Source organism: Micropterus salmoides, unplaced genomic scaffold, assembly GCF_014851395.1.
Source record: "Micropterus salmoides isolate LMB-PRFRI ecotype aquatic unplaced genomic scaffold, ASM1485139v1 Ms_hic_scaffold_6, whole genome shotgun sequence".
NCBI classification, from domain to species: domain Eukaryota; kingdom Metazoa; phylum Chordata; class Actinopteri; order Centrarchiformes; family Centrarchidae; genus Micropterus; species Micropterus salmoides.
The window spans coordinates 31,412,308-31,476,202 of NW_024044348.1; the positions used below are offsets into that span (position 1 = coordinate 31,412,308).

Here is a 63,895-nt window from a genome sequence, read left to right on the forward strand (position 1 = left end):
GTTCATACTTTAATAAAAGGGCATTTTCCCTTGGCACAGATCTGCTATCAAATAAATAAAGCAATTAATCAAGTACAGTCTAAATAAACTAACAAAGTCATGAAAAAAAACATTAGGAGGGAGGGGGAAAAGAAAAAACAGCTAGTGCTAAACAATTTGCTTTTACAACAAACACCAAGTGAAAGTGTGTCTGTGTGTGGAGAAAGAGAAACAGCTTGAGTTACAGATAGATAATTATACCTCCCTGCTAAGTGGGATTGGCGTGGCAGATAATGGGAGTACTAGCTGACAGTAGGCAAGTGAGACAGTTACTTAATCATAAATAAGCCTTATATTGTTTCTACATAATGCTGGTTTATCCTTTTTGCAGTCCATTATTTACATCAGAGTTTTAAAAATTTCGATACAAGGATCTTACAAAACAAATCAGTGGTGCAGTACATATTGTATTAACATGGAGTGGTGGCTCTGAATACTGGAAAAAACAGGACAGAAGATGGTGTGATGATTTGAAAAACAATATATATATAAAACAAAACATATATATACACATACATATATACACACACACACACACACACACATATATATATATATATATATATATATATATATATATATATATATATATATATATATATATATATATATATATATATATATATATATATATATATACACACACACACACACACACACACACACATATACATTATATATAAAAACTGCTTTCCCAACTCTCAACGAATAGTGCTGTGGTGCTCTCGAGCAAAGCATATCACCTCCGGTTGCTCCAGTGATGCTGCTTTGAAGTCAAAAGTAAGGAAGTGTGTTTGTACTGGGCAGATAGTACGAGGTCAGGTAATTTTACGAATGTAAAGCAGGATTTTAAAAAAAGAGGAGTTCTGCCTGTTCAGTAAAACTCTGTCCGGGTAAAAGAAGTTAAAAAATTACAACCTGGCTATGGATCTGACCGAGCCTACCGCCCAAATTCCTTCAGAAGCTCAGGCTCACCATGTCCAATCGGACCACCCTGCAAGACGAACAGTCGCCTCCATGCTGTCCGTTCACACAACCAGACCATTTACATACTACTTATATTTGGAGAGTCACGCTGGTATCAACACTGTTTCGGGTGAGGGGAAACCATTGACAGAGGAGTTACAGTGTTATGAAGGCTCCAGCAGCAAGGACTTGTTGTCTGAGAAAAGCGGTGTGAGGTGAGGAAGCTGTGGTATGGAGCGCAGCTGTGATCCCCCTCAGGGAATGACTCCGTTTCCACCGCCAGGTCCCGTGAGATGACCCGTCTGACTGGTGCCTCTGCTAAAGGACGGCCTGCAGCTGTGAGAGGGCACTGCAGGGCTGAGCGCAAGACTGGCATACACTGCATTCTTGCTCTTCACAAACACATGCACACGCTTATGGCAGACTAACAAATCAAGCTTGGCGGATATAGTAACCACAACAACTACCAGTTTCTCTGGATGGATAAGGCTTCCCTTGAGCACAACACCTAAACCTTAACAAAAGACTGTGGATGTATAAGGTTTATAAGTTCATTTATAAATGTGATGCTGGGAATTGCTAAAAAGAAAGCCAACCAAGAACACCTGGGATAAAACCTAACTAACTATCCTGGAACATGCATCTGCATGTTTATGGCCGCGCCCATAGAGCATCATGAGATAGGATGAACAGACGGTCCCTGATGCTGGCAGGAGAGCAGCAGTTGGCTGAGCTCTGAGGCCACATGGCGGCACGGTGAAAGACCTGCTGACAGCTGGGGGACAAGAAGATGCCATGGAAACAGAGGGAGCAGCCGTGTGACCCCAGCCAGCGCCAGGGGTTGGACAACGGAGCTGCTACGAGTTAGGGAAAGTGCCAGCCTGCAAGTCAGAAAATTAATGTCCAAAAAGTAAACCACGGTGCTGGGCAACTCCCAGGTGTGAATTATGTATAACTGCTTGGACCTAGGTGAAAAATGACACGCAAGCTCAGCAAAACAGTTCCCTGCATAAAAAACTGTTAAAAAAACTCCTTAAAGGCACAACCTCCATACTGATGAATGAATACACCAACCTCTAACTGGCTGGATGTAACAGGGTTTCAATTTATGCTAATATGCCCGAGCCAGAGCCTGGACTGGAGAATTCTCTTGCACTGATGTCAAGATCACACCATCTCTAGTTTTGCTTTTAGGTGTTTCATGGGACTGAGGACATGTCCGACTGGCCTCCAGGAACAAGACAAGAGCTTTACAATGGATGTATAGTGATTTCTGTTATAAATACAGCCACGTATATAAAAATAATTCCTTGTTTGTTGGATGTTTGCGCGATATCAGCAGGGAGGACAGTCAAGCATGCGCTCTATAAAATGTGTGTATGTGACGCGAGGTCGAGCTACTGCGCAGCACTGTCCAGAGTTGGGATTTCAGTCATTCAGGATTCCAGTCACGCATCTAATCACGTGTTGAGACAGTTGGAACAGAGAGAGAATGAGAGAGAGTGTGACACGGTAATACAGCTGTACATTTTCTAGTCCAAATGAGGCTGCTAGTGGTCTTAAAAAAATAAAATAAAATGCTGTTGAGAAGGTAAACAAACATAAAAGCTTCAGATGGTGAATACAAAGATATCACATTATCAATAAAGCTTATAAAATTGATAACAATATATACCCTATGTACAGTAAATGTTAGTTAATAAAAGTAAGGAGCTTTTCGACACTTCAATACTGCAGATTGCCACACAATTGCTCTGCTTTCAAAAAAGTTTTCGAAGTAATTTGAAAATAACCTCTGAATGCTTAGTCATTACAACAACAATTAGGATAAAATTAGAGGTAGCAGCAGATTTGGGATCTCTGTTCTTTTTCTTTTCTTTTTTTTTACCTTTACAACATTTCAACATTTTCCTTCCCATTTTTGCTTACGGGGTATTGCATGCTTGAATCAGAATCTTCATTTTCATCTTCAAAAACCTGCCTGACAGCCTGCTTTAAATACTCACGCACCCATGAGCGCACTTCAAGTGGTTTTTAACAGACACCAGTGTCGTGACACTCGCGCGCGCGCGCACACACACACACACACACACACACACACACACACACACACACACACTCACACACACTATGCCCTGCTCTCCTTTTACCTATATTCCTTCATATATTTTCATCTTTACGTCACAGTCTTTCTTCCTCTGGTTCCTCCATTTCCCTAAAAACATTTTGGCTTAGTGGTCTGGAAAGGTTGTGGTGCTGGTTTGGAGTCGTAGAGTTCATCAGGTCGAGGATTACAGTGTCAGGAGGAGAGGAACTTCTGGGGTGTTTATTGGATTGCCCCACTGTGCCTCCTCTCTAGCCCTAGCCGTGATCCTCAGTCCTGGCCGTACTGTGGCCCTGATTCACTGTCCTGCTGCATACCCATATGCTTTTGTTTGTCCCACCAACTTCTTTATAACACTGATTTATAAACTCAGCACTGGGACACGACTCCCATAATCCTCCTGTCCAGCCCATGTCCTATGTCCACTACAAAGCCACTGCACGATATAGGGTAGCCTGGCTAACTGCAGTCAGCGTCTGCTGGCCTGGCTGGGTTTTGTGAGGCTGCAGGAGTGCTGAGCTGTCCCAGGCAGGGTGGAAATTCAGGACTGGTAAAAGTGGTGGTAGTGGTGATGGTGTTCATGGTGGTGGTGATGCTCATGTCGCTGCACCACTTGTGCCAGCCCCCCCTCGTAGAGGAGCACGCTGGGCAGGTCTCTCACCTGCTCCTTCTCCACCACTGGTCCTGGAGCAGCCAGAGAGCCCAAGGCCCTGTAGCCCTGGCTCTCCTTGGACCGCTGCTTGTGCTTGCGGTAAGGGGCTGTGGACTGGTGAGGGGGAGTCTGGCTGGGTAGCGCTGGGGGAGGAGGGACACCACGGCTTCTCATCACCCTGCCACTGATCTGCGCAGGAGGTGTCCGACTGTGGGTCTTAGGAGAGCGGAGGGCATGTTTCCCTGAGTCTTGGCCTCGCATACGGGCAGGGTGGAGGCTGTCCGGACCAACACTGTCCACAACAGTTTGCAAGCGGCGGTGGTGGGGGTGGGAGTGGCCATTTTCTGGTTCATGGGAGCGAGAGCGAGTCTGGTTGGACAGCCGCGTCTGAGGTTCTGCCTTCGTCGGCTCCGTGGTGGGGGCTGTGAGGGAGACAGACACCGGTATTTATTTGATCAACGACAAACTTCAAGGTTGCAGGGAAACAAAAATAAGTCGATGTCAAAATGTATTACATGGGCACTCAAAGCCCTGCAGAAAAAGGAATTAAAATAACCCATTATGTGTGAATTATTGTGCCAGCAGCTCACTAATAAAGCTCCAAGATTCTGGCAACTTTACATCAGGTTCTTTCTTCATGCGGATAATTCTGACACAATGTGACATAGAGCAGATCTCTGTTAGCACTTCCATAACAGGACCAACATTAAAATAATCACATGTCATCACTAACCATCAGATCAAGGCTGCTGCTTATTAGACCTAATATTTCACTTCACAACAGCCCGTTCTGTTGATGAGCCTTGAACACTTGATGTATTGTGCTTGCCTGAGCCCAGATGTTTGTACTGGCGAGGAGCGCAGCGGGCTGGTAGTTCCACCTAATGGCTCCAAGCAGGTGCCGCAGTAATGAAGGCCCCTGGATGCAGCTTCAAAGGGCCACGGGCTGTGTTTCTCCCTCCCCTCTCCCCCCTCTACACCCCTGGCCCCGGTCCACTCACCAGCTCCGAAGCGGGATGTGTAGTTTTCGATGCCTGCCAGGTCCAAGTAGTGGTTCCTGCGTTCCAGGTTCTCATCCACACAGTGGCGCTGGCAGCCCGGCTGGGTGTGGTGGTCACTGTGGTGGCGCCTGTGGACATAAGCGGCACCTCTCATTAGGTAGCAGTATGGGCCAGAGAGGTTCAGCATGGTAGTGTTTGGAGAAAGTAAAACAAGCGTTCCTTATGATCAGGCAGTAGCAGAGTAATTGTTAGAGAAGTGAGATTGTGACTGGAAAATCACAGGTTCAAACCACAACTGGGAGTATTTGAACAGCGCAGACAGAGGGCTGACCCTCCCTTCCACCGTTAAATCCTCCTTAGTGCAGTGGAGGTAAATTTGGGCAAAACTAATAAAAGAGTAGAGGACTATTGCAGCTCCCGAGTGTGAAACCTTCCTTAAACCACCACTGCCTCTTGCCACTATAAAACAAGTTCTCTTTTAATTAAAAAATGTTATAATCAGTAATAAATAATAATAATAAACTTCATATTGTTCTTCTTGTAGACGCCACAATCTTCAACAATAGAGACAGAAGTGTACAGGGAGGTGGGTTTACCTTAGGAGAGCTCGAGTCTTCTTGTCTGCACTCTTGGGGTCTTCTATGCACTTGTCATTTTTCTCTCTGGGGTGGGACATGTCTGTATGTGTGAAAGACAGGAGGCTATTATCAAAGAGAGCTCCACGGAGCAGCACACACACACACACACACACACACACACACACACACACACACACACACACACACACACACACACACACACACACACACGACAACAGTCACACAAGCCTCAGAAGAAAGCAACCTTTGTTTGGGGGTTTTACTTTGAAGATCTATAGAAAAGGAAAAACAACAATGCTTCATTTATTCTATTCTCAACTCCCAGCCTTATAAGGCATGGAACGATATAAAAAACATGCAGACTTCAGAAATAGTTTATTAAGGACGCAAGATCTGATGCAGTTTCAAATTAGCATGAAGGCAACCGGCAATATTTTCAAAGCTTGCTCTGTTTGAATCTCTTGACGGATATTTATAGCCGAAACAATAGGACACAAACACACAGGAATATATACTTTGAGATATTTTTCCCTGACTACTTGTTTACCAAGTCGTCAGTGAGAAAAGTTAAGTTGAACGTAGCTATATTTTCCCGGCAGCTCTGAGGAGGGGGGAGGAAGAAGGGGGGCAAGGGAAAAAAGGGAACTTTGGAGAAAAGAAAAATGGCTGTGGTTATCAAAAGGACTCGGCACATCTCTTAAGGTTTCTTTCAGAGTACGTGAAGGCGCTGAGGGAGGGGGTCCTCTCTTAGCTCTGTCACTCCCCCCATCATTAAAAATGAACCCCATTGAGTGGGAGAGATGGAGCGACACCGAAACTGTGAGTTACAAAGCTCTGACAGGCCTGAAGCAGCCGCCTTTCTGCGTGACAACAAACACATCTCTGGGCGAGCTGACAGCAGGCAACACAAGGGGGGACCCCAAAATGCCCTCTCTTCTCCTCTGCCCCCACCCACTGTGTTAATGCGAGCTTTACCTGCCGCCCCCTGTGTGCAACTCCTCCACCGCTGGCTGGAGTCGGGAGCCACAGAGAGCTTGACCCGCAATGTCTTGCTGCTGCTGGGAGAATGGTTGACGGAGGCGTCCACGACCTCATAGATGGTGTGGAGCAGGCTGGTGATATCCTGCAGGACACAAGAGGTGGAGGTGAGTTTACTCTGGGCTTTTTGATGAACCGCTTCCATTAAAGTGAGATGAGAATCATTTGATCAAGTGTAAAAATAATAATCAGTAATAATGCTAAAAAAGTTGGTGACCTTGGTGCAGATTTTTAGTATACATATTTTCCAAAAAAATCAAGACAAAAGGAACATTGGAGAGTATTGTTATCGCTACAGTGTTTGAATTCACCATTCTGTAGCTTTGTGCGTTAAAACTCGTTCAAAAGCTTCACGCTAGCTAGGAATTTAAAGAAGTGACTCAGACAAGAGTGAAGAGAGAAACACACTGATGTCAGTTGTTTTAGTTCAGCTTTCCGAGTGAAGCGATCAGACAGGGCATAAAGACACGTTATGAATTTATGAAAAGGAACGTCTTGGCGGTGGCAGACGAGGCTGACTGGGATGTCAGGCCTGCTGTGAGTCGTGTTAGAGCTGTGTGAGCGCTACACTTTCTCTATTTAATTCCTCAGTGTCTCTTAGAATTACATCTGCATAGGAAGCGACAGCTGTGTACACGGTCAAATAAACGCACAACAGCATTTATACATAAACTATAACACACAATCACATGCAAAGCACTTCATGTGCAGCATGTAGGAACACGCAAGCACGCAAACAGATATTTTCATGTAACTAAGGGTCATTATAAAGATCTGACCTCAGGTCAGTAAAGGCCAAGGAAGTGGAGGGATCACAGAGAAACATAAGAGTTACAGGAACAAAGTAAAACAATTATCAATGTCAGTACTTTCAAAGTAAAAGTGATATCATGTTTACTTCAGAACAAGGTAACTGACTATATTTGGATTATTTAATTTGCAAACTTGGGTGTTGGCAACTGCGCTGGATCTTTTCATAGCAAACCACATTCTAACTGTCCATATATATTTCACCTGGAATGGATGTGAAATGAACTGAAAATAACTGATTCACACAGTACAGCTTCGCCATAAGAGCCCTTTTGAACAAAACTGCTGAGAATTAAGCCAACGCCACACAAAGACTCCAACAGCATGATTTTCACTCACTATAGTACTGTGACTCATAACAAGGACTATTATGAATTCTTCAGGGACCGGTTCCACATACTGGCTTCAGACATAGACTTTAAAAAAATAAATAAATACAATAAAATAAAAAGCTTCCTGTGTCATTTTTGGTTTTCTTCTGTTTTTTTTTTTATTTGTGTGAAGGGATATATAAAAAAAGAGTTGGAGAAGAAAGCTTTTCTCCCCCCCCCCCCCCCGGCAGCAGCCGCCTGTCGTCTCATGAGCCACGGAGCCACAGGCAACGCCAAAAAAACTGCACAGCCAACCACACGAGGACAGCTCCAGTCTCTTTGCGCTGTTTCAAGTTGTTTTCAAAAACACGGGCCTTTCTGGATGTTCCCTCAGATCTGTACGAGGCAGACGCAAGCCACAAGGTACCTTGCGGGAGCGGAAACACACACATGTTGCTGGATTTGGTTCTTAGGAGTGAGATTGGGTTGGCTCGTAACTTCTATCCTCACTTTCTTTTTGGGGCGCGGTGATACCAGAATAGGGCAAAATGTAAGGTTTCCTGGGAAGTTATCGATTGCTTCCCATACCCAAAGGGAGATGTTTTGTAGCTGTGAGCTGCTGACCAGAACAATTTTGTGACACTGAAAATCTGTGTATTCAGAAATGTTTGAATAATGTTACAATAAAACTGACAAAATGAACAGTTTTCAAGGCCTCATATTACATGATAACACACCACTACAGCACTCTTGACTTGTTAAGGTCTGCAAGAAAGCAACCAACTACAGCTAAGGTGTAGCATTAACATACATCTGTTTGATTTAATTACTTGTTCATTCATTCATTCATGAAAGATTAATCTCTGCTCAGAGCAGAAGATTTTTACCTCTCTGGTGACTTTGCCATTGTTGTCAAAATCGTAGAGGGTGAAGGTCCACTCCTGCCTGTTATCCTCCTCCACAGACACAGCACACTCCAACTCCTGAAACAGCACAACGCTGAACTATCAATATCATCCGGTGCGTACGTGAGTGTGTATTTTTGTGTGTCCTGCCATTGCCCTAGTTTCATCCAGAGAGGAAGTAATAAACGTCCTGTCCGGTGTTGACACTCACTTCAAACTGGAGCTGTTTCTGTGGCCCTGCGGGAGATTGGCTATCCCTCTCCTGCATCTTCTCCTCCACACAGCAGCTGTCTGTCTTCTCTGGGGGTAAAGCCACTGCAGTGACACACACAGACACACACAAAGATAAAAGAGAGAGCCTGAGGATGGAAACGTTGGGTGCAGTCATAACCTGAGGATATGTCGTCGCCTTCAAGTGTTCCTTGTAAGCTCCGACTTCCGAGTTTGGCAGCCGCAATTAAGATGTGTCACACATTCAAGTGTTCCTGGTTGGAAATAAACATACACAGCCAAACTCCTCACAGTTTCTGTCTCACTGCCTGTATTCTGAAATAGAACTTTTGTATTAATATTAATATATTTATTAGTAATGTAACATGTTTAAGGCAACACAGGCCCTGTTGGGCTTAGCATAAGTATTATATACACAGCATCGCCAACTTTTAATGTTGCAACTTGCAAATCAAGAATTTTGTTCAGCTGCTCTAACGCACTGAGCTTGTAGGGTGTATTTACGGTATTTGTGATAATACTCAAAGGTGACAGAAAAATCAAAGCACAATTTGGCTCTCACAGTCAAAAATGCTCTTTGGCACCGGGGAAGCAACCACAGCAAATTGATCAGTGACCGTGTGAGGTCCAGTCACGACAGGGTTCAATAATATCCAACAATATGATCTCTTTGTTTCTTTTAAGGCGCTTCTACCAGTACTGAAGTGCTACCAGATTTGAGACATGGTACCTTAATTGAACTTTTGAATTTTGTGTTTCATGTTAGGGTAACGAGTTAATTATCCCATCATTCCAGAGAGCAGAAGTACTGTTAAACAGAAACAGTGATATCAACACTGGAACTAGAGTCAAAATTGTGCAAAAAATGTTGTGACAGCACTAAGTCATCAATGGCAAAATCTGTTATCTGTCGCACATACAATAATAGTTTTTAAGCTCTTGGCTGCAGTATATTCCACTGGATTCACACACTGAGAGGGGATGTCAAACATAGGACTGAATGACATTAACATGTTTGAAACATGAAGAAATATTAGGTGGTATTCAGGTATAAATGGTGAACATCAAAGACCGATGGGTGCCACTGATGGATGCATCAGCGCAGCTTTGTTATGAAAGTTAATCTATAGGGTGATCCACACACAATGATTATAGTCCATTACAATAATCCTATTTAGACATTTGTGTAGCCCTTAATCATGATTCTGCTGAATCTAAACCTGAATGAATCTGTGTCATGCAGGGATTCCTCCAACCTTATGTTAATGGCTGTGGCCAAAGTTAATGGTGGTGTATTTTTGGATTGCACTGTATTATAAGGTGTTCCTCCCCGGTGGACAAAAATAACATAACTGTCGCTGTCTGGTTCGATGCTTAAATTTCAGTGTTGGATGTTGGCCCAGATCTAATGCTAGCGGATATCCTTCTCTGCTTTGAAATCCAGCATTTGAGACCGCAGATACACACAACGTGTAACTGAGATTTGAGAGGTGTGCATGTCGGCTCCTTTGTGAGCCTCTATGGGTTACAGTTACCCAGACACCCCTTTTGCTTCATCCTCACATATGATCATGTGTATTTTCGCAGAAGCTTGTAAAAGCTTTCACCCAGCCACAGCCCCTTTATGTTTCACCATTGGTCATTTAGTTCTGCGTGAGCACCCACTCCCCATCCAGTCCTGCAGGCCACGCACACATCCATCAACCCACACAACCACACCCGTCTCTCTCCACCCTCCCCTGCCCCTCTCTCTCTCCTCCCGCCACACTTTGAAGTCCCATTCTCAAACCTTTTGGAAAAGGATCAGACCAGCTGTAAAACAGAATCACTAATTAATTAAGCCAAGTCAAATCTGAAACACTGTTTGTTTGCTCGCCAACGGAGCAGACACAACAGCCCAATTTCTTTCCTCCTGATCCAAAGCAGATCAAAGCAGACCTGTCTCATCCCTGGGTTGGGGAAAATGCCAGAAATGAAAGGCATCATCCCAGGGAGCTTTTACCAACTTTTTGGAAAGGAGCAGCATTTGGGGTCCCGCTGTTTGATCATCTGAGGTGCTCAAAGGGAACATTGTGTGCGAGGGCAAATCTGTTCCGTAGCAGGCTCAATATGGTGGTGAGATGCTTATCTCGGAGCTAATAAAATGCCGGGAGGAGTAACAGTAATCTGCTATCAAACCATCCCCCCACCCCCCCACCCACCTCCACATAAGCTGGCTCTTTATGAGAGGAGCTGAGCCAGGGGATTGGCTACACATCAGATCTGAGGGGCAAGACGAGGGCACCCTCCAAGCCAAGCCTGTTCTAGCAGCCCTGCTACACACACGTGCGTGCATACACTCGTACACACACGCAGAAACGAAGGCAGGAAAAGCTGCCACTCACTGATGAGCAATCACACCCAGCTTAGCTAGGCTACTGTATTACACATGACTTGGCCTGTCCCCCGTCATACATTCGGAGAGCTCAGTGCTGGGAATTTAAGTGATTTTGGGATTGCCAGGATGGGATGGCCTTTATGGTGATCGTATCTTTTTCTCCTCCTTCAGGAACAACCACTGAAGTACTCCTGAGAAAGGCACTTAATCATCCCACGCTCATGGCCAACAGTAATAGACTTTGCCAAACTCGGACACCAACTTCAAACGTGTGAAACTTGAAAAAAGCCTGATGGTATGAAATTAGAAACCACTGAATAACCTCAGCTCCACTCAACTACTTAGGTCACAAATGTGACACAGTTTCCTCTCCTTGCTAGCTGAGTTCGCCTTAGTAACTGGAATGTGGAAATAAATTAACACACAATCTATAGAATGTTTTATTAAAGCAAATTGTTTCATTTTTTTTTCGCTTTTTAATCACTGAGAACGAACAGAGAAGCATGTTCTAATTTGCAACATTAGTCTTGAAGGGAGGACAACCTCGCCCCAAACTCAGGTTCAGCCCAATGACAAAAGATTATTAACCCTTGTCTCTCTACTCTGTCTATTATGAGAGAGAAATGAAATAAAAGCTGAACTCTTCCAAATTCCAGGCTGGTGTCATTCAACTCTTCATTTCTGCCTCCACCTCACGTCCGATCCTGTCTTTAAAGGGGGGAGAGTGACTTTCTCCTCCCGGAGCTCTTAATCCAGGATCACATCACATCGGGGAAAAACATGGAGGAATTGCACTTTGCAGAGCACCACGGGGGGAGGGGCGGATGAGAGGCAGAGGAGGTGGAAAAGCAGGAGGGAAGGTAAAGAGGACCTCATCAGCACATTGTTGGAGCTTAGAGAATGGGCGTGAAGCAGACGGGAAAGGATGAATAAAAGAACCACACAAGTATCTGGAGGGCTACTGTGAACAGTATTTTTGCAGGTTTTCATTCAAAACAAAATAGTCAGAGACCAAAATCAGTGAAATAAGTTGGTGTAGCATTGGGTGACGACGATGAAGAGCAAGGGGCTCACCTTCTAAACGGTAGTGTTCATCACCAATCCCCTCTGCACATGCTTCATCCATGGATTCCTGCAAAGAGAAAAAGAGAGAACAAGACACATATATCACTGTTTCAAGTCATATAATGGAGGATATCATATTTTTGTCACATAAAAACAAACATTTTTAATGGTGCAAATCCACAGCACTGCTTTCCAACACAGAGTTACATGCCCAATCAAAATTACAGCATATATATATATATATGAACAGAGTTTGACAACTGTGGCTGAGCTTAAACAGCAGCGGAAAGTTTAAGAGGATGATAATTGAAGGACTGAAACAAACAGCATAAGACTGGCAGTCAGAATAGAAACTATGAAAGTATCGCCACGGCCAGCCCTGCAGGGAATTCTAAGAAAGAGGGCTGGTAGTAGGGCTATTTCAATGCCGGACAACCATTGCAGCTATACGTTCATAGGCTTGTTTTTATCCTGGACTGTTTTCACCCCGGGCCCCCTCTCCTGGCAGCTCTGTCTGTTAGTGCATACCACAGAGACTGCAGGGACATGTAATCCCAGGCTTCACTATGGAAAAGTCCGGCTCAGGTATCCATGTGGCATTACAATCATCTGTCCGAAAAATCATTACTTGCAGGCTGACAAACGCATGTGCACGCACACATCCGTACACACATAGTCCAACGCATACACACACATTCAAAGACCTACCCCATGCCTCATTTTAAAGTTTTCCACTGCACCCAATCTAACACAAAAGGTCTTTCTCTCATCAAAAACTACATAAATTGCACACAGACTATTGCTGCTGCCACAGAACATATTAACAGCACTCTTATCATAGGCTATGGTTATCCTTAATAATTAATAATTAACTCCTTAAAATGGAGTGTAGGACATAAGTGTAGGAGCATGTGTGTTTATTGTAAGCCTGTACATACTTGTGTTTTCATAGGTGTGTGTTAGTGTGTGTGTTTGTGTGTGTGTCAGGCGAGGCTGTGACAGCGTGAGAGGGGATTTCTGTGTAATCCAGAGAGGTAAAAGGTCAGACGGTGTGATCCTACCCTCCTCAGACTAGTGCCGGCCGTGCTGCAGCGCTGTGGGTGGCCTCAGGAAGAGAATATGGCAAACAACAGGACTAACTGGCTAAAGCAGGGACCTGGGATAAACCTGAGTTTGTTGTTGGTATAAATGGGTCAAATGGCTTCAAGACCCTGGTTCTGAGCTGGTTTTAATACAGTCTGCTCAGCTTTGGTATGACGAGGGGGAAATAAGCAGGATTACATTATGGTTTATACAGAATGCAGGCAAATCATAGCAGAAACATGAACTTTACTTAAACTGGAAACCGAATGTGTTTTACTTCACCAAATTATTATAGATTTCCTAGACACTCGTGTGGGACACCCAGGTAGCTCACCTGGTGGAGCGCGTACCATTAAGGTCCTTACCGCAGCTGCCCAGGTTCAATTCCAACCTGGCCTCGCCCCCCTCTGCAGCTGGCACTTTCCAATAGAGGACCTTTGTCCCTTGTTCCGCTTCAGCCCCATGGGACCTTATTTCAGAAAAAATATCTTTTTGTCCCGTTTGAATTGTGTCCTGAATTACACATACGATGTTCATCAATTTAAAATGTAAATTTTGTAAGTCAAGAAAGTCGCAGTTTGTCGTAAAACTGTATAGTAACATTTAGTTTTGTGTAAAAACTGTTCGGTAAACTACATCTCTTGTCTTACACAATATACATCGGCAACATGTTAATGAGGTAATGCTAGCTAACGTTCATTGCTTGGTTGCTACTACCTAGATAACGCAGCTCTGTTCCACGCAGAAATATATCTTACATACACATGTAAGTTCTTTGACGTTAGCTTCAAAAGAAGAAGTTATGACGTCACATACGCAACTTTTGGGTCTGTGGTCTTTGTAATTATGTATTTTCAGTCTTATACTACAGTTTCACAACAAACTGCGACTTTCTTGGGTTTTAAATGTGTCTTCTAAATTGACGGACATCGCATGTGTAATTCAGGGCACAATTCAAACAGGATCAAAAAATGTGTTGTCTCTTGCCATTGACCAATGTACATATTTTTTCTGAAATAAGGTCCCATGGTGGTCCACCAGAAGGGGAGGGTCTTAAACTCTCTATACAGGCAAAAAGATGCCCAAAAATAATCTTATAGCAGAAACTGCAGTTCTGTTCCACATATTTCACTGCTAAACCATAGAAGTACACAGAATCAGATTACATAATTACCTGATAGAGTTACTTTTTCTAAATTTCATTTAGACTGTCCATACACTTCTTCCAACTTCCAAGGACACAGATATTGGTATCACCCGTGTCACTGTGTCGATCTGAATGGGGCAGGCATTAGACTGTGGTAACATCAACACTGGCCTACACAGTTCCACAAGCCTTGCAGAAAAATTCAATCCTTCCACAATCAACATTCCTTCAATTCCTCAAACAAAGACACATACATGCACACACACACATACACACACAGCATCTTGAGTGTATTTCTGTTTTTTGATGAATGATCCAAATTTATTGAGGGGTTAGCCAAGAACATGAGAAAAGGGGGAAGAGGAATGTGCTAATTGGTTGTTGTCTGTAGTGATGGATGGGAGCCGTATTATTAGTACACTAGGGTTACTCTGGGGTTAGTTCTGGTCAGTGTTAAAAAAATATCCCATGCTTTCCTTTCCTTTCCTTTATACACACACACACACACACACACGTGCACACACACACACACACGTGCACACACACACACGCTCTTCCTCCTCCTCTCATGAAAAGTATCTGACCACTAAATAGGAATGGATGTACAAGGAAGCAGAAAATAAACAAGAATTTTCGAAGCGGGGCAGAAAACCCGTATTTCTCATCATTTTATAAGTGCAGTTTTCTTCATCCTGTGTCAATAATTATTTTTGTTTATATATTTCTCAACCTGCAACCTGATTAAGAAACCTTTATGATGCCAGGTACAAAGTCTAAAGTCTAAATCTGTTTCATAAAAATAAATGGGAATATTGGGAGTTTTTGTTCTCCGTTTCTATGGTGACAGCTTTGAACCAAAGACTGCATCCATTTCCCCAGATAATCGCCTTGGCCGAGGTTGATCTGACACACTCATCCTTACAATCTGTCCTAATGCAGTCTCTAAAGAGCACCTCCATTCTGCCTGGCCTGATGAAACTACCACTTTCAAGCTTAGCTCTCTGGTTTCCAGCTTTGGCAGTGATTGATAAGAGTGTCCTGTGCCAAAAAAATAAACATGTAGGATTTCTAAAAATATCATATAAATAAGTGTTTGTGTCTGGGGTTCCTGTGTTCACACCAGCCAATTGTTCACAAGAATAATGAGAATTTCTCTGCCCAGCTCCAGAAAAAGAAGGATTTAAATGGCAGAATTTACAGTTGTAGCTACACTATTCAGACTCAGGAGAAAGACATGAATCTCTATCCTCACTAGTAACTTAACAGTTCGGTCACTCCTAATAGGGAAAGACTGACAGAATTATTGGTCCTAATTACTAAGGTGCTCTGGCTCTTCTCTTTCGCTAGACTCTAAACTCTCTTGCTTCTTGTTTGATTTAGTAATGTTGTTTAGTTATGTGTTTGTAATAATAATAATAACAATACATACTAAATAATTAACAGTTGTAGTGACATTGACACTAGTAGTGACAACAGCCATAGTAACTGCATGTTAAAGATGGTGTTAGACAAGAAAGTCAGTCAGTACAGTTTGTTAAGCCATAGAGAATAAATGCTTGAACTCACTCCCTTCAGTTTGATTTGAAATGAAAGAGCTTAAAGTGGATTTGCCCAAAACTGCAATGCTGGTCATCTCCACTCCAAAGTCTTTTCTCAACTAATGAGTAAAGACGAGGCTCAACTGATGCAACATTTGCAAACAGTTAGTGAATCTGAAAACTAGGTCTCATTAAATTCCAGCAAACATGCTATGCGTGCACAATGACCATGATATATTTAGGGGTGGGAATCTCTGGGCACTTCACGATTCAATCTGATTACGATTCAGAGGGCTGCGATGCAATTACGGAACGATTATCGATGAATCTTGATGCATAATTTTTTTCTATACAGGATAAGCACTAACCACCTTTTCCAGCAGTTGGGGAAACTACAGACTTGTCACACTGCACGTTTACTGCCAGGCTGAAACTTGCAGCTGATATTTTTCTCCGCTAACTTTCACCGTCATGTTCTGCCACTCGCTTTCTCTCTCATTCGCTCGACATCAAACACAGGAAACACAGAGAGCTGCCAACCATTTAGTGTCACCATGCTCGCACAGTGTGCGAGTTAAAATCATTACTTGCGCATTGATGTTAATGATTATTTGAGATTTTAGTAGGAAAGTTGTTCATTCCACAGCTGTGGTGTGTTGAATATAGTGGGAACACTGGTCTCTCTGTTGTGTGCGCGCCACAGACGGTCCGGGCACTGCACTTCCGCGAGTCCCACCTTTTGCTTTCCGTCAACATTACCTTATCAATTAACATTTAAATAATCGCTTTTTGACATTTGCTAATCGAGTCAGAATATTCCACGTCTGCATCGCAATGCCTCTAAGAATCGATTATTTCTCCCACCCCTAGATATATGATACTATACGTCTATTAAATGACCACAAAAGAGCAATCAATCGTTCGGTGCAGCTATGAGCCAACGATGGACTTCTGAGAGGTCACTGTGGGAGAGCATTTCAGGGCAAAAGAGAAGCCAAAGCACCCTCCCACCTGCAATAGCTGAACCACAGCTTATGAAAATGGGAGGTGGTAACCTCCCATGCAATACTAGTACTATAAAATTAACAATGTATGATTCAGTTGCGCTCCTGATTAACATGGCTACACACTGGGTGTTGCAGTGTACATTGTGTTTCTCTCTGTAGCTTGGGGTCTAAACAGTTTTATAACATCCACAGCAAGGTGTCACTTCCCCACATTTCTGCAGGATTCAGTCAGAGGTGCTGGCTTCAGGACACAAACAAGCATCTTTGTACGGCACCTGGGACCAGCTAAAACAATTTTCCAGACATGATGTTAAATGTTCTGTGGAAACCAGAGCATAAAGCACTCTGCTTTCAACAGCAGCCAGGTCCTTCAGAGCTTCTTCAGGGCCTTTAGGACAAGGGTTTGTATGGTCCCTGTGTGTTTTAAAGTTGTTCATGCCCCTTCGTAGAAAGTGATTTATTACTGGAATATAACACAGAACACTGTGTGCCTGCCCCATTACAGCATCCCATCTATATTACTTGCCGGCCTGAAGGCATGTTTGGTTTGGCCATTGGAACTATTTGGCAAACCTCATCAATGGCACACTTTAAGAATATGAATTTGGATGAACCAAAGACAGAATAACATATTAACAAATGATAATATTTATGGAACAAACACAATATTACGTTATTTCTTTAAGAATGGTGACCACTCCCCTGATGTATGTCAGCTCTAAAATATTAACGTGAGGAATTCTCATTCAACACCAGTCATATGATTGATTAACGTCAACTATAGCAAACTAATGTTAGTAACGCAAACTAATCGAGTTAATCTAGAAGGCTCCTGGAGTTAAGAACACGTTTTCATCCGTGTGATTTCTATGCTCTTCAAAAAACATCAGACTCAAGTATTTACCTTAATACAGAGCACAGAACAATATATGCTTGGATAGCTGTTAAATTTAGATGAAAGGGCAATTCAATTAACATCAATTACAGAAGTAAGAACCTCTTCCTTCTGGTTCAACTACTTAATTACTTCTTCTTCTTCTTCTTCTTCAAGTAAGCCATTGTCATATATGAAGCACAAACACATGTTGGCATACAATTATAACTTCATTTATTGTATTGTAACGATATTTATTGTGATGCACCAACATTCTGAGTTGATGGAAGAGCAGTAGCTTTGGCTTTACATGCATATAAGCACAGTCTGTCAGGGACCACATTCTTAGGGAAATTAAATGAAACAGCCACATTGCTGTTAACACTGGCCATGTTCATCTCGGCCCCTAATAAGTTGAATATGACAGCCCTGAAAGGGTAGCTAACCTCACAGACTTAAATAGCTCCATCTTGTCAGCAGTTTAAGCCATTACATGTTCTTCAAAATAGTGTAATGATGTTAAATGACCCAAGTGATCCCTTGGTTGCTGGCCTTGATCAGCATGATTATGAATGATGTCACTGACTGAGTGCTTCTGAAAAGTGCACTCTGCTCAGCTAGCCTTCCCTGAATAAAATAATAAAGCCAAAAAAGTTTGAAAAGGGTTTTGCCATTGAATCCTGCATTTCAAAGTTCTACGGTGATGTTTTGGTCATATTCTTCTAGATAGATAGCGAGGGACAGAGACAGTGAAAAAGACTGAGAACGCATGTTGGCACAGAAACGACTTGGTGAGTTAAGGCAGAAAGTTGCCTCCGTCGTCATCCTTTCTCTGGCACTGCAGACATGGACCCACTGGGCCAATTTTTTTTCTGCTCAGAGTACGTGTTTGAAAGCAAAAGGGTACATTAAAGTGTAAATAATATGTACTTGTATGTGATTGTGGGAAAGTCCCACAAGGCCTCTTGGTCTCTACGCTGTCTGCCTCCACGACCCGCCACACAGGCTGACAATTTATGCGGCCGACGACAGCTCCCCCTGATCGCGCGCCAGGGCTCAGTGGAGGCAGGCCTCTAGAGCAATGGCAGCGCTACTGGCACTCCATCAAAACCCAGGAAAAATCTCATTAGGACTGCGGCTGGGTGGCTCCTGCTCAGACCCCCACCCAGCGCAAGAAAACACCTTCAGGACTGCGGCATTCGGAGCAGCGGTGTCGGCATGAAGTGGGGAGCGACACACATGAAAGGCCATTTAGCCAAGCAGGCGAGAAAGGCAGAGTGACAGAGACAAGGGAGAATGTGAGGCGGTGGTGCTTCTCCAAGTACACGTCTGCTTCCCCTGGGCCTTTCAAACAGGGGACGACTGAGGTCATTGACACTCATATAAAAGCCACTCGGCACTGGAGAGGGTGAAACAGAGCATTACAGAAAGTAAGAAGAGCTTTATTCTCACTTGCACCATATTCGTCACAACTAGGGCTGAACAATTTTGGAAAAATAATCTAATTGCGATTTTTTTTTTTTTTACCAATATTGCTCTTGCGATTTAATATACAATTATTTTTTAAGCTCTTTACCTTCTGTATTATTCAAAACTAGGGCTGAAACAATTCATCGATTAAAGCGATTAAATCAATTACTAAAACGCAAATTCTTTGCATCGACGCTTCGTTTAATCCATATAAATATACAGCACACTGTTCTGCATGGACAATTATTACTGTCGCACATCGCGCTTACACTGTGTGAACACGACATGATAATGATGCGGCTGTTTGCAAAGTGGAGGAAGAGAGAGAAAATAGCGAAGGACAAAGAAGAAAGTGTCCAAAGTATGGGATTATTTATTATTTCAAGCTAAAAGAAAACAACAACTCTGAAATGTTACAGTCCGTCCACTGTAAAACGAAACTTATGTCGCCTAACGTTTCCGCAACAGCACGACGGCACCTGATCAGAAAGCACCCGGTGTTGTGCCAGTGGACCACGGACAAGGTAACATTAACAGCAACTTTAGCATTTAACTGAAATCATGATTGATTGTTGAGTTGAAGGCTAGCCAAAGTAAGCTGCAATCCTTGGCTGAAAATGCACACACGTGCGTTTGTTCTCCTGGTTGGGCCGTGAGTTTGGGTTGTAACGTCACAGTCATGAGTTAACTGGGTGCTGGGGAGCTGCACCTTAACTTGTAGCACTTGGGTGATGTTTGTGTTGGTAAAGCAGTTGTCTGGTTGTTGGTCTGTTGATGTTGTTGGTCTGATGTTTGCTGTATGACACACTATGAATTTCCGAAACGAGGACAGACGCATCGATGAGTCGCTGAAATAATCTATAGAAGCGTCGAGTACTAAAATCCTCGTGAGCTGCAGCCCTATTCAAAACGGACAAGCAGTAAATCAGTGTATAGTATGACCAACACTTTATTAGATAGATTAAACATACACTGTTTTTCTTGTGGATCAGGCCTGTGTTATGATGAAATTAGGTGATGGATGAATTGCAATTATTAATATGAGCAATGGTGGAGAAGAAGTATCAAATTTTAATAATATGAGAATGATAATTTGAGTCAAGGCATGGCATTAAATAATGATATAATATCATCAGGAAGGCCTCCCTACAGACCACAAGAAAAACTAAGTTCATACAGTGTGTTATACAGTAAACGCTCAATACAAACCCCACAGTTCAACCACCAATTAATGCGTCCTTATCTCAGTTCAAATCTCCTAGGAGTCCATATTTCTTTATCCCAGTAAGCAAACAAAAAAAATACTCAGTTTGAGGTTCAATTCAAAAGTTGGTCAACGAAAATAAAACCAAGTGATGCCTCTCGTGCTTAATACACAAGCTTAGTAATTCTCCGACAGCACCGCAGTCCCCCACCCCACAGACTCCGATGCTAGTAAGCAGCGCACTGGCTGTAACCAGGTTGTAACTCAGGACAGACTGGGCCTCTTTCAGACTTGTGACTTTGTTTTGAAACGTCTTTTCACAGATATTTCCAGAGCTGACTGGTGGCTGTGTGTGTGACACAGGGGCCGAACACCAAAATACGCTTACCTTACTACACGTGTATTTCTATTGTGCATTTTTGTGTTAATGCAAGTCGAGGTACAGCGTAATGTGCAAAGTTGATGCTTCGTCTGCAGACTGCTTTACTCTCACTCGTGACCAGAGTGTAATTGCAGCATTTGCGATTAGAAAATCTGCTTTTATCACAACGCGATAATATCCAAAAGGCAATTAATCCTTCAGCCCTAGTCACAACTACAGCATGTCCACGTATATGTAGTATACATAGATTGACTACAACAGGTAGTGTCATTAAATACAAAGGGACAGTGCCGACATGTGATGTCTTGCTGTCTTTCTACCAGGTGTCGTCACGTCTTTGTACTTTGTCCCATTTGAGCTTGGCAAATAAAATGATTTTGACTGATCACATCTAGCCTGGATAGCAGCCATTAGCTAAAGTTTATGAATTACTAATGGTGAAAACAGCTGTAAAGCAAGGGGATTTTCAAAAGCTCTAGTGCACACACAGCCCCAATTTTGAAAACCAAGACGTAAAACAACAAAACACTATTATTAGTTTTTGAGCTGCAAATTAGCTTATAGGTGTAGAGTTACTCGCAGAAGACCTCAAGAGAGGAAATACCCATCCCTCTCCACCATTCCAAAGAGTAAACTGAGATACACTGGAGGCAGTTTCAAAGGGCCGAGCAGCACAACTCTCAATCTGGAGCAGTGCCTATCCTGCTATGTGTGGTAAGTGTGGTTGTGCTCCTGGAGGGGGAAAAAAATAAAAAGAACAAACGGACCACCAGTCATCATCAGACAGCGGTTTAAACCTGGGTCCGGTCTTTTGCAGTGCTTTACGCTGGAGTGCTCCTCACCTTCCAGCAACATTAAACAGCCTCATTCAAAGGCCCACGCAGCAGTAAAACATGACGCCCCGAGATGGAGCCAAGATAAAGGGTGTTGATGTGAGGCAGTGAAGCGCTGCACTGCCTCTGAGTGAGGCTTCAAAGGGGATCAGTTTTCACACATGAAATAAAGATCTCAGATAATCATATAGCATAGCAAAGCTGACGCGAGACGGTCCCATTTATGGAGGAAAGGGAGATGGGGCCAATTTTCATACAACACCTACAGACTAAGAGCCATGGCAAATTAATGTCTCTGCATTTCTCTCTAGCCAAACAAGATAAATCTGTTTTTTTTGTTTTGTTTTTTTTTTACAAAAGATACTAATAGCCCCATCATCACATGATGCATTGAGGTAGTTTGTTGAATTTGCTCCAGTAGAGCAGATGCTTGGGTCTTCTAAAAAATCAGAGCTTTACAACAAACCGAACAAATGCATAAAACTGATCTCATGAGCAGTCTGCAGTGCCAAGACAAAGCCATATCTGCTGTGTTTTACAATGCAATTTTATGCCTTTGATAAGAAACTCAAAGCCTTTCCAGAGGTCACAGACTGTAAATCTTTTGATGTTGAGCCCTTCACATGCACCATTAACAAAACATAAGCTACTTGGTGGATGCTTTTAATCTGAAGCACCTCACAGTACATTTAGTGCAAACGTTTTATTTTTCAGTACAAATATTACACTGCTGAACAGCATTATTGCCAAGTTAACTTTGCAACAAATTAGGGGCTTATTCAGATGGGAAAACTGAATCAAGTGGTTACAACTCCGAGCTTTTAAAACCACATGCAGGCACCCGTCCACTCGTCTGCGTCTCAACCACTTCGTCTGCGTTGATTTTCCACCATATTTAGAGAAAAAGCAATATTTGAGTTGAGTGGACAATCAACTGGATAAATAATTGGACTCCTTAAACTCTGAGGGAGCATCAAAGACAGACACCTTTCCTGCAGACTCTACGGCCCCGTGCCTGACACCCTTCAGTCACGGCAAACCCACTTCTCTTCCTGCACCCCAGGAAGGAAATTATAGCCATGGAGTGGGGATCCATCACCAGGCAGGTTGGAGGAAGCTGCTCTATGATTAAAGTGTGCATGGTCAGCAACACCAAGACTAGAGGGGTGTGAGTAGGCAGCACATGCCAGAGGGCTTACCGTGTTATGTCTAGTTCACGACACAGGACGTGCTGCGATTCTCCACACAAACACACAGACCAGAAAAACTTTGAGGTTGAAGAAAAAGCCCTGCATATAGAGGAGCAGAGTTCTACTTTGTATACTATATATTAAGTCAAATTATACTGTATGTCTGTGCAAATTAACTCTGACATTGCTGGATACGAGCAAAGTAGTATGTGAGCATGCGTGCGTGTACATTCATGTGGATGTGTGCATTTTTGCACACTGAATTTATTTGTTTGTTTGTTTCCTTTTTACAGGACCCACAAGCTTGTATGCCTTTCTTTTTGTAGGGCGATAGTGCACAGCCACCAGTCATTTCTCCACGTCAGATTAACATTGCAAACACTGCTGGTCACATTACCTCACCCACATCAAAGGCTGCCTCCTGAAAGGCTCGGTGGAATATTAGCAGAGATTTACAGCCTTCATCTCTACGCTTCAGAAACATGCTGATCTGAAGTAATCTCCCTCCCCCTCTCCCTTTTTTTGTTTTATGTGTGAAGTTGGCCAACACTTTAATGACCCATTTACAAAACTTTTACACCTGCAAAGATAAGCTTTTACAACTCAGCCAGCCCCTCGGGCACTAAATCCTACCTGTTCCTCAAGGTAACAGCCTTTATTAGCTTTTGAAAAATACATAACCACAGCAATTAACATTTATCACACTGTTTATCAAAGCCTTATATTAACAGAGAGGAGGAGAGAGAGAGGATGAAAGGTGTCAAGATCAAGCGTCTAACTGATCTGCCTGATCACCCCCCCACCAGCAATTTAGAGACAAAAATTGCTGAGAGTGCTTTCATTTTCTTGAATGAGAGACACATTGGGCCTCAGTCACACATGTTCTCTTACTTTGTTTTATATGTGAAAAAGACAACACTACATCTGTTTGTTTTCCACAGGATTTTAAGAGAGTATGGTGGGTGGGCCTCGGACCCTCTCGGGGGTCCGGAGGAAGAAAAGTTTGTACATTTTAAAGTTAAATGCAATAATTTGGTGCAAAATTAAGAGGCTTCACAGCCTTCAAGACTTCACAGCCTCTCTTCAAGTAGGACTCTCATACTGCAACACTTGTCTGTAAAGAGAGAAACTGACAGGATAAAGTCGCTAACCTGCCTGTCAGCTCGCTCTGGGCCGTTTCACTTATCATAAAGGCTTGAATACGTGTGCACTCCAAATTTAGGTGCAGCTAGCTTAATCGCCTTCGCACAGACGAGTGACAGAAACAGACCGTTAATATTACCATAGTTACATCGAAAGAAAAGTGGTTGTCTCGAGTCGAATGCCAAAATGTGCGAGTGTGCAAGCTTACAGTAGCACGGAGCAGCGGCTCAAAACACAGCGTTAGAGGTCGGAAATGTAAGTATGAGATGTGTAAAAATATTTTCGTTTCATTTTGAGACTATGGCAGAGCAAATTAGACTATGGCGGGCCGCCATGGTCTCGTTAATTAATGGTAAACACTGTCTGATGCAAAAAACTGTTTTGAGTGCCAGCTCTTCGGAATAATTTGAAGGCACGGCCGCTGTGGGCACTACAGTAATCTTAAGAATAAATGCAACCAACACTACTACTGTTAATACATGTTAATTATTGTCATTTTGAGTCTTCGTTTGCTGAGTTGGCTGCAGCTGAACTTTTAAGCAACGGTGCTCATAACCAGCTAATCACACAAAGTCAGACTTTGTTTTTCTCCTCAAGTTTCCTTGGGAGTCAGAGAGTTAACAAGGAATCTGAGCTCGAGGTGAATCCTTAAAACACATTCTCCAGCAGCCAATGAACTGCACTTTGGGACCTTCCATTCCCAAGAGGAAGCTATGGTTTGGAAGGGAATGGAGACAGCCTGTCGCTTGGCCTTGATTTACAGGTGGTCTCCGCCTGCCAAGAGTAACAAATCACAGCATTATGGCCCTCTGAATTCAGAGTAAAGCTCAGTTCTGAAGAATGAGGAAAAAAAGAGAGGAGAGAAAGAGAAGAGAGGGAGTCTTATGCAAAATGACACACCTCATCTCCATAAGCTTGTGCGGTTGTTACAGCAATAGGATCGCTCACCCTTCATGAAGGAAATTAGTTTGCTCTGGAACCCTTAACTTCCTTAGCAAAAAGGGCAGAGTCCTGCTGAGGTGACATGGGCTTACAGACTGCATGAATATGTGTCAATCATTATTGCAAAAATAGGATGGATTATACATTTAAGACAACTGGTTGGCAACATTGCTGCTTCCATGCGTGTTGTACTGAATAGTGTGTGTGCTACATGGTGTCTAGAGGATCTTAGTAATTAGTCAAAGCACCCGTCTGGGTGGCTTCAGACGCCAGTTTCAAGTGCTGCAAAGTGTGAGAGGAACGAGGTTTGAATCAGTCTACCTCGAGGGCAGTAAGAAAGTGACAGGCCCTTCAACCTTTAACCACAGCCAAATGAGATGAAGCACGTCTGTAACTTGCCATGTCTGTTGCTACAGCTTAAGGATCTCACTCTAAAATAGCACATATATTAATGCTGATCCTTGATGTTTCTGCAATTTTCAATTGTGTTTTAAAAATGTTACCTTAGACAGGGCGCGCGAGTCGGTCCGGGCGCTCCGCCGTCGTGCTGCATAAGGTCCCCACGTTTGGTGTTGATGGGCCATTCCAAACAGAGGCAAAATGTCCTGCCTTTGAAAATGCCATAGGAATGTATGGGATTTAGTGAGAAATTTCAGCTTCGCTTTTAGCGCAACCTTTTGGCCAAATTGCACCAAAATTGTCATGTGTGATCAGGGCCCCATGGGGAACAATTGCCCCAAATTTGGTATCAATCGGAGTTTTGGTTATGGAGATATAAAATGCATATATGTCAATGGGATTTTTTCCCCCGTCTTTAATCTGCAATAACAACGCCACCTATGGGCATATTTGGGTGAAGTTTGGTGCATTTAGTAAGGGGACCATGCTGAATAATTCAGCACTGGTTCCATATCAGTGTGACTTGTGGTTATAGAGGACCAATTTTCTTGGATTAAATAGTGCCCCCTAGGGTGAGTTGCACCAAATTTTGCACAGGCCCTCAGGGGGGCGTGCCACATGTTTTTTGTAATTTCCTGTTAGTAGCGTTTTTTGCAAACATTTGCTAGCATATAATTGTAACATTTTTTGTCGGATCAAAATTTCCTCTACAAACTTTCATCAGCTTGGTCCAGAGATTATCCGTGCCAAGTTTGGTGTCGATCGGACTTGCAGCTTCGGGGGAGTTAATTAAAAAAAGTTTAGGTGGAAATGGGCATGCCCTATACCACGAGATTCAGCTCGATCCCCCAAACGCGTGGATACAAGGTTTTTGATATCCACCTTTGTAGACGGGAGTTCCAAGGCCAAATGCGTTGACCTTGCTTATACCGCCCCCTAGAGGTAAAAGTGTGCGGATTTTGGCGCCTGAGGTACTCTTGAGGCTGTGAACCTACCTTGTGAGTTTCGCGTCCCTAGCAGTTACCCTAGGCCACAGTATGAGTTTTATGCATGGAAGAAAAAATAATAAAACGAGCAAAAACAATAGGGTTCCCAGCTCCGCTGGTACTGGGAACCGTGATGCCTTGCATTCACGGGTTCCCAGCCCCATTCGGGCTTGGACCCCTAATAATAAAATGATGATGTGATTTTTACTGGAGTCTGCAAAATTGTACCTTCATCAAAAAACTGCACCTTCTGCGATTTTGATACTGCACTTGATCACATCGCAATTTCAATAACATTTCGATTAATTGATTAGCCCTACAAAAGAGATTTACATTTTCTCATTTAGCAGATGCTTTTATCCAAAGTGACTCATACAAGTATCAACAAAGCATGAATACAGCACGAATACAGCACGAATACAGCAAGAGATCTACAAGTGAAAGATACTAGTAAGAGCAAATAGATCATGTCTTTTGCTCACATTACTATCTGGCCTACTGAACCAGTTTGGTAAGTTGTCAGGGTTTTTGCAAACTGGATGCGATCCAATCTCCATACACAGTGAAAGAGAAGCAAACTGTAGTTGAGTTGATGTAATAAAAGCTGTCTGTATAATCAGATTTTGACAATTCCCCCAAATGACAGTTGTCAGTAATCTTGAACAACCAACCAGTCTTATTTCATTTAAAGCTACCAAAGTTACCAAAATCCATGTTATTGCAACGGAGCTCCATGTGGTAGGTGGCAGTTATGAAAACCACTGACGTGTGTATGTTGACCAGATGAAACTGACCTCAACATCAAGGTGACAATTCTTCCTCTCTGCCTATGCACATACATATCCATACACTCTCACACACACACACTCACACACACACACACACACACGTTTGGAGCAGACATCCTGCCAGCCACAAGCCACTACCTCTAAACATCCCTCACATCTGACCTTTTAACTGTGGACCTAAAATCTCTGTAATTACAGAGAGTGTTTCAACTTTTCAAGTAAACATAGCAGCAAAAATAGACACTTCAACTACTATATACATGTACGCTGGTGCCAGGAGCAGGTTTCTATTCATAGCTGACTGGAATTAGTGGCTTGTGTCACTGCTCACCATAATGAACTTGCAGCAGAGTAGTTACTCGGTTGGAAACTGCAACCAAATCTTGCTCCAGATGCTCATACACACAGAAACATACAAAAAAACCCTCAACCCCTGAATTCAATCCACAGGTACTTCTACTGGTTCCACAGCTCCATTGTTACCAAGTGAAATAATCACATAATCAGCATAATGGAAACACTGGCATGTAACACAACTTGACTTATAGCAGTGAAATGTTAAAATTTATGTCCACAAAAGTAAATAGAGAGGGGAATCCAATTTAACATCATGCGACTTGTGTGTGCTTATGAATAAAACTACTAGAATACAAGAACACAGTCAAATAAGGAATTAACAAAACCTCTGTCCATAGTGTTGTTCTAACTTGAATAAGAAATAGGGTGGGGGAGCAGAGGATTTGACGGACAGGCCAAATGGCCCTTTGGGGAGCACAGGGTTGGCCTGCTTCACTGAGAGTCTACAGGGTGAGGTCCTCCTTAGGTTGTGGCACCTATGGAGCCTAAACACACCAGGGGAGGACAGCTTTCCTTCCAGCATGGCCGCTCCTCTGTTTAGCTTTCCTTCCAACAAAAACATCCCCTAACAGATACTCCAGACCTCCTCCAGCCCTGGCGCCACAGGAAGAGCCAAAGAGCCCTGGAACCTCTGTCTGTGGGAGGCACAATGCTCTCCCAACACTGTTTACCTAAATCCACTTCCTCCATTCCCAATACCTCAGATGGCCTTAGAGCCCGGGTCACAAAAGCTCTAAAACACAAGGAGGATAAATACAGCAGCAGGGCTCATGGAAGCTGTGGAGTCCATCACGACCAGTTTGTAAGAAAAACAAGTGGAAGGGAATCATGCTGGGAGTCTGTGTCTGTTGATAAATTGATTCACATATTAGGGTAAACAAATGGGTAATGTGTGTATGTATATTTGTGGGTGCCTATGTGCTTCATGTCACATAAGTGTGCATGCACAATCCTGTGCATGTGAGCACTCTCATGAGAGCTTGATAGCAGTTTTATGCAGATGTTGATCTCGTCCTATTTGAGAGCCACTTTGAGTGCTCAGTCAAATTATTCAGCACTTGCTGCATGGGCCAGAGCACAACCCGCAGGGGAACCTGATAAACAAACAAGAGAGAATTATTCAGGGTTTAAACACTTAAACACCCACTTCAGCAGAGCCTTTTAAGTGGGTGATTAAAATGGGCACTGAGCTCCCACAGAAGGCTCAGAGGAGCTCAGCGCCACCACAGCCCGAGTCACCTAGAGTTTCTCCAAGACCCACACACACACACACGTGGCCCTGTCAGTACTTAAAGGAGATCTATTATACTGCATTTCCAGCCCTATATTGTAGATCTGTGACTCCTCTATGGCAGCTTTGCATGATTCAAAGTTTAAAAAAATAATTGTCCATCTTATAATGGCACTTTATGCAGGCCCTCATTTCAGCATCTGTCTGAAACAAGCTATAGATGCTCCGGTCTCTTTGAACCCCCCCAAAGCCCACTGTCATATGTGTTCACCAGGTTGCTGCAGGGATGGGGCTGCATGTTCCTTCGTGGGCGTGGCCGGCATTCACTGCCTGGAGCAAATGACCATGGCTGTGTTCGTGCCATGGAAATCATACTGAACAAACTCGTTTGGTTACAGTCACGGTCTAATATGATAGTTCAGTGTTTAGTTCTCGCTAACTCAGCACTGATGTTGCCTAACGTTTTGGGGGCAGTTTGAATGCATCTCAGAAGACAGGAAGGGTTCGTTTGAGCGGGTTGGAACATCACTTGATGCCTCGCTGTCCTGTTACACACCTTCTGAGACAGCAGTTTAGCCTGTTTTGAACACAGCCCATATATGGAAATCCGGCTCGGAATGACATCATACCGAGCCTTTAGTAGAAAAAGCTGTTTAAAACAGAGCGTTCAGAACAGGGGGATATCTGAGGATTTGGCTCATAAGGATTCTTTTAAATACTTTTACCTCATTATTTGAAGCTTTGGTCATGTTTAACTAGAACATCTGACATTGTAACATTATAGATATGCCAGAAAGTATGAAAAAGCATAATACAGTAAAACTTCAATTAATAGCCGAGTCCCAAATAGTCGCCTACCCCATTTACTGGCCTGGTGTGGGAACACATTTTGATAAATAAACGCAGGTCTCCATTAAATGCCTGGTCTGGTTTTTATAGGAGTTCTTTAGATGTATAAAACCTCTTAAACCCCACGGGGTCGCCCGCTTTAGCTGCTTCTAAGCTGATAGGTAATATAGATATTAATGTTAAAAGGTATGAGTATGAACATGCTACACATTGTTAGAACAGTTAGATTCTCCACAATTCAATTGTTAAGTTCATTTAACGAAATTCTGTAATTCTTACAGATTTACCAGTGTAACCTGCATTGTAGGAAAAGGTGCCGACTCCTGGTACCCTTGAAGCACTCGTTAAGTCTGAATGTGTCCGTTCCTTGATTATTTATATTCCTTTACTCTGTAATGGTCCACCGATCAAAAGAATCAAAACAGCTTTTCATGAAAATTAATCCAAGTTTTGAATCCTGTCATGTGAAGTCCATCGCTCTCTGTCAGCTAACTTCTGTCACACTTCTCTCATCCTGCACCATGTTGTTGTTTTTGTTATGTTGCTGCCTTCAAAATAAAACCACAGAAGCTGTCTGTCAGAGCTACATCAAATGAATGACATGTATTTGATATTATTGGACAATTTTTATACAAGTAATATTCTGTTTAAAATAAATAAACTCTTTAATATTAGCATATTTCAGTTTTGTGCAAGAGGAATTAAATGCCATATGGACACCTATCCCAAATATAGGCAGGGTCACATCAGTGATTTTAGCAAATAAAAGTCCGGGCTATTAATCAAAGATTTTTACGGTAGGTCCCCTTTAATCTGTAACAGATATTTCTTACAGACTGACTGAATCATAGAATAATCATCCACCAAATGAAAACCTATATGTATCTATCTATAACTCTGTTCCGCTACTCCTCAATACTTCTCCCTTTTCACACAGTCTTTCTGACAACTCATAGCAGGAAACGCACAGATGTAATTAATAACATTAACCCCTTGATGCCGATTGTCGTGAATTCGCATCATACCTCTTCCTTGCAGACTGCAAGCCAAGATAGCACATGGATTCCCCCAATGCCTGTTGGTGCATATTCGATACGTACCAAGGAACCTTTTGCAAGCCCTGGTTTCTCATTTAATGGCTAATTTGCACCATACCTACACATACCTGAATTTATATCTTTTCTATGTTCTATAGACAAATTAACAATCTTCACTTAATTGAAATTAGCTTTTTTTTTTCATTATAAAAAAATTCAGGCGTTAAGGGGTTAAGGGCGGCATTCCATTTAGGTGAGCTAGGTCCAGGGTCCTGGTATTTTGATGCTGGCTCACAGGCATGGCTAACTGGGACACTTCATTAAACTGAGCCATCATTCATGTTATTAGATACACCTGTGCTACCAGTCAAAGTGCCTACAGCGAAACGTCTTTACTTTTGCACTGTGATGGCTTTGTATAAATAGAAATGTTGCCCATGCTATTGGGCTATTTTTCAGTTTTAATACATTTTCTAATGAAATACCTTCTCTTCTTCTGTTCTGTAATACAACCAGTGTAGTAACTGACACGTGGTCTCTCATATGTAGTGCTGTGACAGTTGAAAATGTATTCTTAAAGTACTGCCCCTTTCATTAAAGGAATTAAATAAAATGTACGTGTCTAGTACTACAAGTCTTAGATCTACCATACAGGCTGCATGAAACTAGCTATTATCAAATCAACTCAAATATTCAACAATTAATTGCTCACCTTTCTAACTTAATATTCCAAGTCAAAAAGTGGAAAGGAACACACTCCTGAAGCTTTTCAAAATGCATTAGCATGTCTAAGGCATACACACATCAAAAGGTTGAAGATATGCAAGCATTACGGCAAAGATGATGATGTCAGTTAAATGAACTCTAGATTTAGACGGATTATCTGCTAAGAGTTTCACACTATTTACACTAGGCACTATGCTTAGCAATTGCAAGCCATTTCAATCTGAGGCTGAGTCCATTTTCAGAATAAACAAAAACTAAATAGCCAAACGGCCCAACAAATTCTGTATGTCTTAGAATTGTGTAATAAATGCCACCATCAAGTGTGGAACCAAAGTCTCCCGCCTAGATGTAACTGTGAAAGGGTGGTGAGAGACACTTTGATCAACAGCTATCCATTGCTCAAAGTGAGCATATATTTGGGGAAACAAAGCACAATCTCAGCTGCTAATCCTCTGAGATTTAGTGCACATTCCCCTAGAAGCCTTTGATCTCTGGAGTGCATCCATACAGCTGACTCCAGACGTACTGCACACTCACATGCACGAAACAGATTTGCACATACATGAGTGACAGTTAATCATTGCACGAAACAAATTCGATTCTGCACTATTAAATTAAATACAAGTGGTATGCAATGTATAATGGCTGAAATACACAGAGAGATGTAGAGGAGATACTCTAACGCAAAAGAAGAGAAACGTGGATGTTAAAATGTCTGCATGTCACTAGAGCTTCACCTTACTCTAAACCACTATCATTTTTTCACAGAACTCCTTTCCAGAAGGCACCATTCAAAGCAGCTAAGAGTTATCCGCTCTGCTTTGTCAAACATGAGAAACTCCTCCAGCTTTTAGTAATCTATGTGACATACAATGCCGGATGTGACATTAAAGCCACCTGCACGTCCTGGAACCTCCCAGTCCCCCAGCTACATTGACGTCAGCCCAAGACTTCTCTACTGCATCTTCTCATGGGAATCACAGAGCCCCTCTACGGCCAGGTGCTACCCCTCCTCCCCAAAGGCCAAAGCTTTTCTTTCTCTTCAGAGTGTGGCTCCAAACTTTTCTCCCAGCCTCTTCAAAGAGCAACAACAGGCCCTCGGTCCCTTGGGAGAACAGAGGGGGTAGAGCCCGGTGGGAGAGGGGCATACGTCACACACAGCACACACAAGAGGCCAGCCGGTGGGAAAAGAAAATGCACAGGGAGAAGGAGAGAAAGAGGAAGAGGAGTCTGCATTTGAAAGGTGCTTTCAGATCCTAGACAAGAGCCCTTGCTTTGTGGAAACGACAAGGAGAGAAAAAGCACAACAGCAGAAGCGAAAGACGAACGGGGTGCAAAACCTGCCATGTCTTTTATCAGACTTGGAGGCTGAGGGAATGCGTTTAAAAGCTTTAGGCCTACTTCCAAAAAAAAAAGAAAATTTAAAAATCAAAGAACTGGCAACCAACTGCGAGATAAGGGGGTTGGGGGCAGAAGCTTCACTGTGATTCACTTTTGAGCTGCATTCTGTCGTCAGATGTACCTTTGCTTTTTTAGTCTACGGTTCCATACATGTTGATGGAGGCTCGGTTTGAAAAACATCAGCTTTGGAATTGTAAGAGCTGCGGCTTGGGAAGACTGGAGGTGGCTTTTACTCCACCGTGGGGGCTGGGCTTCACAGCGGAGGAGTAGTCATCAGTGTCACTACAAACACCTCCCCGCCTGGCCCACTACAAATGCAGTCGCATTTCATCAGCCACAACCAACACAGGGCCACAGGGTAAACGCAAGAAACAGATGGAGACTAGGAGGGGAGAAAGGAAGAGGGGAGAACCAGAAGAGGGGGAGGGGGATTTTAAGAATAGAAAGGGGCAATTTTGTGAGGAATAACCATTAAAATAGATTCTGTACTTTTGATACACTACAAATAATGGACTCTTCTGTCATCTGACGCCAAGAGAAGCAACCCAATAAACTAACAGAAATTTGAGCTTCCAAGTCGTCTTTCAAGTTGTGAAAACCTTCCCCACTATCAATGCCCATGTCAGCAACTTAATTCTACAGCACATAACATATCAAATTTATGGGTAGGTGTAGACACCACGTTGTACACAGGGGAGAAAGTGTGCCCGGGCTCACATGACCTGGATATCATGTGTTGAGACCCACAGATCCACCTGCCCACACCACTCACTCAACGTCTGCCGAGCTGCAAACAAACGGTGCATCTGACCACAGAACTCATGAATGAGTCTGCGTGGAAACACCATTAAGCCTTCAAGTGCGGACTTGTCTCAGTCTATCGGCGCATACTCGACCACAATTTAAATTTAAAACACTTAACGAAGACAAACCCCTAATGGGAGCAGCTCTCCCAAAGAATGACTTGTATGAAACCAGCATTGTTCCTATAGGGAATATGGTTTGGAAAAGATCAGATCAAAAGAATTCCAAGCGCAGACTCCCTACTGCTGACACCCGACCCACATTCTTCTGGACCCTGGTTCAGCTGGGAGGGGGGCTCAAAGAACAGCAGCTATAAATAACTGTCTCACCAGGTATTCTATACACTATAGACAGCTTTTTAAAGCTAAGAGAGTTGACTCACATTCTCTCACCTAAGTGGTTAGCTTCTGTTTTTGTCTGAGAGCACCATGGGGTCGCGCTTATAAAAACAATTCACCACATCTCTTTGATCATTTATAATTTTATCTCTTGAAGTGAAATGACTTTCACAAGTGGAATTTAATGCATAAATGCTTTGGAAACTTTGGGAAGCAAAATTAACAAGTAAAACATCAGCCTGCAATGCTCTAAGACACAAAAGTTTCAAGTACAATATTTAGCATAACGATTACACCACACATGACAAATGTAAAAAAAAAAAAAAAAAAAAAGAAATACCAGTTTACGGGTTTTTTTAGGCTTTAGGAAAGGTAGAACGTCTCGCCGTAGCAGTGCAGATGATCAGCACACTGGCAAGACAACCATTCAGCTACAGAATATGTTTTTAAATCAACCATTTAGGCAGCCTGTGTAAGAAATGAAAACATTCTGAAGTCCTATTTTTTTACAACATTACCCTGCAGTAGCGCTGACACCGTGTTGAGAGGGAAAAAGTGGCTAATGCAACCAGAACTCTCTGCCACATGTGAATAGACTCAACAGGGAAATGTGCCATTCAAAAATCAAAATCTGAATGCCAAAGTCCTTTATATTTCATTGTTGCAATGTCAAAAGCTTCATGTGTGAACAAGATTTTATGTACCCTCTGTGCATTGCTTATACAAACCACGACTTCATAAATGTGTAGAAATGTGTTCTATGACACTACAAATATGGCACGAAGCAAGCAAATGGTTTATTTTAAAATGAAATATTGCAGATTTTGGATCACTTTAAAAATCACAATAGAAAAATGGAAAAGCACCCAAATAAATATTGATGCTGAAAACACCTTTCTTCTTTTATTCATTTTCCCTGTGAGCTATAAAAGCCATTAGACACCCAGACTTGAATTATTTATAGAAACCGAGCTACACTAACTCCAAATTTTTCAAAAACACCCAGCCCTTTCAGAAGGGGCTTCTGTTGCATCTTGGGCCAGCTCTTCACACACCATTGTTGCTGGGAAAAGAAGCACATGAATATTTCCAGGAACAAAGTAATGAATGTTTGTTTTGTTGTAATAATGTATGGTAATTGGATGGTAACATGGTAATATGGTTTTAAATGCTTTAATTGCACAAAGTGCATGAACTTGCTCAACACATAAGCAAGCATATAAATGGCATGGCCTTTCTGCTGCAGCAGCGCTGACTTGCTCTAGAAAATAAACACCGTTTCAGGTGTTTCTCATAGAGAAAGAAAATGGGCTGGAGACACAGAGCCTGCACTGAGTGGGATCCTGTTACTATATGAAGAAGTTTACTGCAGCTTTGGGAGCATGTCAGGATTAGTAACTTTGACACCATGCGGGAGCAACATGTAAAGCCAGTCCCGACCTCCCAGCGCTGGACCACACTCGATCGCTCGCACGACACCTCAGACCGGGACTTTCATAAAAGGATCACTACAGTAGTTCTCTCATCACTAACCCACCATGCAACCCCAGGGCTGCCCTTCAGGCAAAGCAAAGCTATCAAAAACACCTTGCCGCAGAAGACTAAACCATGATGGACTTTAGACCTGACTTAGGTGGGAATCAGCAGATATTTCAGTTGCTTTCCCCAAGTTTGATGTTTTCCTTCTCTTCACCAGCATACCGATAAACCCTCATACCAACGGCTCCATTTTTAAAGAATCCAACCAAGCATGTGCAGCTGTGTCTTGCTTGCATGATAATCAGTTTGAACGCAAGGGATAACATGACCTTTGCACGCAAAATGATACATGCTGTTAAGACCAAAAGTTTTATCACAATAAAAAGCAAAGGAGAGGGAAATGAAATAAGATTGACTGTTTGTGTCACCGCATGCTACTGATGATAGGATTGTTTTTTCAAAAGGAGCTGTCAAGTATTTTAAAAGGAAAATCAGGCCACACAACATCACAACAGAATGTTAAAGTCTATGCTCTAGTGTGTTAAAATGCGAGAGATCCTGGATTCTGGGCTGCATTTAATAGATAGATGCATTTCTGCTCAAAGTGTCTGGCTCGTGGGTGGAGGAACTGATTTTCCTTTTGTCTTGATGGGCTCCGATTCCTCAAACATGCTGCCTTTGAGGAAAGCATCGCTAACCAAAGAGGCTTAAGGCTCCTCTGAAGCAATTCCAAAGGATTTCCTCACTTGACAACAACAGCAAAGTGTTTACGGCAATGCCAAAATACAAAACAAGCATGACCTCCAACGTTTCTCCCCAGCCTTTACAATCCACACTTGTCACCAGGCTGTCACACTGCAATGCTTTCAACTCAGGTTTGATGTTTTGTTACCTTAAAAATAAGTGCATGAGATGATACCAACATTTGTTCCCTACATGAGTAGATGAGAGGTCTACCAAAGGACTGTTCAAATCCATCCTTTCATTTTGTCACAGTGAAACTGAAAAAAAAAAAAGGTAGGACTGTAACAGACACAAAACTGATGTGTTTTGCTGTGGCAGCTTGTGTTTTTTTCAGTTAGGCTATGTGTAAATGTTCAACTCTGTGAAAGCTTTGAGAAAGTTTGTCAAGACTTTGAGTGCATTAGAACGGGTAAAACTTCAGCTAAAGACTAAATGCAGCCTCATGACATGCAAAGACACTGGTGAAAAGCCTTTGGAGTTGGAAAACCTCGTCCTAATTATGCGAAATGCGCACGAACATCGTGAGGAGACATTTCAACAAGCTTGTGTGATATGCTATTTCACCATAAATACGTTAACCTCGTGGGTATAGCCTCGTACTCACCCGTGTAGTCAAACCGCAGTTATTCTTGTGGTGACAGTCCCGTTGGTCGAGGCGAGAGCTCGTGCAATAGTATTTCTGCTTCACGAGCCAGTCATCGATTCCCTTTCTCGCCAAACAGGCATTGACTACAAAACTGTCGCCTGAAACCAAGAAGCGCATTATTAGCGAGTAGTACAAACTGATTTCCCTTGCGCTACACTCATGTTTTCCGTAAGCGGTCCATCTTCAAAGAGTCAGACTCCGCGCTGCTGCTCCGAAGAGCCGTGAGCTGACTCTGAAACTGTTCTGCTGTTCTCAAACTGACCGAAATATGAGACTGTATCATATGCGATAAGAAATTAAGCACACTCACCTTCTGGGCTCTCCCTCGGTTTACAAATAGCGGCTTGAGAGAAAGAAAGTAAGAAGACAATGAACACTGTTACTCGAAAGTATCGCAACACAAGAAGAAGAGCTGTGGCTGTGATTTCTCTCAGGAATAAGAAACCTTACCATGTTTCGAGTGCAGTTTACCCATTTCTATGCATCGAGTTGGAGTTGAAAACCATCAGAAGAATATAATCCAAAGAGGGGGAAAAGAAACGGGCTACGGTATCCACACAGAGGAGCGTCCGTAGAGACCGTGAGCAGACTGCGCTCAGTACAGGACCGTACAACTGGAGAGCCAAACGAGCCTTTGATCCAGAGCGCCGCCACCGACAGACACACACAGGACGACTTCCTGTCTACTCTTTCGGAATAAAATACTAAAGTGATTGGAAACATTGGCTTCACTAAATAACGCTTAGCAGACCATAGACTAAAAGAGCGAAACGAAATATGACATGGGACCAACTACTGTTAGGTTTTTGAAAAAGAAAGAACAAGTAGGATGTTTACGGAGCCTTACCTCTAGTAGCCTAGTCTATTAAACAATAGACTGAAACAACCAACCGATCAGAAACAACCCCGCAGCAGCCCATTTCCTATCAATTTCCTATTTTTATTAAATATCTTTATTATGAAACGTAGCCTAATGTTTGTTTCTCCTCAAAGGGCAGAACATGCGTCAAAAAAATCTTAATTTCAACCGCCAGCAAGCAACTGCATGTAAACGCACTTTGTCATTGGTTGCCAAGAAATCAGGTCTGAAGAAATTCACGGGTTCCTGCAGGGGTCCCCGGACATTAGCAGGTTTAGGACCAATTCCACCTCAGCCCAAATGATTCCAAATCACATGGTGTGGTTTGTAATATTTAATCTGAGAGCAAATAAGATCAGCAAGACACCACAGGAACCTACAAGAAAGTTGTAAAATGTTTGCCTCAGTGGTGCAGGACTGATAATTCCTCTGATTAATTAAATCACCTAGGCTACCAACATCACAAAGCATTAGGTAGGCCTAGGGGATCTTGTCCATAATTTAGTATTAATTAACACCCTTGATAGAGCTTGTCAGCATACACTTAGATGATTTGTACTGCTCTTTTTAGTAATAAACCATGCCAACAATAATCATTTTGGATGGGCCTCCTGCGGACAAAGTCATATGATAGGCTACTGGGTTCTGTGGACAGTGTGCATCTGTCTGGGGTCTTTGACATGAGAATCACAAATCACTGTCTTATTGGACTGCGGCAGCAGATGAAAGCAGGCTGAGATTCTTTTGAAGTCTTCAATTATATAATAAAAGACTGAATCCACTGTGCCATGTGTCATGCCAGGCTGCCAGTGGCCCAATGCGACGGTAATAAATAACACACTGTAGGCAGCATCTTGTGAGAAAGCATTGGTAAAGGAGACACCACATCAGTGTTAAATAGTTATCAGTGCATGGTCTTATCATATTCAATATCTGACTGGTGAATTATCTCAGATTAGCAACATTACACTTTTCACTGAAATGCAATGAAAACCAACCCTCAAAGATAAATCAGCAATCAATTAAAAATTACCCATAAAAAAAGCACATTTCTGTAGGCCTACTCGAAACAAGAGAAAACATTGATTTATGATCTATTCCCACTGCTATGAATTTAGCTGATTTGTGTTTCCTTTGTCATTTATGCCCAAAGAACCTTAATTTCACAGTAGTGTTGTTTGAAACTAAAATATAGCCTAACAAAAATACTTTTTATTCATTGCCGCAGCATTTCCAGAAGATTTTTGGTTACAGTATTTATGTCATGTAAAGTGTTAAGTGTCATGTGTTTCAAATCTCAAATAATACAATCTGTGAAACAAGAATTAAAACAATTGTCCTTGATGTAGTGTAATTTGGTTTTATAATATCACTGCAAATGTTTCACATAACAATGCAACAAATAAGTGCTTCTTCAAAAACAGTAAATACATTTAGACAATACACATACACAATACACACATTTTCATAGGGTTGTTTCAAGGGCTGTAAGGTGGCACTGCTTATAAGGTAGCATGAGTTATCAATGAACTTATAAAAATTGTGCTAATTGGAACTGAAACTGGATGTCTAATTTTAGAGCAAAAGTCATCTCTTGACATTTCTGTGTCATGGTGTATTTTTCCTTTAAAGTCTAAAAACAGCAGAGCTGGCTTTCTTCAATTTTAAGCCTGGTTTTCCCGACCTGTATTCATGTGCCTCCATCTATATATCCATCCATCCATCCACCACATGGTACCAGCTCAATTTGCCTCCAATCTACTCGCCTTTTTTGGTTTTCCATCAAGGAAAAGTTGCACCTGCTACCTGGTTCTTTTTTTCCCGTATCACCTCCGTTGAGGTTCCAAGTGAACTGAGGTGTTACTAAAATGTGACGTGAAAACACAGCAGACTACTAATTGGTCAGAGAGAATCGTCACTATTCACTGCATCATCATTTTGCGAGCCTGACAGATGCCAGCAACAGAATATATTTTTATATTTTATAAATAATAATTTTATAATAATTCTATATTATTTTATATTTTACAATTTTCATATTCTATTTCATCACTAAATCCACTAATGAGAGGTGTTGAGGTGAGAAATCAACTGTGTAGATTTTGAATATTGACAGTTTTATCTGTCTTTCTGAGTAATGTTGTAGTAACGTTTTAACTTAAATCAAGAGACTGATGTGTGTGTCGCACTGATCACTACTTCGCGGCAGTTGTATGTGGTGTTGCTATGACAACCAGCTACATTGAGGGGTACTATCTCTGGGTACTATCTGCAATGGAAACGGAGGACGTCCACACCAGCTGCATATCAGAATTGATCTACATCTGTATTAAAAGGACTAAAAATGCACATCTAGTGGCCATCCTACGCAGTTGCAGACGATTTGGTTAATACTACAAAGAACCACACAAGAGAGTTTTTTGCATGGACCGACAACATGGTGGAACTGTTACTGAAAGGAAGATGTCAATACAAAGAGACAAAAAAGTGGAAACAGACTGTGAGTAAAGTAAATACGGAGACATGCACAGTACAAGTGTATACGCATTATTTGCACAGTACAAAATATTTTACTAACACTTAACACTCTCAGTAGATTTGTGCTAATGCTTTGCATGATTTATAAGACCCAATAAGGAAGCCAAATGTCAGTGTCTGCACCATTGTTTTTAAAGTCCTCTCTTTTAACCTGTCTGCACTAAAACGCGGCCCCCGAGTTTTAAAACAAAAACAGAGTCAGCGGCATTTTCACTTCTCTGTTTTAGGTCTTCGGATTTGCCGTTTTAGTCTGGACCGGAGGTGCAAACGTAGCAAAAGGTCTCCATTTTAAAACGGAAACATAGTAGTGTGGATGTAGCCTGAGTCAGCTAACCAGCTGCCAACCCCCACGCCTAGCTTCCCTGAATCCTAGACCTCTTCGCTGCTCAGCTCGATAGAGCTGCCACTAGCCCTGCCTCTGGTCCCCAGTGGATGGCCTGGCTGACTCCTGCTCCTGGTTCCCAGTTGGTGGCCAACTGCATCCAGTTCCCTGGCCACTAGCTCCTGAATCACTCCTCCAGACCCCTTTAACCCCCCCAGCTTGGTGTTCCTGACTCGCTTGTTGGGACATCTTGAATGCGCTCCTTAAGTGGATGGTCTGTCACAGTTTGCTCCTCAGTCACTCTCTTTTCCCACACTCTCAGTCCCATCCCTCTGCATTAAACTCTGTCCCTGTGTCTAGCTTCCCATCCTCTAGCAGTCCCCCGGATGCCTCCTGACTTTTCCTCTTCAATACAAGAATAAACTTGTGTTGTGCAGTTCCGGGAATTCAAACACACAATGTGCGCTTATCCATTTTGCCTTCCATGCCTGGCTAGCCAATGCGTTCTCATCTCAGTGTATCATTACCAACGCTTTCAGATAGCGTGACAAAGCATAATTATTTCACACTAAAGGTGCCCTTCAGCATTGCTACGACGCCGCAATACAAAGGAGGCTAACCTTACCTGCTAGCACCTTGGCCGTGAGGCCCATGTGCACAACTGTAGGGTTAGCCGGTCAACATCTGATGGTTAGCCGGTCAACATTTCTGAGGGTTATGGGGCTTCTGGGGGCTGTCAACACCTTTAACACGAACGTAGCTAGCTAGCACTTCCAGTCTGTACGAGACTCCCCAGAGCATCTCATACACGCATCCACGCACCGGCTGCGTCTCACACAGACACTGAAGGGTACCTTTAGCGTCAACTAACTACGCTTTGTCACTTTTTCTGAAAGTGTTGGCACTGGATGCCCTGAGATGAGAATGGTCTGGACTGGCTGCCTCATTTCTAATGGCCACGCGGGGGATATGTCATAGTGGGCAGCTTTGCTTGACACATAAATAATATAATAAATAACAACTGATAAAAAAAAAAGACAGTATGTAGCCTACACATATGTAGGCTAAAAATGTCTGCCAAAAATAGCAAACGAATATAAGCATAAAGCCAGAAGTAATGAAATATCAGAATATTTTAGGTATATGTTTATGTTTATTGCTACCAGTTCAGCAGTGATAGCCTGCAATTTATTATCAGGCCTGTAAAAAATGTAACAATGCACTGAAACCACCGCCAAGCCGTGGCTTAGTAGCCTATTTGCAGTACTGACGTTACTGTATTTGTAAAGAGCACAATCCTGTTTTAGATTATATCCTAATTATAATTTGAACTACAGTAAACTGTATTTTATATACAGTAAGTATTACTGTATAGTGTATTTGAATTATACACAATAGAGTAATTTAATTTGTACAGTAAGGAGTGTAGGTGAACACACAAGTAACCCATGCTGACCAATCACAGTTCTTGCGGTCCCCACGTAGTGTCTCTGCCGCTGTAGCATTTTTGAGGAGACTGACGCACGTCAGTTATATGTATGTAACCCCTTAACACACAACTGTAAATCCAGCTTGAGTCTTCATAGAGTTTAACACACCATCTACCTGCAGAAGAGGACCTATAAATTCCTGCACATAGTTAAGCAGCTAATAGCCAAAGGTGAGATATGCAAATACAACTGAGTTGGGATGATTTCTGGGGAAGTCAAGATCAAAAATGTAAGCTGGTCCCAATTTTCAGGGAAGGATTTTCACATCTTTAAGGATGTGGCTATACACTGGACACATGTCTCTAATGCATCCCTTCAGTTGCATTTCTAGTAACAGTGGTTTCAGCATCCTGACTCTATCATCACATGTTGTACCAAGAGAAATGAGGCTCCCCTTTGAACTAGTCTGCCACAGACACACAGATGAGCTTGTTATTATAGCAACCCGCCTGAATTTGCTGGGAAAGAAGGCCTGTCCCTCTGACACACTTCCTGTCCTTTGAAGAGGCCAACGGAGAGATGGCTTTGCGGGCCCTATTTCCAAGCTTTGCCTTTGATGCCGGCAAGAGAGGAGGTGGCGGGGGTTTAAATCCTGAGTTCCATCTCATGGATGTGAACCCCCAAACCTCCAATCAATCCCCATTATCGTGGGATGCAGTTATTTTTGCTTGACACATCATCAAATCAGGGAGTAAATGAAGTAAATATTTGGCTCTTACTGGGGCATTTGTCAAATCCAGTGGAAATCTGTCTCCTGTTTTCTGTTGTGTTTCTTTTATGGTTGAAAAGCTTCATAGAACAAAAGCTGAATCCTTTAGACACCTGCCTGATTGATGTATATTTATTGACCTGGGGGAGCTCCTACCTTGGTGGCCAACTCTCGCTCATTCCACCATAAAACGCGGCATTCTCCCTGGAAACAGACATAATGGGGGGCATTCAAACGGCCAGATTCAGGGGGATCTAATGGTTTGTCTGTGTTTATGTCCTTGTAACAATGTTAGGGGCCTGATGCCTGGAGAGCCCACCGGAGGGAATGCTGCCTGGTGGTGAGGAGGGGGATGTGAAGCATATAGAGAGAGAGAAGAGCAGCTGCTGGGCGTTCAAACATGTGACTGTTGCCTTTATCTTGAGGAACAAAAGGGCATAGATGTTGTAAAGGGCAGAAGACAATCGTGACTGAAGTACAGTGTTGATTCCTGCAGCGGTGGTGACTCAGCTCATTGTGGTGGCCCAGCGTGTGATGTGTCAGGCGAAGGGTCTTCAGGGAGAGGAAAGACAGCCTGGCATGCGTTTGCCATTCTGCATACTGGAAGCAATGAAAATAACCTGCAATAACAATAGCATGTTGGTATATTTTTAACTTTTACAGTACAATGAGGCTATTTTACATGACAAATTCTTAGTGGAGTTAAACTTAGTGTCAACGCAGATCCAACCATATACTGCTAATAACACCATGTATTTATACAAACTAACTGGCGTCAGCTACTTCCATTGAGAGCATTTGATGCCCCACAAAAGCATTAACACAGTCAGAGAAACCATATGTACACACGTAAGAGGCGCAAAGGTTGTTGGTTAAAAAGTTTACATTTTAAGTTATCAAAATTTATTTTTGTAAAATGCACACATAGATGACAACTCTTCAAAATTATGGGTTGTGTATGTGTAAAATAGCGCAGTTTCAATAACATTACTGTATACATAACTGTACTTGAAGTTCAGTGTTACAGTAACACCTCTAAGCTTGTTTTGGTCTTATTGTCATATTGGCACAAAAAATCATTAAGCTGTACAAAATTACAGTGAAAGTTGAGAGACTACAATATATGCAAACTTTTTTTTTTTTATCTTCCAGATGGGACTTTGTACGTTACGTTATTGGTTTGTAGTGTAAAATGGGGAAATCCTTACCACCCCGCTTAAGAATTCCTTTTAATCTTAACAGCAGCATATAAAACACTCGTAACAGGGCCATTGACATTTACTTTTTGCAAAATGTGTATACAGTAAAACTGAAAAGAGCAAGTGATGACAAACAAACACTCACTTGTCCGGACTTTCCGGCACGCAGCTGAATTTTTCCAACGTCAAAAACTCTCTAAATATAGGCCTGTATAATCAATACTTTCTGCTTCTGTACTTCTCTTTACTATCTGCACTCGGCACTGGCTGCCTTTTTGAAGCGGTGGGGGTGTAGCCCCATCCAGAACGAGGACACAATTAGTGTATTCAGCTGAAAACAGTGGGGTTCCCCCTTTGATGTGGGGATCAAATGAAGGAGCTGTGTGTTTTTGTCCAAAATGACAGGCTTGCCAGGTTTACTAATGGGTAGCTAATAGAAAGAGAGGTTTATGATGCTCATTAATTACACAGTCTGTCATGTGCTGGAAGGGTAGAATAGAGGAGATAGGGTAAAAGAAAAAGAGAGTGGGGTGTAGCAGAGGAAAGAGAGTGGGGGTGGTGGTGAAAAGGGGAATGGGTGTACTCTGAAAGGGGGAAATGAGTGGAGTGAAAGGGCAAGGAGATCTTCTATGAGATCTGCAAAAAGCCTGACTTGATGGAAAGCGAGAAGAAGAAGAAGAAGAAGAAGAAGAAGAAAAGAAAGAAAGGAACAGGAGGAGATAAAATAATCCTTTCCCAAGATAAGAGCAGCCACCGAGACAGGAGCTTCAAAGAGCAGGAGACACTCTCATGGGAGCGTGCCATAAACCTTTTCCTCATCTTCAGAGAAAAATTCAGTCCCCGATCCAAACACGCCCGAGCTCTCAGCACCCACCACTCTGCAGGTGTCCGAGGCCCGGCAACTCCTGGGGTGGTGTGCACACTTCCAAGCAACGCTGCCTTTGAACTGCTTGGACTCATGTCGAGTGGCAATGGTGATCTGCACATAAGGTGCAAATGTGAATAGTTAATGAAGAGAGAAGGGGGGAAAAAATCAGAGCCTGTCACTCCCACCACAGGGAACACTAGTGATCTCTGCTATCAGCTTCAACCAGCACAACTCCTATGAACCCTCTGTAGATGCAGTTTGTCATTTCAAGCTGAGCCACTAACAATGCCCTTGCCAACAGTAGCCTATCCTTTGTGACAGAGTAGAGGTGTGATTTGTAGGATGTTGCTAGTGGCTGTAACGGTGAGTTTAGTGTAAATGAGGCTGTCGTTAACAGTGACCTGTGAGAGACCAAGCTGCTCTTGTCCCCATAGGGCCAGGCACCAGTGGGGCCACTCAGCCAGACAAGGTTTATTTAGCTAAGCTCTCAGTCTCCCACACATAGAGGCCCGCGCTGCCATAGAATTCATTATCCTGGGCCGTTAGCGGGCCGCTGGTGTTTTGAATAGTTTCCGCAGGCTTTGATATAGCACTCTCTGCTTGGGTTCAATCTTAGAGGCCACGATCAAATTGCACCAAGTGTTATATCATCTTCAGGGCATCCGGCTTAAGACACAAGGCTGAGGTCCACACATGAAAACAATGGCAGGCTAATACCCAAATATTTAGCAGCACTTTCTACAGTGAAGAGGCCCTTTTCGCAATAACACAGATATGGGCCGGCACAGTGAGTCTCTGGGCTCTTTTGCAGAAAGGCTTCCTGTCCACAAACCTGCGACCTTTCACCTACAGATCCACAGGAAAACAAGCCGGACAATTTCTCAATTTTATCTAATTCCCTTTTTACAGCGTTACGCTGAGGATTTCATGAGTCATCAGATTTGCTATAATTCAGGTTAAGTGAGTCTCTTGTTGGGAAATGTTAACCCTTAAGCAGGCAGAAGTGGAAAATGAGTTGTAAAAACTAATATAATGTTATAATTTATGTCATTTGCAACCAAGTAAAACAATTCCAGAAAGGTCAAAATAGTTAACATTTTGATGTTTCATTTCATGAAGAGAAGAGGTACATTTGTCACGAACCCCCGGTCGTGACCCTGACCTCCCTGTTGGGATGTGTGTGTGTGATTGTAGTTTTGAGTTCTTTTCCCCTTGGGGCGTTTATGGTGTGCTTGGTGTGTTTTGGTTTTGGTCTGTCTCTCTGTGTTCTGCTTCCTCCCTCATGCTCTGGGGCTGCTGGTGGGCGTGGTTGCCTGAGCTCCACTTGACGCACCTGAGACTCATTCAGTACACCAGTGCCTCTGCCTACAATCAGCTCTCCTTAAAAGACCAGCCCAACCTTCCAGTCCACGCCGGATCGTTGTACCACACACAGTATGAACACGCCAGCCTGTTTGCCCAGTCTGAACTATCAGCATCTTGTCTGAACCCTTGTATTCGTATTAACGTGTTTTTCTGTCTCGACCACAGCATACCTGCCCATGCCTGACTCAGATTCCCTCCTGCGCCACGAAAACCCCTGAGCTCTGGAACCAGGACCACATGCCCCTTGGAACAACCACCCATCCCCCAGCCACACTTGTCTCTCCCTTGTGTTCAATAAATCCTTTCACTGCTCATACTCTGGTCTGCGTCTGAGTTTCTGGCCCCGGTCCTGACAACATTCTTATTTGTCAGAATCACTTACACCACACAAACTTGTTTTAAAAATGATTTCATCATTTCAATCAAAGTATAGGCCTCCCAGAACACCTGTCCAATAACTATGCTATTCTGTGTGTATATAGATCTTAAAATGAAAAATCCGCAGTTTTAGGTACTGTGGATTGCTCATACAGATACTGAACACCATAATGACTCAACAATGCAGACAAAAGTTAGCATGTTACCTTTAGTAAATATCACAACCATTCAATAGATTTGCATCATCATATGTTTCCAGTTCTATTATCTTGCAAGTTAATGCTTGGATGTTTTACACTATAATTATTATGGATTGCACCCTTGAACAAATTCTTATCAAATGGGGGTCCATGGTCTAATTTGTGTTAGTTTAGCGTTCCCTGATGTGAAAAAGTTTGAGGACCACTGCTCTGCCACTCTCATCCTCTCTCTCACTTCTATAATGTTAATCGCCTTTCTGCTGCCATAAAATGAGCTAACTGGGATGCCCTGCAGGAAAAAATATGGTTATACTGTCATAATCTTCATACCTGTGCATGATAATATCTGTTTAATCTGAAATTTCAAAACAGTTACTCTCAAAGGTGAAGCAATATGGCAGCATTAGTGTAACATGAATGGGGGAAACTGCAGGGCTTCTTTTAGGCAACAGTGTGAGAAAGACAACCTGGAGGTTCATGCAGCTTTACAATTTGTAAAGACAGATTGGTTCTCTTGACAATATATTCTCTTGTACATTAGGGCTGAATGATTTAGGAAATTAATCCAATTGCAATTTTTTCCTTTGCATAATGAGGCAGAAATGCATAGAGAAATGTAAAAAGGACAGGCAGAAATAAATACCATTGGGGAAATAAATAGGGTAGAAAATGCAAAGGAAGAATAAAACAGACAAAAATATTAAAACACACACACATAACTAAATACATTTTAAAAAGTAATAATTAATAAATAAAGTGGAAGATTATTACGGACAATAAATACATTAGGTAATTATTACAATGGTGAATAAATAAAGAAGATAATTAAAAGAGATATATACATTTATGTCTCCTTGTATAATTGAATTACTGCCTACATATATTTCTCTATTTTATTTTTTGTGCATTTAATCGGATGCTTATTTATTTATTGAGCATTTATTTATTTATGTATTTATTTCTGAATTTGTCAGGATCAGTCCTCCATACAGGTCGGCCTACCTACAGACCACAAGAAAAACTACCACAGTGTGTTATACGGTAAGCGCTCAATACAAAACCCACAGTTCAACCACCAATTAATGCGTCCTTATCTCAGTTCAAATCTCCTTGGAGTCCATCTTTCTATATCCCAGTAAGCAAACAAAAAATACTCATTTTGAGGTTCCATTCAAAAGTTGGCCAACGAAAATAAAACCAAGTGACGCCTCTCGTGTAATAGACAAGCTTAGTAATTATCTGACAACACTACCCACTCCGTAGCCTACAATGCTGGTAAGCAGTGCCCTGTGCGTAACCAGGCTGTAACAGACTGGGCCTCTTTCGGACTTTTGAGTTTGTTTTGAAACGTCTTTTCAGATATTTCCAGAGCTGACTGGTGGCTGTGTGTGTGATGCAGGCACCGATCGCCAAAATAGGCTTACCTTACTACACGTGTATTTCTGTTGTGCATTCTCTGTCTGTCAGAGCAGCGGATGGCCCGCACATTTCACACACCACCACCACCAAGTTACCCGCAGGTGGCGGGTGTTACTTTCATTCCCTGTCTGACACTAAAGTTTCTATTTCGTATAGGCTTCGCCCTCTAAGGCTATCGCTATTGGGTTTAACCCTTCCGTGCGCCTGCATGGCACTGAGAATTTTAGTCTACACCCACCCACATCGTGGGCCTCTCCTACGTCCACACCTTGTATATATACAACGGTGAGGCCCAGCCTTCGGCTCCCATTTTTCTTCAGCACTGAGCTGTCTAAAGAGCAGAAGATTGTCTAAAGAGCAAAGACTTCCAACAAGGAAAACAAGAAGAACGATGTCTTCCAGCAAGCCGGCCAGAACGGGGCGAGTCGCCGCGGCATCTGCCACATGGGCTACATCGTGCTCACTCTCGGTTCGCACTGCCCGTTCTGCACCCTTCTGTCCCCCCAAAGAGTGGCGGTGCCGGGCGGATAGCTTTGCCGTTCAGAACGAGGAGGTGTGGCGGTCCACCCGCTCTCTGGACGAAGCCCTCGACCTGCTGTTGACGGAATAACGGGAGTTGGATGGCTCCGCACTTCCCAGTCAAGGGTCTCCGAGCGGCTCCTCCCTTCCCCCGTTCCGACCTCCGATGACGCTGGCCTCGACGCTAGGGAGCTAACGTTGAGCTAACGGATAGCTAATGTGACGCTCACATGCGGTCTGCTGGATCAGCCAACCAGGGAGACTCCATGTGCCCACGTTGCTCCACATTAGCTGTGGCTAATGACATCTAGCAACCGGTTTCATTGCTGCTGGCCAACCCTCGTCGGTCAGAGCGGACCACTGGTAAGCCATGGGTCGAAAAAGAGCTGTGTGAAATCTTGTTGCTCCTTTTGTGGAAGTTGTTGAACAAGCGGTCATTACACTTCAAGCGGACAGGATAGCACTACACACAACCCGTGTAGTGTTATCCGATCGCTGCTCCACACATTACGCCCCCACCACCGGCAGAGCCCGGCTGCGGACTCATGCGTGACCACGGCATCGCCGACGCAGTCCCTCCTGCATCCAGAGGAGTGTTACAGGCTCTGTTGTGCACTGTACATGTGATATATGGCATCAAGTGTGTGCCAAACACGTTAGGCACGGCAGGTGAAAGCGACGCTGGGGAGAATTGTGTTTCTTGTAACTACAGAACACATTGTGTGAGCCAGCTGTGGGTTAGCCGAACGGCTAACAAGCAGCCTGGGCTTGCTGCAAAGCTGCACGTCGTCCCTCCCTGACATAGTCAGGTGGCTGGCCTGAGCCCACATGTACGCCTCCCCCGTCCTCTTCCCTTGCTGGGCGAGCAGCGATGAGCCCCTGCCTCCCTCCCCTCACCGGGTGAGTGGTATAACGGACAGGCTGCAGCTGGCCGGATGGCTTTCATGCAGTCTGGCTACGATGCCACAAGCAGAATATTTCCTTCTCGGCCCGCCACTATCTCTACGAAGTCAGTGGCTGCCGTCACACCGCGTGGACCGGCTGCAGCTGGCCGTGTGGCCTTCATGCAGCCTGGCTCTGATGTCACAGGCAGACCTTTTCCTCTGTTGCCTGTCCCTGCCCTCCCCCCCTCGTCGGGGGAGCGGTATGGCTACGGGCTCAAGGGTGCCCCACCTTGTGCCCCGGCGACTGTGTCTGCCTCTGCCTCCCTCCCCCCACCAGGGATGCAGTACGGCAGGGAACCCACGAGGGCGACTACACTACACCCCAGGTGGCGGAGCGCGGAGGGCCCTGGTGGAGTGAGTACTCACTCGCAGAGATTGACTCGCACATGCCTGCCACGCAGGGAGGCGTTCCCTCCTGCATGGCGGCGTGTGCTGGCGCCCGTGACCCCGCCAGCTGGTAAGCTCTCCTGTTCAGTGGAACATGGAGGTTGATGACGTGCACCAGGGCATCTGTTCTCTTATGTCTACAATGATTTTGACGATTTTAACTTCCTGTAAGGAGGGTATCTGAAAAGGCATGCTGCTTAAAGAAACAGTGACAACTAGTGGATTTATTTAGCACAGCATACCTACCCCGAATGGTAGAGATGGCTTAAACAGGTTGAATTAAGTTCAGTACATTTTTCAATGAGATACTGTGACTTAAAATGTGGTCTTCCAAATGGTTGAGAGGAAGTTAAAGGGTTAAGACCTTCATCCTTTGAAGGAAAAAGAAAGAAAAATACATTTACAAGAATTGAAGAACATATGTAATGTATATATAATAATGTACCGTTATTATATTGTGCCTGCATGGACATAACACAGTATATTGTACATACACTGAGAAGTGATCAGGTATGTGTATAGGCTGATGTATTTACTGACCATGCAGCATATAGCACTTTCTGAACAGAACTATTCCAAAGAGCACAACACACAGTTTTGACATTGTTCTTTTTATGTGTTTACTTAAAAAATATCTTTTAAAGCATATCATTTAACCAGACAAATGCTACAGAGTGCTGTCAGCAGAAGCAGGCATGCCTTAAGCAGCATTGTAAAGCAAGTACTTAAAATAATTTTTCCACAACAATAAAACATTTTTCAGTTGGCTCATAGCCACCCCCACAGACTTCTGCTTGTAGCTGCTTGGCAAGAAAGCAGTGAGGACATTTCAGAAGAAAAGCAATAAAAGCAACACTAATTCTTTACTGGCTGGTTTTTACCTCTATAAAATGTTTCAACGACTGCACGTTACAATGAACAAATAAATAATAAAAAATATTGATTCCTTTTACAGCACTATTTCTGGCACCAGCCAACTAATCCAACTGCCAGTCCTAACACTTGAATATAGTCCGACTGTAATGACAGAACAATCTAACTGTTGTTCTGCCAACTGTAATGACAGAACAACAGTTAGATTTCAAGATTTCATCTCTAAGCAGGATTCTTTCTTTTAGAACAACTTTCATGGTTTTCATCATTTATGTGCAGAGGGAAAGGAATGGAATAGCAATAGCAAGCATCAGCTTTTTCCTTATCACTTTATGGATCCTGTTATTGCACTGAAAAACTCTGTGAATAACCATGTTTAACTCTATGAATATGTAACAGATTTGTGCTTCGGGAACAACAGGTACATTCACCAATTTACTTCCTAGCTAATACAAAAGGTTAACAAGATAAGTCTACAGCCATGCTAGCGGCTCTGTGAAGCAGCAGAGCTTTGAGCCAAATGCTAGAGTCAGCGTGGCGACATGCTCATAATGATGTTTACCAGGTAGTTTGCTTATTTGCGAAGTGTGAGCATATTAAACTACTGAAGGTCAAAACAAGATTTTTAGCTACTTTAAAGTTGCTCTTTATAAGAGGTCAACTTGAACCCAGAAGGTTGGTGGTTTACATTACATTACATTACATTCAACGTAAATAATGTTACTCTTGACTTTCCCTGTAACCAGGCATTTCACCTCCATGTAAAAGCAGGACATGGCTGGTAAAGAGTAGGTGTGTCTTCGACCTGCAATTACCGGCAATTTTGTCTATCAGAAACAATTTGTGAACATTGACACAACATATTATCACATTTTAAAGGTTCAGTGAGTAATATTTAAGTTGATCTATTGACAGAAATGCAATATACATAAATTGTTTCCAGTGGTGTGTAAAGACCTTACATAATGCACCGTTTTTATTACCTTAGAATGAGCCATTTCTATCGATATACAACATGGACATCTGCCATGTGTCTACAGTAGCCCAAACGGACAAACAGCTCTTCAGAGCGCATTTGGTCACTTCGTTGAAAACGTACAAAGAACAAGAACAAGAACAAGTAACGTTAGTAGTAGTGGTAGTACTAGTAGTAGTAGTCGATTGATTTATTAGAAGTAAGAAAAGAAGAGTAATTTGGACAAATGGAGACCCACACGTATTATTTAGCACAAGAGCCGACAGAGCACATGGGCCACTGTGGCTTCTACTGAGCGCTTGGAAAGGGAGGGCTGAGCGGTGCATTCATGTGGTGTCGGAATAATTAGAATCTTTTTTTAATCCTAAAATATGTATTGCAAAAAGAGAAATAAGGTTTACATGGGACATAAAGAAGGATACAGAACTTTGATTTGCGCAAAATTATGTATTTCATAGACATATTTTGCAAAAAAGTAGAGTGAACTAGATGTCTGCGTGTTGTTTATATGCTCTGATAATGCTGATCCAACACATCTTTGTAGTAGCATCCATGTTGATTACACATTCCAACTTCAGAGCACATGAAAACAAACTGAAGTCGGAAGAACTTCCTAGCTCCGTAAATGGGACCATCCGAGGAGCTTGTGAATGCGCCGTAAGCCGCTTGTTGCATTTTGCAAACCTCACAACTAGATGCCAATAAAACTAATACACTGCACCTTTAACTTGATATGACTGACTTGTCAGCGAGCAGTTGCTTATTTATACATCCAACAGCCATCTGATGAAAGTACTTTTTTTTATATTCACAATCAGTCCAATGCGTTTTATTGTTCTATCTGTTGCAAAAATTCACAATACAAGACAGAATGTAGTCTTCAACCACTGAGGATGATTTTGTGGACACCTCATCTGTCCTTAATATTACCGTCTATAGTAATATTACTATATTACTATTACTATCGAACCTGTTTAAAGTAGGCTGAGTTATGAAATGATACTGTACTTTTGATGGATGCAACAATTTTGGACAAAAATATGGACGAATGACATCTGCACTTGAGTGGTCACTGTCACTTTGCTTGGTCCTTGCTTGTAAAATATCCACGTGTCCGCGTCTTGTAACGTAATAATAATAACTCTATCTGTGTTTCTCTGCAAAATGCTTGTTAATATACATGGACAGTCTGCCCAAGTAAAGTCTATGTGTGGAAACACTGCTTTTAGCTCTGTGTTTGGTCTCTACCAACTCCTTCAAGAGCAGTAATCCATACCTGTCAACATTGGGATTTGAATATAAGGGATTGTTTTATAGGTGGGTGCCATTGACTTCCCATCACTAGGTGCAATCGAGATGACTGCAGCCGACTTTTGCTGACTTGATAGTCCAACATGGGCTGCAGGTGACTGCAGGGGCAGGGAATAAAAACGGTCAAGTCGGACACATTCTACCTGCGTGAGCTACTGTGAGCTGAGTCTCGCGGCATTTTTATTTGCAAATGCCAAGACCAGGCAAGAGTTTGGTTCCAACTTTGTGCAGAGGTTTTAATGCCATGTGGCATGGTGACATTTTGCAGTGCCAGCAACAGTTGGAAACAATTTCTAATTGGCATGCCTTATTTTAAGTCCAGCATGCATCATGTTAAGTCAGCGCCGCGCCGCATGAAGTCAAACGCACCCTACTGTTACAGCTAATGTTCTATATGCTGCCACCTACTTTACTGGAGGGGAATGTAACAAACATTTCAAAAACGGTCAAAAATACGGGACATTTACATGAAAATCCTTAAACGGGAGGACACCGGGATACAACGGTAAAATACAGAAAACTGGGAGGGTTGACAGATATGGCAGTAATCTACTTTTAACATCTCTACATTTGCTGTTGATGGTATGGCTTTGAATTTTGAAAGTATCCTTCCTCATGTGTTGTGTTACTTTACTTCCTGATTTTGTGTGTAGTCCCTCCTGTTTAATTGTCTACCCTGCCCTAATGCACCTGTGTCTAGTTATTCTCCCATCTCTTGTATACTTAAATCACTTGTTTGTCTTCAGGTGAAGCGTCTGAGCCCTTCTTGCATGTTTCTCTATGTATTTTTGGATTTCCTGGATGTCTTTTGGACTATGATTATTGCTTACTTCGTTTTGGACTCATTGGACTGCTCACCTGTTTTTGACCCATGCTTGCCTCCACTTTCCGTTAGCATGTTAACCCTCTTGTTTATTATTAATACACACCATAAAATGTAACCTGCACTGTCTGGTGTTCAGCATTCGGGTCCAAATCCATTGTTTTCCTGTACCTGCACTTGGCTACACAATTTTTACCTTCATTACAACTTGTTTGTTATCTAATGTGCATTTTGAGGTCGTGTTATGCTCATTTTCAGGTTCAAAATCTTATTTAGGGGTTGTACCAGAACAGGTTTACATGGTTTGATTTTCAAAAAACACCATATTTTTTTCATACTGCACATTGATGCAGCTCCTCTTTTCACCCTGTGTGTTCAATGTTTCGTTGTAGCTGTGGAGTGATACATCTTACCTCTACAAGATCTTTGTTGGGAGTTGCACATGCACAGTTCCTAGTTAAGGACTACTAGCCAGAAGAAACAGAGTAGGGAGGGTCGTGAGAAGCCGGTAAACACGGCTTCGGTTCAGCTGTATGTGTTCCCCTTACCCGCTTAGCAACATGGACTGGAGCAAGAGTTTCAGAGTGGTGAGTTATTCATCTGTAACAAATGTATCTTCCACCCATAAAGTTTTAACTGAGCTCTGTCTCTACATCACAGAAACAACTTTATGCCCATTGACTGCCTGGAGGGTAGCTAGTGAGAGGCAGCAGGTGGACGTCTCATCAGTGTTTTTCCACCGGTGTTTTTGAGGGTGTGCGAGCATTATGACAAGCATTCAAAGGAAAAGGGCTGGACCATAAATGAGCTGTTTTCAGGGAGTTCAGAGCAGTGTTTTCTGTGGGAGATGGGAACTCCCTTTGGGGTGGACATTGGGCTTTTGCAAACCTATTAAATGCACAAAATATATATAACTCAATAAAGGAGAGAGAATAGGCCAAAAAGGTCGCTTGTGCCAGATATTAATGACCTATAGTTAAATACCTTTTTCATTTAAGATTTGGTTGTTCTACTAATGTAACTTAAAATCCAGTAAATGCACAATATGTGGAACAAAGGTCGGCTATACAATGTAACATCTAAGTCAGATGATCACTGGATTGATATATAACAGAATACCCCGTTGTGCAGAGCATGGCTTTCTTTTGATGGAAATTAGCCCATTTCTTTTCTCTGATTCGCATTGGTTGCTATTTGTTTTATAGTAATATCTGACAGTGAATTAATTAAGTGGATGTTACCAGTGAAACTGATGTTGGTTTTCACTCAGTAGGCTACCTGTTGTTATTTATTTAGGCACAATCATTTTTGAGAAGCATATGGAGAGAGTGGATACAACAGCCCTGTTGGGCTTTTCACGTGACGTGTCTCCCTCTATTATATATAGGCTTGCCCCACTTCATTCAACAAGGGGCTGCTCCTGTGTAATTGCCATAATAATTATTTACATTGTAAAGATTATGTTCATAGATGCTTTAGGAATAATCATGTTGTATTTGGTGCCTGTGCTATTGGTGAAAGTAAATCTCATGCTGTGTCTGTCCATCTCAACAGATACAGGCAACAATAGTAGGCTAGGCAGCTAGCATGTATCTTCTCGACACCTTCATGTACATTAAAAAATCCGTAAAATTGTATTAAACACAAAAGGCTAAATTACAGATAATCAACGTGCAAAGTGCACAGTGGCTTTTTCTAACCTGATGCAAAGCAGATGAAAGACTAATTAGAGAGGACTAATTAGGAGACTTGGCTTGGACTTACATAAAATGACTTGTGAAGATCTCTGCCCCTCTCTGCCTACACACTAAACAATATTACGTAAAACACAAAGTAACATGTCCTTTGTTTGTCAAATGTTACTTGTACTTTTACTTAAGCAAACAAAAATTTGAGTACTCTACCCACCACTGCTGCTGCCACCTAAAACTACACAATGAGAGTGAACCAAAATAATAAAGTTGGGAGCCGGACAACTAAACAATGAGCTGGAACTCACTATAAAGCTCTGGAAAGCCTAGGGGAGAATCAGATTAAGGCGATAATTCTCTGTAGGTTCATAACTACGAGCTACCCCTTTCACATTTTCAGTTAGTTTTCACATTGTCATTTGATTTTACTATTGTAAAAATATTAATTGTAGACCATTTGCATTACTATAAATGTTATTATGTTTGCTACATCTTTTGTTTTACTATCCTGTTGAGCGACGCATGTGTCCATTCTCTTACAGTTTACAGTGACATACATGGACTGTGTCCTCCACAGGAGGAAACTGCTGCTTACTCCAGGAGCTGATCAAACACTCTCCAAATCCAACCAACCTAACTCACCCCACAGATGTCTGCCTTCAAGGGTTTGCATGTCTACTGCTTACTTTGTAACTGATTTTCCATACACAGTTGATGAAGCTGGCAGGACCTGACAGTCCACATGCCTTGTAAAGATAATGTACTCTTTCCTACACAATGGTGACCAAGGTCAGCTGTTCGTCTTCGAATACACAACCATCAAAGACATTAAATTCTGCCTGCACCAGTACATGACCATCCACAAACTCCTTTCATGATAAGAGGGGGTGGTACCTTCAGGGTCACACTGAAAAGTAAAATCAAATTCAAAGAGCAGGAATTAAACAAGTACTAATAATATTGGTCAAGTTGGGGTACAGCTGTCAGAGAAAGTACATGGCTAGAAAAATTATCAAATAAAAGCTAACTGAAAAAACTCTAAACTTCTTTTGTCAAAAAACATTAGGCATCCTAAATATTTCCGAGTCTACTCTAAGACAAACAAACAGGTCATTCTGGCGCAAAAAGTCATGTTTTACATATACAGTATGTAGTGTCCATAGAATGTACACACATTACACAAATATTGTAAAACATGCACAAAGTTGTTCAGCACATAGACGCTTGGTGTGGCTGTGAGAGGGCCCTTGGCTGAGGAGAGGGGGTAGTCAGTGATGCGTTACGTGAGATGCTTTTCAAACAGTGGGTGAACTGACCCCTGAAGCCAGGTCACCGCATGATGCCCCGATGTCCAGCGAGGCTCCACCCTCTCCTGCAAGAGGGGGTAGTTGGGTCCTCACAATAAGACAATTCATCTCTGTAATGAAGTTGTGTTCCCAGAGAAAGAAAGGCTAGCCGGATGGAGGGCTGGCAGTCCAACGACTGGCTGTGAAGGTAGGGGTAGGGGTGAAGGTAAGGGGAGAGGGGGTGGAGTGTCCATAGCAGCCAGTGATGTCAGCCTGCTAGTGGTTGTGCGTTTTGTTGCCTGATGGCAGACAGGATTTTCATGATATAATCATGAATTACAGCATTGAATTCAATGGGGAAAAAAGAATCTTTCCCATTTACCTTGTGACTGATAATGACTATGTGTTGGGGCTGTCACCCTACTTTGAATTCCGTTCAATTACATGGGTAAATAGTACAGGCAGCAGAGAAGGAGCCACGCTGCCTGTCTACAGTGAGTGCAAGGACTTAAAAGTGTAATGACAGTAAAGCTGAAATTGTTATGTGAGCCATGCTAGGTCTTGTAGTTTATACCAACAATTTTGCCTGTTCTGTTGTTAAAGTACAGTAAATAGTAAACTTGTCACCAGGGCTGTCAATTTATCGAATTTGAATCACAATTTTGATTTTAGCTTCCAACAATTACAAAAACAAGTTAATCAAGATAAAAGATTAATGTGGTCCATGCTGTTTCGCATTGACACTCATTTTGCGTTGTTTTTTCCGCCCCTCCCTAAAAGCTCATACGCCCTCTCAGCCAGGCCGTTATGTTTACTTCAGCTGAATTCTACACTGCATAAATTAGCCTAGCAGCTAGCGTCCTTTTCCTCTACTCAGTAGCTTAACAATTTACATTTTCCACATTACTTATACTTTTTATGGATTACCGGATTTCTCACTTTCGATTTAAGTCACAGCATCTACCAACAGAACACGGTTGAATTTCAGCGTTATGTAACATAATGAGTTGTCACCAACTGCTGCACTCATAAGCTGTATAAAAGTCTCTACTCCGTGTGTATACACACACACAGTCTTTCTTATTTTATGGGCTATTTGGGATTTTGTGATGATGGAAATGAGAATGATGCTTTCAATTATAAAGGTTCTATAAATGCATGATGTTTCCTAAGTCAATGAGTGATCGTGTTAAATAATAGTAGTGATGATTTTTTACCATTAATCGAGCAGCCCTACTTGTCATCGATGACCAGAGTACACGACTCAACACACATGCCTATTGGCTAGACTTCAGCCCACCCTTTTTCACTGTTCTTTAGGCAACAAACATGATCCAAAGTTCCTCCCTATATACGTCCAGCCTAACGAAAAATGTTCACAGGTTCCAGCTGCGTTACATTGTGGAGACAATCTGCTGTTCATTTGTGGTGACTCCACTGCCTCAGTTAACAGACATGCAAACGTCACAAGACAGTGGCATTTCACAGAGTCAGCAAACAGGAAAACTGTAATTAAAAAAAAAAAAATCTACTTTTGTGAAAAAATTGTGAATCTTTGGCAAAGGTATGTGCTGTCTGAGTGCTTTCTACTTTTCAGATGTGTCGTATTGGTGGATTGAGCAGGGTCAGGTCCGTCTCCCTTTGCATGTTGGGAAACATCTGGAGAGCGTATGGGTCACAGCACAACCTCTCACTGCGACATTCTCAATGTCATTGACCTTCACAATCACCTGTTAAAACATTGTGCGTGCCAGCTACTTGATATATACTCACATTACCTCAGTGACTCTTATCTTTGCTGATGGCTCAGCAAACACTTTCATTGACTCTTATTTACACATTTTAGCACCAAATCCCTGCAGTGTTCAGTGTTTAACACATAGATTCATGGATTATGATTTATCGATACAGAGATTGTAGAAATATGCCAGTGGTGCACATGCACTTAGTAGTACAGATAAGCATCCAAATCAAACATTTATAGAATGTTGTTTGATCCAAATATGAATATCTTTGTAGGTTTGCCAGGCTATTATGATGTTATTCATGACAGGTCTTCCATATTTGGCTAAGTATGAGTGTACAGAAGGAGATGTGGTATGGACAGACGTAGTTGGATTACCATTTTGAAATGTAGTATGACATGTTAGTTATGTATATATTCCAATAAATGAATACAACAAATGCATATTTTGGAAAATAATTGCAATTTTTTTAACCAATATTGCGATTGTGATTAAACATACACTGTCCTTTCTTGTGGGTCAGGCCTTTGTTATGATGAAATTAAGTGATGCATGAATTGCATGAATTATTAATATGAGCAATGGTGGAGAAGTAGTATTTTAATAATATGAGAAAGATAATTTGAGTCAAGTCATGGCATTAAATAATACGATATAATATCATCAGGTCGGCCTACCTACAGTTCACCACAGTGTGTTATACAGTAAGCGCTCAATACAAAACCCACAGTTCAACCACCAATTAATGAGTCCTTATCTCAAGTTCAAATCCCCTAGGAGTCCATCTTTCTGTATCCCAGTAAGCAAACAAAAAATACTGTTTGAGGTTGCCAACGAAAATAAAACCAAGTGATGCTTCTCGTGTTTAATAGACAATCTTAGTAATTCTCTGACCGCAGTCCTCCACCCCGCAGCCTCTGTAACTCAGGAGAGACTGGGCCTGTACACTGGCTGTAACTCAGGACAGACTGGGCCCTTTCTGAAATGTGAGTTTGTTTTGAAATGCCTTTTCAGATATTTCCAGAGCCAACTGGTGGCTGTGTGTGTGACGCAGGCGCCAATCGCCAAAATACGCTTAACTTACTACACGTGTATTTCTGTTGTGCATTTTTCCTGTCCGTCAGAGCAGGGTCCGAACATTTCACCCACCACCACCAAGTTACCAACGGGTGGTGGGTGTTACTTTAATTCCCTGTCTTACACTAAAGTTTCTGTCGTGTCAGCTTCTGTCGAGCTGAAGGCCGTTGTACAACAAGTGAAGGTACAGCGTAACGTGCAAAGTTGATGCTTCGTCTGCAGACTACTTTACTCTTGGGTGTCATGTGACCAGACTGTAATCACAGCCTTTGCGATTTGAAAATCTGCTTTTATCACATCAATCACAATATCCAAAAGACAATTAATCATTCAGCCCCATTTTCCATTGTTGTATACAGATTTGACATGTTTGGTCAACAATGTACTTCTTTTACAATTTTGCAGCTGGTTGCTTGCACCAGCTGTTAGCCTGGTAGTAAGTCTTTTGTAAGTGGAGATTTATGTAGCTACACAGCACAACATCTAAAAAAGGTTTGCACCACAGAAACTTCTTTTACATAGAGTTATCTAGTTTGTACGAAATAGTTACACTAAGTAGTGCCTGGTGTGGCACTAAGAAATTTAGAGTTAATGAGGTAATAATGGAATACGGCCAACATACCTTACACAGGAAAATTTCACAAAAACTAACAAATTAGTTACACAAGTTAGGTTAGCATAATCAGATATATCCCATTCACTCTAAACTGTATGAATACTACAAAGCTAACTCTGACATGTTTTTTCATGTATCCATGTAAAAGGTGTAGTTGTAGTGGAGGTTGGTGAGGAGGGCATGAGCAAGGAGAAGGCAGGTGAGCAATGGCGAGGTCCGGATCCGATGAATATCAGCAGCTGATACTGGCAGTCAGGTTGCAGGTGGCAATGCTGGAATCCTGCGGCACAGGAGAAACACAAATCTTATTACTCAAGATGAAAACGAACATGGAAGAACATCTAGAAGTACTTGAGACACTAAAGACAAATGGTGATCTGAGGTTTAGCTAGTGTGGATAAGAATAAACTGGGAACAATTCACAGGAAGCCTGGAGTATTTGAGATGGAAATTGATTAGCTGATTGCTGTCCAGTGTGTTACTCCGCCAGGTGCCCTGAATGTAATCACGCCAACACACACACACACACACAAGAGGGAGCGGAAACAAGTGAGAGACGAGGAAAACCAGAGCCATAGCACTGGCTGTTACAAGCATCTTGCAAAGAATTTGCAAATTACAGAATTCTCTGCTAAGACAATGGTGCAACCTGATTTAGTAAATCACTAGTTTGAAGCTAGCTAGTTGTGACTTAACTTAGCAAGGACTTAACACGCAAACTTAGGGATAGATTTATGAATAGGTGGTGCAGCTCAATCCTGGAAACCAGCTAAGTCTGTACTTATTTTTTTTCTAGCTCAATATATAAAATGGAAATGGCTACATCTCAATGCAACTGTGACCATAGCAGAGACAAAAAGGGCCTTCCAGGGTATCTGTGTTGTTTCAACTCTACTGTATCTGACTTTGATGCATGATGACTGCTAGTGGACCTCTGACCTTAAAATGGTAGTGCAGCTTAATCCAAGATTTGGCATGTTTTCTCAGTACGGCGTACAAATCTCCCTCCATCTATCAAAGCAGAAATGCTTTTGAAAAATTGAGCAATGGCTCAGGATAAATCTGTGAGGATAAAAAGATGTTGACCCTGAACCAAAAACAGCAACAAATATAAAAAGGCCATTTGTGCTGTTTCATTTTGGACCTCTCTGCATATTATGGCCTCATATGTATTTGGCACAGGATAACCCCTAGGTTCAACTACAAGTCAGTTGGACTGTTCGGTTTATTCTCATACAAATTTAGTGGGAATTGGAGGACAAACAACATGATACACGCATTCTCACTTCTGAGGCTGCCACACATCCAGACCTTGCTTGCTATGTCAGAATGTCTTACATATCCATATCCATAATACTGCCTCTGATAATGTCCTTTAAGCCCTGCTGATGCCTTTGTTTGAAGCTAAGTGTCGTCATGTGATCACACATAGATCCACACCTTCCTAGAGCTTCATCACTGTTTTGTTTTCTCAAGGTCTCAGGTTGTTCCTCTCGGTTTCACAACAGTTTGAAGTCTTTTCCGCGGAGGAGTTTGCAATGCTGTAATTGGGAGCAGATGAGGAGGCCCCTGCATGCCTCCATGGTGATGTCAGCCCCAGTGCAGGGGAAAAGCATGGTGAGATGGGGGTGGGGGGTGGAGGGTGTAGGAGCGGACATGCAGTGAGCCAGAATGTCTGAGAGGTGGCCGACTCTGTAGGTCTACAGGTGGGTGGACTGGCAGCAACACCACTGCAAAACACAGCCAAAGAGCTCACACATGAAATTATGTAGAGAAATGATAGATTCTATGATAATGATAGATCTATCAGAAAACCTTTTAAGAGAAAAGTTAATGGGATGGGTATTTTTCTCACTAAACAAGAAGGTGAAAATGAAAATTAGAGCCTCGTTATCTGGTTCTGGAAAAAGAAGTAAATGCTTCTTTGTAATATAAGACATTTATATGCTGCACAATGTTTTCCCCATCCATTATCTAATCAAAGAGAACCCATTTTTCATTTTAAGCGTTAGTGTGGCTGCTTTGTGTTGTGCTCTGCTTGTTGAGATTCTGTGATCTAAAATGTAAATTCGTTAAGCACTTTGCTCTTATCCTGGTACACACAAACTGTGCCCACCTAGTGCTGCCCTGACCCATTTCGCTGCATGCAGGACATTTGCATGAAAGGAATGAAACTTGATGCCAAAATAAACATCAATTAAAGCTGTCAAACACCACCAAAAACAGCTGCAGCTTTGAACAGCTCGACCAGCAGGCTTCAAAAGCGAGCCGTCTTTAAAGGGCTGCCTCGCATGTACGAAAGGCCAGGCTGGAATTAGCACGGCCTAGGTTAAATCAGAAATTACCTCTGCTAATGAACTGAGGCAAGATGATTTCAGTAAGTCCTCCATTAAGGTTCACATTTTCCCTTTCATGTACCATTTATTAAAAAGTATGAACTATGGAAATTGGTGCTATGAAAGAAATACAACTAAAAATGCATGTGCAGATACATATTTGTATAAGTGAAGAAAAATTTAAGTTAAGCACCACATCCACAGTATATAGTAGCAAGGTGTTAACAGTACAGACAGGAGGAGAAAGCAAACAGGTATTTGTTCCCTGCTGGTGATTTTTCTGAAAGCGCAGAAAGAGCTGCAGTGATTTGTCAATACAGGTTTTTGTCTGATTTTAATCTATTATGGCTCCTCTCCTCTTGTCCATTTGCTCATACAGAGCTCCCATTGAGTAACTGACATGGCTCATTACTGCTCCAATACCAAACCATTTTTGCCTGGAGTGGCTGGATTAGGTTGTTCCTGAGATCTTGCTTTTCTTCCACTGCTCGCACTGGCAGTGTGAGAGGCAAGGGCTGCTGTTGACCTTTATAAAAAGCATGTTGAGATGAAGAAAATTACAAACCTTGAAATCAGTTTTAAGTCATAACAGGGGTGAGATCAACAACCAAAGACAGCAATAAAAACAACAAGTAATACTAAGACTAAGAGTGTATAGTATAGTAGCTCTGTGAGGGTGCAAAGCAGTGTTTTGAGCTAAATGTCAGCATGATAACATGCTCACAATGACAGTGCCAATATACTGGTAGCAGGTAGCATGTTTACCATTTTAGTTTAGCATGTTAGAATGTTAATTTTCACTACACAAAATGTACAGCTTAGAATGTCGTTAGTTTTGCCGATAAATAGTTATAAAAAGGGTGACCGTATTTGACCACACACACAAACACTTATAATACAACAATAATTTTAGTAAAATAGAACAAGGGGTATGTGTTGGTCTCAAGAAGAGGCGGCAAAAGCAGCAAACATTCGTACAATGACATCATATCTCTAGCTAAATCTACATCTGTCCACTGCTTGTTTTGTGGTGTTAGTGGACTGTATGTCGTTAGCTGCGGTGTTGTCACTGTAGTCAGAGATAGGCTAGGGAGCAGGCACGGGGCAACATCCTGACCCGCTACCTTCCCATTAAGAGCCGAATAGTGGCTGTTCCAAGCAACAGAGAAAATAGGCATGTGCTTCATTTGTAAGTGAGGCTGCAGCCCATTGACAAAAGGCAGTAATAGAAAAACTACATATAGCCCCTTTAATGTATAATATTAATA

General features: G+C 42.4%; 1 protein-coding gene across 1 annotated transcript; it reads right to left on the reverse strand.

The window, feature by feature from the left end:
- Window positions 1-675: 675 nt before the first annotated feature.
- nkd1 (NKD inhibitor of WNT signaling pathway 1) lies at window positions 676-37,342 on the reverse strand. The gene is made up of 10 exons (XM_038701731.1): window positions 37,147-37,342; window positions 37,007-37,039; window positions 36,655-36,794; window positions 12,108-12,165; window positions 8,637-8,740; window positions 8,408-8,503; window positions 6,337-6,484; window positions 5,359-5,440; window positions 4,763-4,890; window positions 676-4,183 (listed from the first exon to the last, which is right to left on the reverse strand). Exons 1-10 carry the CDS (start codon window positions 37,169-37,171, stop codon window positions 3,651-3,653), a joined length of 1,347 nt encoding a protein of 448 aa, XP_038557659.1. The 5' UTR covers window positions 37,172-37,342; the 3' UTR covers window positions 676-3,650.
- Window positions 37,343-63,895: the final 26,553 nt, after the last annotated feature.

Excerpts from the sequence above, each read along its gene's own strand:
- nkd1 (XM_038701731.1), bottom strand. The coding sequence starts at position 37,171 with ATGGGTAAACTGCACTCGAAACATG. Across the intron at positions 8,741-12,107 it reads TGAACACTACCGTTTAGAAG|TGGCTTTACCCCCAGAGAAG; the intron begins GTGAGCCCCTTG and ends GTGTCACTGCAG. Across the intron at positions 6,485-8,407 it reads ATGGCAAAGTCACCAGAGAG|GATATCACCAGCCTGCTCCA; the intron begins GTAAAAATCTTC and ends TGTGTCCTGCAG.